Below are 72,089 nucleotides of genomic sequence, written 5' to 3' on the forward strand. Positions count from 1 at the left end.
AGGCCGATTTCAGGAGGAAAGATTGGAGGTTGATTGTACAAAGATTCAAAAGGGTTGATGTGGGTTGACTCATGGATTTCTGCATTGTAAGCAGAGACCACATAAGGGAGGGATATGTCCCAATTAGAATGATCGGGATCAATATGCATTGCCAGCATTAGTTTTATAGTGTGGCTTAGCACTCAGTCAATACAAAGATGCAGGCTAGTAAACTGTTGGTGGATATTGCGGTGACTAGCAAATATTCCTCATTACCTCTAAGGTGAAATTGGACCCTTGGTCTGATAGGATTTGTTCAAGGAAGCCATGTGCAAGCATTAAATAGGGTAGAAGGAAGCTTTGTGATCTCGGAGGCGTAATCATCCAATGTTTTTAATAATTCATTAAACTAATAATGTATTGATTGCTAGCCTTCGAAGTAGGAAAAGGTCCCATAATGTCATATGCCACAAGCTGAAGGGGTTGAGACAATATGATGGATTGTATCACTCCTGTAAGCTTTTGTGTGAGTGACTTAAGTGCTTGACATTGGGGGCAAGGCTATAAGTACAGATGCAAGGAATGATGCATCTTTTGGCTATAAAAGTTTAGTATGGAGCTTGTTCAAGACTTTTTAGGAAATCTAAATCTCACCCAAATGATCAACCCCCATTGCATGATATTCCTAGAGAGTGATTGAAGTTTGTGGTGGTTATTGAGTTATGCTATGAAGTTCAAGGTGATTTAAGTTTCATACATACATATCTTGACACGCATGAGGGTGGGACATGGCGGATCACATTGCAGAGTGGCCATGACCACCACCCATGATCTAAGGTTTACATAAGATTACCTGTTGATTAGCCCATAAGTAACCATTGTAAGTAGGACTATTGAAATGGAAAAGGCAACTTTGGCCAAACAATCCCTTCTCTGCCATTTTTTATGTTTCTTGTTTCTATGATGCCCCTTCGCTCATTCCATCGAGTCGTTATGTTATCTAGTGGAGACACAAGGTAAATAATGATGAGCGCTCGTTGCTTGTCTCTAGCTTGTAGTATGCAACAGAAGTTTTGGTCACTCCTCTCTCAAAGCTAGTACAGCCGAATCTACACAGTGCATCAATAACTGTGCATTTGACGTCTCGCCTGACTTAGAACCCAAACCATGATGCCAAAGTTGGACAGAAAGCTTTTCAGGGGACACTAGAGGACGACATCTGATTTTAGCCAGATCATTTTGCCAATCTAGTAGAGTATAATCATTGGACCGATGCACAAAAAGATGATGAATTTAAATCCTCATTTCAGGGTTGTATCATCAATTAGATCGTGTTACAACAGCTATTTGGCCTCATCTTGTCCATGCCCTTTGTAGGTGCGAGAAGGTTGATGTGCCTCGTGTCAAAGTGTCCGAATCAGTTGCACTTTTGGCTACTTTTCGTGAAAGGATTTGGCAAAGGTTTTGCTTCTAAAAGGTTACTAATACCATATAGAAAGTCGAGAGATAGTTGTACACACACAGAGAGAGATAAGACGAATAGATTGTATTATTGGTGAATGAATGTTATACATTGTTCCATTACGATTTGGCGCGTCTTTTAGGAACGCCTCTTCGTAGTTCATTTCTGTTTATTTTTGTTTTATGTTTTAATAAATTATGATTGCATTATTTGTATTTCAATATGCGAGGCTTTGTATATTGCTAGAAGGTTTTAAAGCCTTCTACATGTTTGAAGCAGTAGTCTCATTAGTCATGAAACGTTCTAGTTGGCCATCCTAGAATATACTCTATGCAATAGAATCTAGGGAACCCCTCAACAGATATTCCCCCTCTTGCCTTCATATTCCTAATCTTTATCAAGCATAGCAGGTTCTCTACAATCATGCTCACAAGTAGAACAGTTGCATAGCTATAGTTATTATGAGGCAATTAGAATAAATGTGAGGTATTCCATTGATTAAAAAGATTTGTGATCCAAGCTCTTGCGACGTCTAATAATGATCACCTCATAAATAAAATGTGACTCAAGTCCAAAGCAGGGAAGAGTCTTGATTTTCTAAACTCTACATTCCAAAAGGATCTACTACTCACTCGAAATGTAAAGAGGCTATGTCCAGACCATCGTCGAGGATATCTCAGACTACGATATCCTTCGTAGTAGAACTCTTCCTATGGTAATGAATGACTTCCATTACATAAACATTCAAACTATGTAAAGTGTGCCACCACTCATGATGGACTACAAGCAAGCCTGAACCGCTTAGTATACTAGCATCCAAATCCCAATGGGAGCTTGTAAGTTCAAGGTGTTGTAGAATACAATTCTAGGAGACTAGACTTCTGATAGTCTCACTGCACAAGATGAGTGGTCGTTACTTGAGCGTTGTCAACACAGAGATGACACAAACAATGTTGACACAGAGAGATGAGAGGCTCCAGGGAGGCTCCCTTACAAAACATAAGTCTAGACTGCATGACCATGTTGGTGTCGAGGAGCACTACCACGAGTAATCCCACTCACAAATGATAGGGATTCGCCATTTGTTGAGGTCTTCCTGTTGATCTTTGTATATATGCTAAAATTATTTAATACCTCTATATATACACGTGGATCCTACATAAGTAACTTTTATAATGTTGTCCCTTTGGTAACTGAATTGTTATCCCCTTATCTTTATTTTGAACTAACGTATAAAGTTCAAAGTGCCTTATTTAAAATTTAATTTCTTGATTTATTTTAGGGGGCTCTTTAATTATGAGATTTAATTTGGTAAGCTATGTATATCTTTTTTCGCTGCTACACTTAGTTTACATGATTTCCCTTTTACTTGATTCGAATTAATTTAAGGCGGTCATTGTCTAACGTACCTTCTCAAAATTCCTATACTACATATATTTCGCTTGTGTGTATGTTCTTGTAGGAAACTATTAACTCTCTTACTTGAGTATAGATTTTCACATAGGTTTATATGATGATTCTGCTCTATGAATTACTTTTATAGCTTTATACAAAACTTTGCTTCTTTTCTTAAGTTTAGCTAGATTATATAGCCCACAATTCTATCATTTACCTTTTTTCTTCAGGACCCATGAGAGGACTTCCTTGGGAAAGCCAACTTTACAATCCTTTCTTTAATGTTTCTCTATAGCCCTTAATCCTACACATTGTTCAACAAAAATTATCAACTTAAACAATTGGTTTTATGATATACTAGCCATACAAGGGTAAGGGGATTTTCTGTTACACCATTCCAAGGATACTTTCATCCCACAATATCAGTCCCAAATAGTGCCAATAATATCAGCTAGATATCAATCTCCAAATAATACAAAATATATAAGGTCATCATTTAGACATTAAAGTTCCCAATATATGCAATACATCAATCAATGGATTTGGCATTCCCCACCTCCATTTTGTACCAAGTCACAAACCATAAATATATATATGCATGGCTTTCCTTCACACACATATCCAATGCCTTATTACAAGGCTTGTCCTCCCTCACACACATGAAGACCGTGAAGGGTTTTAAATCAATGATATATCCAAGAGTTGCTATAGTAATGGTATATAACCCATATCCTTAACATCCTTGCTTTGGCTCAAAACGTACGGGCTTCGCAAGGAATGATTATATCCCTAGGGGAAACCATATGGATAGAGTTGAGGATAGTCTACTATAAAATGGTCATCATAGAACTCTAAAACATATTGTCACCTCTAAAAGTTGCAAGCTCACGAGTAAAGTGGGAATCCTATCTCATCTCTCCCTGTAGAGCAAGGTGAGATGTGTATAACAAAGGAGATGTATATTTGGTGGTCCCTCTAACGCATCCAAATAGAAAAAATACATATCTTTCAGGTGTGTATCAAACCGGGTATTGGATCCTCTTTTTCCATCCTCTTGATCTTACTATAAAATTCTCAACAAGGTGATTCAAATAAGATCCTTATAACTCTATTTACACTAATATGACTTCAAGACTAAAGAAATCCAAATGCGATAATGGAAAAATAACAAAATGGGGATCCAAAACCACATCATGAATTCATTAAGTCAAGTAAATAGTATTATGGCTACCAATTTAACGCACACCCCCCAAAAAAAGGGTCCCTAAGGGGAAGGGTGTGTGTGTGTGTGTGTGTGTGCATGTGCGCGTACGCTCATGTGCACGTGTTTAGTTAAAGGGCATAATAACTATGTTTCCCCTATTTAAAGTTACATCATGGATCTTTAGGGTGGAAAAAATGAGGGAGAAAGGGTTTTGAGGTTAGTTAGACCAACAAAATAAAGAAATCTTTAGAAAGGGCATCAAACTACCACTTGAAGCAATTTGAATAAAACTCAATCTAGCACTGAGGTATAATAAGAAAGATAATAAATGATAGAAAAACTGACTATACCTAGTAGATAAGTTTTTTTCACTCAAGTATATTAATTATTCATAAGTTATATAGATTACAACCTAGAAGGATGTAGGAGAGTCGACAAGAAAATTTAGATAAAGTAAATATGGGGAGCCAAATAGTTAAAGTGTTTAAGAAAAAATAAAAATTAGGATACACACAAACTTATGTAGCTAAGTAAATGTTTAGAAGGAATGAGAGAGAGAGAGAGAGAGAGAGAGAGAGAGAGGTCACCCAATAAAGGTTTGATTTAAAATGAATAATGCATTAAGTAAATGATAAAGACAATATAAGCAAATGACTACCAAGAAAGAGCAACTTAAACAAACTATATAAAGCAATTAGGTTACATGTTAGACAAATTAAGAGAAGGGAGGATGAAGGCTCTTGAAGAGCAATGACCAGAGAGTGCCATGAAGAGACAAAGCAAAGGTGACCAAGCAATGAAGGACTCCACGAAAAAGGAGGTGAAGTGAATGAAGAGCAAGTGAGCAATTCATGACCAAGACCCAAGGTGGTAACAAGAGCTCAAGAAAAGAGAAGTATCTAACTGTGTAGAGCTTGCAAGGACAACCCAAGAAATGAGAGAGCCAACAAAGTGAGGTTCTCGAAATAGCAAGGGTGCGCAAGGACCCGATGGATCTAGTTAGTCTGCTGAGCTGAGCTGTGGAGAAGGCACAGCTGAAAGAAACAATATCTCCAGCCAAGTACGTAAAGAGAGTGGATGACAAAATAGTGGATTGGAGGCCAAGCAGTAGTTTGTACAGCAGAATGCACGTTGCCATGCAGAGATTTGATGCCAAGAAGAGACTCCCCGTCAAGAAATCCATCACGTTGCAAGAAAGTGAGTGAATAAAGAGAAGGAGCTGCAAAACTCTGTCAAGAGGAGTCACCACGAAGAAGAAGTTGAGCCTTGTCTAAACTACGTAGAGTCAAGAGCAACTAAAGTAACGGGTTGTACAAAGATAATGTAGGCATAATACAGTCATAGTGACCAAACGTGAAACTCTTGCGAGAAGGCCATACCTAAGAGAGAGGAGAAGTGAAAATGCCTGCAATTACTCAATCAAGAAGAGCCAGTGAAGATCTACGAACTAATGGGGGGCATCATAGGGAGAAGAGAAGTGTGGTCTGAAAGCTCCCAAGAGTGCAGACACTATAAGAAGAACATAGAAGCTTTGAGGAAGAAGAGAAGTCATCATATGATCATATGTGCATACCCAATAGAGTGCTAGAAAGGAAAGGGTTAGATCCCCTAACCCTAACCCTAAATGGGTTTGTATATATTCTACATTTTCAACTAAATCTAGTGTACAGTTAGTCATTTGTGGTGTGCTCTCTAGGTGTGCCCTCTCTCCTCATCTCCACTCTTCTCCTCTCCCCTATTCATATTTTGTCATGGTATCAGAGCATTGTTCTGCCTTCCGCTGAGGCACCATCCTTCGTGTGAGAGTGAGAGAGATTAAGATTGATTGAGTATTCTTTCACTTCTGTAGAGTGATAGAGAATTTCCATCCATTTGATTGTGTGAGAGAGAGATTCCTTGTGACATTCCATTTGTTGAGAGTTTCATATCTAGCTCTCATTGTAGAGCTCCTTCTCCTCCCTATTTCGGATCAGAAATATCAGGATTCCATTTCCTGGAGATCAAGTTATACTCTTTTGAGTGATCATGTTTCTTATGAGGTTCATTTCATGAGTTTTAAGAGGGTTGAGAGGTAGTTTCAAAGGTTTGTTGAGTTTTGTAAGGTTGAAGAGTTTTCTCTAGTAAGGTCCTCGAGTTTTTTCATCTGAGAGAGAGGACTCAATGACCTAGTACACATAGGTGACATCAACAAGACTCTGCATCAACTACGAACTCTATAGATTCACAAGCTACTCACAATGAGTAGCAGTTGCTAGGCGGCTCCTTCGACAAGGTGTCTGCTACAGCCAAGCTAGCATACAAGCAATTGGCTTCTACACACAAGCAATGCTTTCTATATGTCCACAATTAGCAACCTCTTAGATGTCATCGACCAAGATCTAGCAGTTCACTTGCGGCTGCAGCCCAGCACAAAGCCAAGCGAGCTCCTAAGCCTCTTCTACGATAGCACGGCTAACTCCATCGCCTTCCACAAGGCTTCCCAAGGTGCAACATTCCACATGGCTTCCCAAGCACAACACTCAGGGCTCCTGTGACAATCACCAACCTGAGCGATCGATCAAACAGCCTACTCTGCAATAGCCAACAGACGGCTCCAGCAGACAGCACTGCTCTACAACACCGCCTCCAACACCTTGGTATTCCAACAACCGGATTGCCAAACGAAGCGCATCACTCCTATGGTTGGTTCTCCATAGTCTCCTATCACATAGTACCAGTGCCGTTCCAGCTAGCTTCTTGCTTTATAGCAGCTTCCAATGCTCCAACGCCGCCTTAGTTAAGTGGCTTGTCAGCCTAGGTCCCTAAGTCTCCAAGCCTCATCTTTTGGCTCCTACAACGGCCCTTTGCGACAACTAGCAAACTCTCCAACAAACTAAGGAGCTCCAAGGCTCCAAATGAATGGCTTCCACCACTCACACAGAGCTGCACTAGCAGAATGGGCTCAATGGAGCTCAATAGAGAAGAAGACGAAATCTTTAAAATTTCGTCGGAATCACAAAAGATTCTGGCAGACCGATGAGTGACACATGGCAACCTCTATCCTCCACGTGGGAACCTCATCTATCCATGTCAGCAACTTCCCACATCTGCCACATCAGCAAGACTCATTATCCTGCCATGTCACCTTATCGTGACACGTCAGCACCCTGATAACCAAGTGCCACGTCAACTACCACAAAAGCCACATCCGCACTACTAGCTCATCAGCCACGTCAGTTGTTGCCACATCAACATTACCATGTCATCATTGCCACATCAGCTCCTACATTACCTTTATTGACATCATCATCTGCCACATCATCCATGCCATGTGGCACACTGACCCTCTACAGGCACACACAGTGCTTCACAATCACTGCATGTGACCACTCCTGCCACCTCAACACAGGGCTCCACTAGCACACCTCTTGCTAGGCACAATACCAGATCATCACTGCATGTGACCCATAGTGACACATCATCATTGAGCACCATTTGCACTCCTTTTGCCCCTCCACCTAGATCAAGTTGTATCTCTTGATCCAGGAAGAATTTGAGGGCGCTCCAAAAAGGAAAGTTGCTCGTTTTTTGTGTGCTCTACACACTCGTTACATTACACACACATTTAGCCGCAAGCTACACCCATGCCTTGCTAACAAATCCACTTCGTACATGCACATCCGCCTCTTCATCAACGCATCTGACCCAGCACTTGAAAAGAACAAAAGAAAAGGAATTATTTGCTGTCTCTTTGCTGTTCTTTCATCGATTGATGGTTGGTATAGATCTAGATCAAAGTAGACTAGATCACTATAGAGGGGATTCTATTGTCACAGCACCAGCAGTGGGATCTACAATGGGATCTACAGCTACACAAACAGTTTTTGCACCTGTAGCAGATCCTGCCATTGCCCGAGCTCAGGCAGAATGGGATAAGAAAGACAAGTATGCCTATCATCTGATCAAGCAGAATGTGCAAGATGTCATGCTAGGACAACTCAACACAGTCAAGACATCGAAAGAAGCATGGGATATGTTCGCAGCTCTCTACGAGTCAAAGAAGACTTCTAGGATTCTCACACTAAGAAACCAGATCAACCAGAGTTTCCGCAACAGCATTGAAACCGGTCATGCTTATGTACTCTAGATAAAAGACTACAACAATCAACTCATAGCAGTAGGAGAATGGTTTAAGTAAACTTGAATGGACTAGGAGAGGGATATGAGAATCTAGTCTAGAGTATTGCCATCCAATGGCAAATTCTGACATTGGAAGAACTTCAGTCAGTCCTACTTGGTGAAGAACTCAGAACTCAAGCAATTAAAGCATGCAAAGGTCATTCTAATGATCAAGCATTAACAGCTTCAAACAGAAGCAGAGGCACAGGCATAGGCAGATCATTCCAGAGAAGTGGTCATCTTTAGCAAAGCAAGAATCAGCATCAACATCAGCATTAGCATCATCCTCAGCAACATCAGAATCAGCAAAGAGGAAATCATTCCAACCGAGGAAGATTCCAAGGATGAGGGAATGCATCCACCAACGTGTCAAACATCCAATGCAACTACTATCACAAGTTTGGACACTATGAAAGAGATTGCTGCAAGAAGCAATACGACCAAGGTGGTCAATCCAGTAGCATCGAGGGAATTTCTGAGGCAAAGGAAATCATCGTGGTGGACATTCTGGTCACAGTCATTTTGCAAATGAACATGGGAATATGTTTCTTGCAAGCGAGGAAATGCAGCAGACTGATACAATGTACCCAGACACTAATTACAATCCCAAAGAGGATTTCAGCTACCAAGTCGACCAAGTGGAACAAGATCCTTGGTACATTGACAGCGGTGCATCATCTCACATGACAAATCATCAAGAATGGTTTAAAGAAATGAAGCCATTAGAAGAGACACTAATTACAATCCCAAAGAGGATTTCAGCTACCAAGTCGACCAAGTGGAACAGGATCCTTGGTACAGTGACAGCGGTGCATCATCTCACATGACAAATCATCAAGAATGGTTTAAAGAAATGAAGCCATTAGAAGGACAGAAGAATGTCATCTACACAGTAGACAATACACCGAATTCAGTTCAAGGGAGAAGTGTTATCCCTATGAACAATTTCACTAGTATGAAAGGATTGGTGAAAGATGTGCTCTATGTTCCAAGAACCTTTTGTCAGTAGGTCAAATGACGGAACACAATTATCGAGTCATCTTCGACGAAGATGAATGCACTATCAGAGATAAATCCAAAAGATGTCAACTAGTAGCAAAAGGTGTCAAGGAAGGACGCTTATACAGAATGCTAGCTACAGTACTAGAAAAGCATGCCATGTCAGCTCAATCACAATAGATGCCACTATCTACAAAATGGCACAAGAGATATGGTCATGTCAACTTCAAGTACTTGCTAGATCTCAGGAATCAAAATATGGCAATTGGGATTCCAAAGCTACAGTTTCTTGGAAAAGTTTGCGAAGCATGCTGCTTCGGCAAACAAAAGCGAACCAACTTTGTCAGAAGTACCTCTCATGCATGAGGTATTCTTGATTTGATTCATACAAATGTATGGGGTTATGCCCAAACCCGCAACATCAATGGTTCACTTTACTACTTGACTTTCATCCAACAACTATAGCAGATATTGTTGGGTCTACTTTCTGAAAGAGAAATCTGAAGTGTTTTCCAGAATTCAAGAATTCAAAGCCATGGTAGAAAACCAGATAGGCAAAAAGATCAAAGTCATGAGATCAGATAGAGGAGGTGAACACATGTCTCAGCATTCATGAACTTTTGCAAAAATCACAGCATTCGAAGACAATTCACATGTGCAGATACTCCTCAGCAAAATGCAAGAGCTGAAAGGAAGAATGGGACTTTAGCACAAACAGTGCTAAAGCAATGCTTAGTGAAAAGCATCTTCCAAATCAAGATTGGGTAGAAGCAATAGGCATTGCAAACTATTTGCTTAATCGGCTTCCTACCGAGTCGATATAGGGTATGACTCCTTATGAGCATTCACTGGACACAAGCCACACATTGGGCATCTCCGCATATTTGGTTGCATAGCATATGCCCACATACATGATGATCATCACAGGAAATTGGATGCGAAGTCATGCAAATTTATCATGGTTGGCTACAGTGAAGAAAGCAAACCATACAAATTGTATGATCCCATCAACCACAAGGTCATTATCTCCAAAGATGTAATCTTTGATGAAGAATCAGAATGGAAAACCTCACCTACACAGGAGATAGAAGCATCGACTTCACAGTCATCTACAGAATAGGTTGATGAAGAAGAGCAAGAATTGCCAACCATTAGGGGAGAAATGGGGTCTCAAAAGTGCCTCATAAGAAATGGATTAGGGGAGGATTATGAAACTTAATCTAAGTCTATGTGGAGGGGTCATAATGGAGGCTCATGTGGTTTTGGTAAGCTAGAGGTGGTTTTGGAAGCAATCAAGAGGGAGGAGTCAAAAAAACGTCCAGGAGGATATAAATATATAAAACCTGTCAGCATATATTTACACATGATTGGTGGTTGGCTTGGTGGCTAGGGCCCAAGAGTGGGGACCATGTGGTCGCGGGTTCAAATCTTCTTAGGCGCATTTTATGTTTTGGTGGAGGTGGTGGCTTGGTGGGTGCCCAAGGTGGCGGTTGAACCACATGTCAAGCCGCGTGTGTTGGCGGCCTATTCTACCCCTGTGACACTGTACTTGCACCCTTGTTGACTTTTTTGACATGCCTTATCCCCTCCCCACATTTTAAATTTTGGGACACATGGCAGAACACGGTGCTCCTCCACCTTTGGTAGTTTTCTTCCCCAAAACCATGGTATTCCTTCCCCCTTTTTCAAACAAAAACCACCTTTTTCAAATTGAAACCACCTATGACCTAAGCATAGTAAATGCAACATGCCACCTCAACATACCATTGCCCCACACAAAGGAGCACTCTCATTGGTAGAACTCAAATCCCTCTCTAATCCCTTGAAATTAGGAAACACTAATTGGAGGCCCTTTTGAGAGGAAACATTAATTAGGAAACACTAATTGGAGACCCTTTTGAGACCCCATTTCTCCCCTAATGAACACCCCAAGTAGAGCCACAACAGCTCAGACGGTCTACTAGGAAAAGCAGACCTCCAGCCAGATTGACATATGCTCAAAAAGGCAAAGCAATTCAGGTGGAAATGACCAACTATGCTCTTATGACTACCATCATGGCTACAGAATAGCCAGTGTACTTCGAAGACACAGTAGACAAGCCAGAATGGCAAACTGCTATGAATGAAGAAATGGATGCTTTGCATAAGAGTAATACTTGGGAATTATGCAACCTTCCACCAGGAAAGAAGGCCATAGCAAACAAATGGGTATACAAAGTGAAGTACAATCCTGATGGCAGTATTCAAAGATACAAAGCCAGATTAGTTGCAAAAGGATTTGCACAACAATATGGTCAAGACTATGATGAGACTTATGCTCCAGTAGCAAAGATGGATTCCATACGGTTCTTGATATCACTAGCGATACTCAGCAGATGGAATGTGTATCAGCTCGATGTCAAGAATGCATTTCTCAATGGTTATCTAGACGAGGAAGTCTACATGCAACAACCTGCAGGTTATGTTGAACCAGGAAAGGAGAATAAGGTTTGCCATCTCAAGAAGAGTCTATAGTTTAAAGCAAGCACCCAGAAGTTGGTACAATAGAATCGACAAGTATTTTGCTAATTTGGGATACATGAAGTCCAATGCAGATCATACTCTCTACTACAAAGTTCAAGGGGAAGACATTACTATTGCACTTTTATATGTAGATGATCTGCTGATTGTGATAGGGAGCAAGGATAGCTTCATCAGAAAACTAAAACAAGACTTATCTGCAAAGTTCGACATCAAAGATCTTGGACTTATGCACTGTTGTCTTGGAATTGAGTTCTGGAGAGATTCAGATAGCACATTCATGAGTCAACTCAAGTATGTTGACAGTGTCCTGAAGAAGTTTCATATGGCAGATTGCAAGATTGTAGCCACTCCCATGGAGCAGAGTTTGAAACTTACTAAAGATTCAAAAAAGCCTACAGTCAATGACAGATACTACAGGCAGATCATTGGATCTCTTATATATCTGACTATCACTCGGCCAGATATTTGTTATGCAGTAAGCTCACTAGCACAATTTATGGCAAATCCAAAACAATTTCACTAAAATGCAGCCAAAAGAGTCTTGAGATACATCAGAGGTACAAGAAAATTTGGGATAGAATACAAAGGAAGTCATCCACAGTTGCATGGATACTGTGACAGTGACTATGCCAGATATCATAAGACCAGGAGATCCACACAGGGATATGCATTTTTCCTTGGTCAAGGTGCTATATCATGGTTATCAAACAAACAACCAGCTATTTCTTTGTCTTTGACTGAAGCACAATATGGAGCACTCACTATAGGTGCATGTGAGGCTATATGGCTCTGAAGACTATTGTCCAAAATAGATTACTTTGATGAGTCAAAGCCAATAACAATATACTGTGATAAATCAATCGGCTCAACCATTGGCCAAGAATCTAGTACGTCACTCTAGGACAAAGCACATTGATGTCAGAGAGCAATTCATCAGAGAAAGAGTGTTACTTGGTGACATCACAATGCAACATTGTGATAGCAAAGAGAATGTTGTAGACATCTTTACCAAACCACTCGGTAAAGAGCTTTTCGAGAAACACCGACTAGCTCTTGGTTTGATGCAGAGGAAGGACATTCCCATTAAAGGGGTGTGATGGAATGTAATTCTTTGATTCCCCAGAATCATCATCTTGAGGGAAGGCCTACTTCATGATATTGATCTTGAGGGAAGGTGTTGAGAGTTCACACTCAACATCATGTGATCATGTGTGCATAGCACCATCATGTGATCATATGTGCATAGCACTAACCCAATAGAGTGCTATAAAGGAAAGGGTTAGATCCCCTAACGATAACCCTAAATGGGTTTGTATATATTCTACATTTTTAACTAAATCTAGTGTACAGTTAGTCATTTGTGGTGTGCTCTCTAGCTATGCCCTCTCTCCTCATCTCCACTCTTCTCAAAAAGGAAAGATCATAGTGGAGGACAAGCTTACCATGCTTGGTGCATCAAAACTATCTGTAGAGAGGTTTCTCTTTCATCTCTTTTTTGTATTTCTTTATGTTGTATGCTTCAGCTTGTTGAAAGATGGGTTTAATTAATGGGTTTTCTAATGGTAGGAAAAAAGAGGAGGTGGCTCAGGTGGCTATCAACGATTATGGATGGTACGGGTCTAGAGCGCAGCAGTGGAGAGTAAGTCCACCAGGAGGTACTATGCAAAGTACTCGGTGGGGCTAGGCATAGCTTAGGAGTCCCTTAAATAGGCTAGGGATCTCGAGTCGGGCCAGTGGGTCAGGATATCTAGTCAAGGAGAGTAGAGTCGGTTAGTCGATTTTTTAGGGGGGTGTTTTAGGGAGTATATAATGGAGTGTATAGGCCAAAAATAAAATTGAAAGATAACAATAATGAGATTTAGGATAAAAGAACATAGAAAAAATAGGAGAATAACTAGAAAATAATGACAAGGAATAATTAGAGAAAGACTACAGAAATGAATTAACACAAGGAAATTATGAAACACGGTTTAGGGAACTAGGACTTTATATTGTATTATAGTTGATTAAGTAGAAAAGAACATAAGAATGCATATCTATGTAGAGAGCGTAGACTAGGACATAACTAAAAATAGAAAAATAGAAACAAAAAACTAGAAACAGAACTAAGGTTTGGAGAAAAAGAAAAAGGGAATGGAATAATTAAAATTAAAAAGAAAATTCACAAGAAAAAATTAAAAAGAAAAAATATAGAGAATTTAAGGAAAATTAAAGAGAGAGAGAGAGAGAGAGTGCGAGCGAACGATAGAGAGAGAGAGAGAGAGAGAGAGAGAGAGAGAGAGAGAGAGAGAGATTGTATGTGTGTGTGTGTGTGTGTGTGTGTGTGTGGAGGGAAAGTATGTGTGTGTGTGTGTGTGTGTGTGTGTGTGTGTGTGTGTGTACCCACCCTCACCCAAGGGGACACCACATGATGGGGGTAGGACACCCATCAGCCCCGCACCAAAAAAGGTCCAAAGAGGAAGCCTCTTTGTAAGTGTTTTTGTAAGTGTTTTTGAAACAGGGATTATATCATAGTTGTTTCCAAGTGGATATTTCTTTTATGATCTTCAAGTAGTGTTCTTCAAGATGTTCAATGGAATAAGACACATCATGGAATTACCATGACTATCCGGAGACAATCATGCACTAGGCACCACGATTGTGTAGCTATGATAATTCCAACAAGAAGTAGACCGTGGAAGGGATGGTCTTTCCTGAAGTAGAGTCGTACAAGGACCTCATTCCTGCACAACCCGATAAGAGTTTAATGAGCAACGTAGCACGTGGCATGTGCCATGTGGTTGACCCAACCAAGGATTAGCAATATGACACATGGTTAACCCGGCCAAAGGTTAACAAGGTTTGGGTGCGTGTGTGTTTAAAAAATAAAACCTTTTAAAGACACGGCACACAATCCTCAAACAGACCTTTCGTGCTAGAAATGTTTACAGCACGGGGAAAGGATTGATGCAACCATCGTAGTAAATGTGGGGGTTAAAGGTCATTGTGCCTTTACCCCGGTTATGTACAATACTCAAACACATATATAAATGAATGAAAAAGAAGATTAGGGTGTTTTGCACCCACCAAAACTTGTGTGGCTCTCTGTTTCTCTCTCTCCCTCTTCCATTCTTGCTTTCGTTGAGAGCACTCTCAACTGGTATCAGAGCCCGAGTGATCTAGCTGAGCGTCGTGAATGCTTGAAGCTCAGCAGCTTTGTGGGAGGAAGGAGAAGCTCTGTGGGAAGCTTTGTGGGTGACTTTACTTGCATCCGAGTGTGTAGAGACCTTGGAGGAACTTTGGAAAAGTCACTTTGGTTTTGCGAAGTGGTTTTGAGAGCTTGTTAAGTGTTTTCAAAGAAAAAGTCGGTTTTTGAGCTTTTCCCTGTTCCGTTCGATGACAGAGACTCCGTATTGACTTGTAGAGGCAACTATTGCTTGCTTTTGGTGTCCATTTCACTTCAGGAGCTTGGAAACACCTTCATTCTTGAATCTGGGATCATTTCATTTGATTTTTGACTCACTGTGTCAATTTTTGGGTTTTTCTGCCCGAGTGTTGGAACTCAAGTTTGGAGCAACCATTTGCAGATCTGTCAGTTCCGATGGAATCAAGAGGTCCTAAACCTTCTATGTTGCTCATCATTTGCACTCCGGTGGAGTTTACAAACAGCTCTGTTTCCAAAAACGTTTTTTAGTCCGTGTGTTGGACCCAATGATTGAGACCACGGTTTCCAAAACCGTCTATCCCATTGCGTTTCGGACGCCCAAAAGCCCCTACCTGTCAGTTCTTGCGCGATTCAGTGGAGGATTTTCAAAGTTATAGATCTCTGTGTATTCAATTTCGTCTCTATGTTATGCATTTTTCATTCTAAGGTTTTGAAACCTTAGATTTATGCCACATGGCAGTGGATAAGTGTTGACTCCCATTTCTCACTCATCGGTTGGGATTTTGGAGTTCCGGCAGAAGAGAGATATTTGTAGATTTTCTTGCTAAGTTCGATTATGCAATGGCACCCATGTTTTGAGGCATCTCAGGTTCTATTTTCAGTAGCGATCATTACCGTGGGACCATGATTTCTTGAGCATACCTTATGCAGATCACTCTGGTTGCAGTTTGAGCAATGTGCGCTCATTTTTGGTGTGCATTGGGTTGCAGTGGATGATTTATAGGCCACTTGGATGCATTGCGATCCTTATTGGATGCGCTGATAGGCCCAGATTGCCTTGTGGGTTGCTATTTTTATGGATGCTTTGCATATGGATGCTATTTTATGCTGAGGGACAGCTTTGACACATTGTAAGTGATGCACTGATAGTGTTATGCTCTCTTGGATGAGATATTGTTGATCCATATGCCCATGGACGGTGTTTATGCTTGAGCCATTTGGCACTTATTGGCATTTTGGATTGCCATTGCAGTTGGCATTTTCTTTTGGGCCAGATTTGCTCATATGGATGCATAGTATATGCACATGAATAAGATGCTTTGAGACATGAGTTTTGGTGATACTTCACTCTATTGTGGCATACACATTTGGGTGCACCTGGTATTTGGTGTGATTCTCTCTTGTAGGCACTAGCATTTGGGATTTTTGCTTCATTTGCATCATGGCATCCTCTTCCATGTCTAAAAAGGAGTTTTTTTGCATTACAAAGTTTGATGGGACAAACTTTTCTTTGTGGAAAGAACAAATAAGGGATGTGCTTATTCAAAAGAAGCAGATTAAACCCTTGGCAGGGATTGAAGCTAAGCTTGCAAATATGTTTGAGGATGATTGGAATGAGTTGGATGCATTAGCAAAATCTACTATTAGACTTCATCTTGCAGAGTCAGTTTATTTCACAGTAGTAAATGAGCAAACTACGGAAGATTTGTGGAAGAAACTGTGTGCCACTTATGAAAAGGAAACTGCCTCTAATAAAGTTTACCTCATGAAGAGGTTGTTTGAGCTGCAGATGAAGGAAGGGGTCTCCATTGCTTCTCACTTGAATGAATTCAATATTATTTTCAGCCAGCTTCAGGCTCAGAAGATGAATTTTGATGCGGAGACTAAGGCAATATTTCTCTTATGTTCATTGCCATCCTTATGGGATACCTTCCATACAGCTGTCGGTAACTCTACACCTGGTGGAGTACTGAAATTTGATGATGTTGTGGGTAGCTTGTTGGCCGAGGAGATTAGATGGAAGTCTATGGACGGCAACAAGCAGGATGCAGCCTTAAATGTGCAAAGGGGCAGATCACAGTTCAGATCACAGTTTAGGGGGAAGTCCTAAGAAAGAGGGAAGTCTCGTAGCAAATCCAAGGCATGGAACATTGAGTGTTACCACTGTGGCAAGAATGGCCATATGAAAAAGGATTGCTACAATCTGAAAAGAGAGCAAAATGATAAGAAAAAGAATGCAAATTGGGGTGCAAATCAAAAGGAAGAGAGTCCAAGGGAGGACAAAGGAAAAGTGAAGATCGAGGAGATCAGTGCAGTCACACATGATAGTGACAATGACGTTCTCTTCATGTCTAGTTTATTTGCAGAGTTGCTTACCACTTCAGATGATGCATATTCCCAAGATTGGATTTTGGATTCTGGTGCTTCATTCCATGTTACTCCCCATAGGGAATGGTTCTCCACTTATGACAGTGGAAAGACACGTTGTGTGCATCTTGGAAATGACTATGCATGTGACATAGTGGGAGTAGGTGACATAAAGTTTTATTTTGCAAATGGGTATGCATTTATTTTGAAACATGTGAGACATGTGCCTAAGTTGACCAAGAGTCTTATTTCAATGGGTCAGCTAGATGATGCTGGTTTTCACACCACTTTTGGTTTTTAGAGTTCGAAAATTCAGAAGGGCTCTATGCTTTTGGTCAGGGGTGCCAAGTGTGGGACTTTGTATCCCTTACATGTATCAAGGGTATTTGATCATGTTGTTGCAATAACCGAGCAACCAAGCACTTCTTTGTGGCATTGCATGTTGGGGCACATGAGCCAAAATGGAATGAAACTCTTATGCCATTTGGGTTATGTACTGCATTTGAGTTTCTTTGATTTTGAATTTTGTGAGCACTATCTCTATGGGAAGCAGACTAAATCAGCCCATAAAAGAAGGGGAAAGAAAGAGTTTGAAAAGCTTGATTTGGTGCATTCAGACGTATGTGGTCCCATGCCTACACGGTCATTAGGCGGGACTGAATACTATGTGACATTCATTGATGATGCAACTAGGAAAGTGTGGGCTTATGCTATAGCTTGGAAGAGTGATGTGTTCTCGGTATTTCAGAAATGGCTGGCCTTGGTTGAGAATCAATAAGGTAGAATGCTTAAATGCCTACGGACTAACAATGGTGGAGAGTATCTCTCTCATAACTTTCAGCATTTCTATGATACACGTGGGATTAAGAGGGAGCTCACATCCCCTCATACTTCAGAGCAAAATCCAGTTGCAAAAAAGATGAACTGTACCATTCAAGAAAGGTTGCAATGCATGCTTTCCAATCCAAGTCTTATTGGTGGTTTTTGGGCTGAGGCAATGAAGACTGCAGTGCATGTGATCAATAGATCACCTAGTAAGAGTTTGGATGGTGGTATTCCTGAAGAGGCATGGAGTGGCAAGAAGCTCTCTTACTCTCATTTGCGTATATTTGGGTGTGAGGCATATGCACATGTGCCAAAAGAGCTTCGAAAGAAGCTAGATCCTAAGTCTAGGAAATGCATCTTTCTGGGTTATGGTGAAAGTGGAGAGATGGGCTATTGTCTCTGGGATCTAGAAGCAAAGAAGATCATACGCAGCCATGATGTAGTCTTCAATGAGAAGAAGATGCATAAGGCACCCATGAGTGATGTGGAAATGAGGAGAATCACTTTCCAGGATGTGAATCCACCTGCATATGTTGATAGACAGCAAGCTGTCCATGCACCAAATGTGCAAGAAATGGTACCAACAAGTACTCCCACAGGTATACAATCAAGGGTAGATGATGGATCATCTATTGGTGGAAATGATGAGCCAAATGTGGCTAATATGCAGGTGGGACAGCAAGCTGAAATGCTCTTGAGAAGATCATCTAGAGTGTCTAGACCGCTTGATAGGTTTGTTATGTGATGCTTACTGATTGTGGGGAGCGTTCTTGCTACAGAGAGACTATGATGCATGAGGATCAACGCAAGTGGGAGTATGCTATGCAATCAAAGATGAGTTCACTTATGAAGAATAAGACTTGGGACTTGGTTTCTTTGCCACATGGAAAGAAAGCATGGCCATGTAAATGGGTCTACAAAATGAAGGTCACAGGTGATGATGTGCCTAGGTACAAGGCCCGTTTGGTCGCTAAAGGGTTTAAGCAAGAGAAGGGTGTGGACTTTGATGAGATATTCTCTCCGATTGTGAAGATGACCACACTTAGATGCATGCTTGGACTAGTGGCATCAAAGGATATGGAGCTTATGCAGATGGATGTCAAGACAGCTTTCTTGTATGGGGATTGGCATGAGGAAGTTTACATGATGCAGCCGGAAGGCTTTGAAGAAAAGGGCAAAGAGCATTTAGTTTGCAAGCTAAAGAAGAGTCTCTATGGTCTTAAGCAAGCGCCTAGAGAATGGTATCAGAAGTTTGATGCTTTCATTCAATCCCAAGGTCTTAGAAGGAGTGAAATCGATCACTACCTCTGCACTAAAGGGCTAAGGATAATAGCCTGATAATCTAGTATTGCAACGTTTCAATATGGAGGGGGGGAAGGTAGTGAGTACTCCATTGCCTCCATATGTGAAACTAAGTCATACAGATAGTCCCAAATTAGATGAGGAAAGGGACATGATGGTCAAGGTTCCTTATGCATCAGCAGTTGGGAGTCTTATGTATGCTATGATAGCTACTAGACCAGACATTGCATTTGCAGTGGGAGTTGTTAGCCGGTATATGGCTAATCCAGGAAAGAGGCATTGGGAGGCAGTTAAGTGCATCATGAGGTACATGAAGGGTACCAAGGAGATGTGCATCTGCTTTGGTAAAGGAGACATGCATGTACTTGGGTACACAGATTCAGGCTATGCAAGGCATGTGGATAGTAGAAGATCCACTTCTGGTTATGTTTTCACCTTTGTAGGTGGTGCAGTGTCGTGGATGTCTCGCACACAAAAGTGCCTTGCTTTGTCTACCATAGAGGTTGAGTATGTTGTAGCCACAGAGGATTGCAAGGAGGCTATATGGCTTGATCGGCTAGTGGGAGATTTGGGGATTCATACAGGTGTACCGACATTGCATAGTGATTCCATGAGTGCTATTCAGCTAGCACGGAATCCAATCTTTCATGCAAAGACCAAACACATTGAGATCAGGTACCATTTCATCAGGAAGGTACTTGAGGACAAACTCATAGAGCTTGTCAAGGTTCATACAGACGATAACCCTGCAGGTATGCTGACGAAGAGTCTACCTAGTCAGCGGTTTGAGTATTGTCGTGTATTGATGGTATGCTCACTGGTTGTTCTCCCTTAAAGGCACATTGTCCTTTAAGTGGGAGGTTGTGGGGGTTAAAGGTCATTGTGCCTTTACCCCGGTTATGTACAATACTCAAACACATATATAAATGAATGAAAAAGAAGATTAGGGTGTTCTGCACCCACCAAAACTTGTGTGGCTCTCTGTTTCTCTCTCTCCCTCTTCCGTTCTTTCTTCCATTGAGAGCACTCTCAGTAAAGCATCTCAGAATCATTATGTGATTTGGGGTTTAGGGGTTTGATAGAAACTCCTCCATGATACAAAGCCATACTTGCTTTGCAGGAGCTCGAGTCGCAGTGGGTCAGGATATGTAGTTGGGGAGAGTAGAGTTGGTCAGTCGATTTTTTGGGGGGGTGTTTTAGGGAGTATATAGTCGAGTGTATAGCCAAAAGTTTAATATAGGCCAAAAATAAAATTTGAAAATAACAATAATGAGATTTAGGATAAAAGAACATAGAAAAAATAGGAGAATATCTAGAAAATAATGACAAGGAATAATTAGAGAAAGACTACACAATTGAATTAACACAAGAAAATTATGAAACATGGTTTAGGGAACTAGGATTTTATACTATATTATAGTTGATTAAGTAGAAAAGAACATAAGAATGCATATCTATGTAGAGAGCATAGAATAGGACATAACTGAAAATAGAAAAAATAGAAACACAAAAAAGATTTGGAGAAAAAGAAAAAGAGAATGGAATAATAAAATCTTAAAAGAAAATTCACAAGAAAAAAGAAAAAATATGGAGAATTTAAGGAAAATCAAAGAATAACAAAACTAAGAGAGAGAGAGAGAGAGAGAGAGAGAGAGAGAGAGAGAGAGAGAGAGAGAGATTGTATGTATGTGTGTGTGTGTGTGTGTGTGAAGGGAAAGTATGTGTGTGTGTGTGTGTGTGTGTGTGTGTGTGTGTGTGTTTTAACCTACCAAACATCTATCCTAGTATACTACTCGACCACTTTTCAATGTCAAAGTAAATCAATTACAAACATCTACTATTGCCCTTTTCAAACAACTTGTGAGAATAGTCCTTTTAATAACCAACCTCACTACCTCATAAGTGAGAATAATCCATATCATACCATTCCTCTTATATCAGTACATTGCAAAAAGTACAATGATACTGATGATTAGTCTCCAATAAAGAGTTCAATTATATCTAACAATACTTGGAGAAAATTAGTTGTAGAGTGCTTCTTGAGATTGCCAACATCGTGTCTTCATGCCTTAGATTTTCTAATGCAAACCTGATGGAGAGGTATGTCGACTCACTTGCATACATCCACAAACATAACACATTAGAACATGCACACTATGAATTGTGGGACTACATGCTTCAATGCTGGCACACAGTTGTTATCCATGTCACTCAATCTAGATTAGCATAATCAAATCTTGGCATTGCATTTTACTACTCAATAGTAATTAGAGGTGGGCAATTAAAGATATGAAGAAATGCATATAAAATGTTAGTGAAATCCAAGTAATAAATGGGAATCTTAAGTAAACCATAAATTCAGGTGTTCCAACCAAGTCCATGGGAATTCCCAAGGTCAGCAAACCCAAAAAACAACAATGTACTTATACCTTTCTTTGACCTCCTATTGGCATTTTTCAATTATTAGTATCACAATTAAATTTATGCACATATCACAGTGCGATAAGGTCCTTGAGAAGGTCAAAATTGAAGGATAGACTCCATGCTAAATGGCCTATACATCATTTCACACATAAAATCATGCTATATTCTTGACCTCTATAGATAAAATCCCCATGGAAATCCCATAAGGTAAAAAATGTTCAATGGAATCACATAAAATCCCAAATCAAAGTAAAATCTCATGGTTTTAAAGTTATCTAGATCAACATCAATGAATCTTGGTATTCTTCATTCTTCCATACACTCCAAATACCTAGATGCACGGGAAGATTGGCATATCTAAATCAGTCATGAACAATGAGTAAAAAAATTTTAGACATGTGTAGAAGTTATGTACTTGGAATAGGCTAGATACATAAGTTCTAGAAATAACTATGAAATATGGTGTCCTTTTCCATTCATCAAAGTATAAAGTGTAAAGTGGAAAATATCCAAGTATAAAGTGTAAAGTGTAAGCCAAGACCAAGGCTAATGGTAAAATATTACCCATGGACTCATTTTCTTCAATTTAACAACTATTCTACAGAAATTCTCTCATTTTCTTTTTCTTTTATCATGAATTATAAAGCAATGTCCATGTAATGTCCTAGTAAAACTCCTAGTAATGTCCTAGAGTAATCAAAGCCAATGATCATATGATGAGTAATAAAATTACCGACATTAAATATTCCAACATCTCTCTAAATTCCAATGGCTACTATCCAAAGCATTTATATGGAAAGCAATATAGGGAAAAGGCTACTATCCAAAGCATTTATATGGAAAGCAATATAGGGAATTTATCGAATATGCACGAGAATTAAGAGAAATCTTTAGAAATAATCTACTCTTTTGCCTTTAGTTTTGTTTAAAACATGTGCAAGGAGTTAATATCAAAGGGCATTTGATAATGAAAGGGCCCTAGTTTCTCCAAAAGAAAAAAGACTAAGGTAACACTAAACTCCTGTAAAAAATCAAAGATGAATGCCTCATAATCACAAAATGCAAGGTCAATTCTCTCATCATCCCATCAGTATCTCAGGCCCTTGTTGTGATATGGATATGCATCATGCCTGGAAACATGCTAGGGCCTAAATCATCCCTGGTAATGTGGTATAATCCATCAACCATACCATATATACTTGGAACAAAAAATGACTATCAAACTCATGCTTTTTCGAGACAAATTATCTTAGACTCTATTAGTTCTCCAACTGAGAGGCTCTATAAGCTCTCTCTTATCGTGGCTTTATCCCACATAGAGCTATCGCCAAAAAACCGTGATCAACTTGTACAGTTCTCAATATCTAGTGGAGCGCACGAGATCACAAAGAAGCAGAGGTCTCTTAGGATCCGTCGGGTCTCATCATGCAGAGATACCTCCGAGGCAGGGGAAAGTTCTCTACTATAAAGTCCTCAAATGACCATAAAATTTAAATGAGCTCCGGGCAATCGTTCTCAGCTTTTGAGTGAGTGGATCCCCTGTGCCTTTGTGGAAAGTGTTGTCTAGCTACCATAAGAAATCCATGCCAAGGATGCTCCATGATAAAAGGTTTCAAGTGCACTAGCTTAGCGCGAAATTGACAGAAGGTCATGGACACGGCCCTGAGGACTCGCTACCTTATGTCTTGAGCATAAGAGACTGGCATCTATAGAGTGGAAACACTCAATCCAAGTAGCTGTAGTATGGAAGTTTAAGCATATTGCTTCTTGGTGCCACAACTAAGCTATCAGTTCTCAGCTCTAAAATACCAGAGAGCGGGCTAGAGAGCAAATCTATCTAACATCAAAGTGCAAAGCTAGACAGTGTTAAGGGAACACAATGCTCATTCGTATCTACAATTTATCTAGCTTGTGATGAGAGCTAATCAATGTAATAGTGCACCACCCTTCAAGCCAATTGCTTGGTCGATGCTGCTTGGTAAATATGGTATCCTAGTGTGTGGGTTCTATCTTACTATGCGTAACAACAAAACAGTATCCCAATCTTTATTTCATAAGTCTCCCTTATCTTATCTACGTAGAGCCACAAAACAATCTCCGCTCTAGCTTCCACTAAATTATGCCACAAAACAATCTCTGAGACACTCGAGCATAACTGACATAGGTTCTAAGAAAAATATTTTCTGAACTAGACATATCAGACGTAGGCTCACACATAAGGCAGCATCGATGGAAGTGTTGGAGTCTACATAGGCCCTCGCACAACGTAATGAGAGACAGAGTGCTCCATCAAAAGGAGTGTTGCAATAACTACTACTCCATGGCAGCAACGTTGGGAAGGAATGCCAGAGCCTAAGGCCCAGCAGATTGTTGAAGTCCTAAAATCTCATGGATAATGGTTTCTTATTGTAGTAGCATTGCCATTGAGTGATTGTAAAAGATACTCCAAAGATAGTCCCAAATCATTCAAGTTAGCAACAACATGAAATCTAGACTAGTAGTCATCAAAGGCTCTCATTGGAGGGTCATGGTTTTTCATGAGGCAAGCGAGCGACTGAGTATAGTTCTTCGAGTGGAGGACGTTTCACGAGACAAAGGTTTTCTTCATCTTGCTACAAGCGGTCTTTAATAGTGCCATGACATACTTAGCCTAGAAAACTCTCAACCGTAACATTCACAAATCTATATACTCTGTCAACGAGCTACATCTACGATGACCTCTTATCGTCCCAACATAGTCACATGGCTACAAATTATTACATAGCCCTTGTATCATGATATATAAGAGAGATAAAGTCTAGCCCTTTTCAAAGTTCAAAATGCCATAAGAGGCTTATAAGGGCCTAAATTTATTAAAGCAATTTGTGTAAATGCATAAATGTCCCCAGGTAATCCTCCATCCTATCAACATACCATATCCCCCTTGGGAATTTTTAGGTAGTTTCCATTACTGTCTAAGAGGGTGTCAGACCAATATAACTTTCCTCTATTAGTAGATAAAGCTCATAATAATAAGTCAATAATGGCTTGGCCATGTTCCTCCATTAATTCCACTATGCTAGTTCCATGATCACTATAAAAAGCATTATGGAGAAAACAATAATAACAAGTATTGTCAAGTCCTATAGGATGTGATAACCTCCATGGAACTAAGCCTGTGCATAAGTGGGACATCACATTCTTTTTGAAAGGCTTCAATATGATTTCTGACCTTTATGGGCCATCAGTATATTGGCAATCTTGAAGCACACAAGGATATTCGACCTTTATGGGCCATCAGTATGTTGACAATCTTGAAGCACACAAGGATCCCCAAAGGGGTGTGTGTGTGTGTGTGTGTGTGTGTGTGTGTGTGTGTGTGTGTGTGTGAGTGTGTGTGTGTGTGTGAGCTTGTGCACACGTGTGTGTGTGTGTGTTTGTGTGTGTGTGTGTGTGTGTGTGTGTGTATTTCCCACTAACCGCATTCTCACAGGTTTGACACACAATCCAAATGAGGGTGGCAGTCACCCTATCACAATGGATTGTGTCAAACTACTATCCTAGTTAAAGCCATATTGATTATAAAAAATAGGAGGATATATTTCTAATCAAATCAACATCCTACTCTTATTAGGATGGAAATGGATGGGATTTCGGAGTGCCCTTAAAATATATTATTAAATTCTCTTGGTTTATGCTGACCCTCATTCCATATGGTAGCAAATCTCAATTAGTAATTGAAAAAGAAGTATAAGTGTTAAACCTCTCCAGCCAATCAATGGGAGGGTAGGACAGTCTCCATGTTCATGGAAAGGTCCTTCAACCAATCGGTCATGGACTAGTTTAGAGTGTAACAAGTGAACTTCCTTTGACCCGTTGGTCGTGGTCATCAGTTCAAAGTCTCAAAAGTGAATCTTTAATATTAAATTTAGTATTAAGATTCCGAACATTCAAACAGATTACCCCTAATAATTGGAGACTTTTCTTATAAATCATAGAAGGGTGTAATAACTTTTACCGCCGTTAATTGGTCTCGTGATTATGATAAATTCATATCAGAAAGCTAAAAAGGATATGGATCCTTTCGTAAACTAAACATACAAAGGGAAATGTTTTCATCCATCCATCGATGTTGATCCAAGCATCACAGCTTGGCAACCAGGGGAAGGATCTCATCCCAAATTTGTGGTGCTAAAAGTAGGCCTGAAACCTAATCAAATCTATTGTACTCATTAGTCACAAGATTCTTATTATCTTGTAATTGATATACAAGTGTGTTTTTGTCTTAGAAAAGTATCTATCCTACAATTCTACTAGACCAATTTACAATATTTTAGTCAATCAAATGCAATCATATACCATTTCCCTTTCCAAAACAAGTGGGAGTTATCCACTATTGTCCAACCTCTTCAGGAAGAATATTAAAGTGACAATCAACTCAAATATTTGCATTCATGTTACTTAACTAGCCAAATGCAAAAGAGTTACGACTAGTCTCTAACACATAGTTCATTTCGATATTACACTGGTTGGAGATAATCCACCATAGAGTACTATTTAAAGTTGCCAATGTTGTATCTTGAGTCCATCGAATCAAGATTAAATCACACCAAAGATCTAATAACACAAATCTGATGGAGAGGTATGCCAACTTAGCTGGCACCATCTCAACCAAATGAAAGTTAGAAAATTTCATTTAAGCTTTAGAAGCCAATCTTCAATTCCGGCACACAATTATTATGCATGTCGCTCTATATAAATGGGAATAATCAAATCTTGGCATTCTAATATTAAAAAATAATTAGATGTTAGCATTTAAAGAGTTAATGAAATATTTTTGAGTGAGTACTACATCCTTTTGGAACGTGGAGTTTCAAAAATCAAAGAATCCTCCCTAATCTAGACTTGAGTCACATTTTATTTACGAGGTGATCATTATTAGATGTCACAAGAGCTTGGTCTTGAATGATCACAACTCATTTTAATCAATGGAATGAGTCACATTTATTACAATTTCCTCACAGTAACCGTAGCTGTGCAATTGTTCTACTTGTGAGCATGATTATAGAGGATGTGTTGTGCTTGATAAAGATTATAACTATGAAGGCAGTAGGGGCATATCTATTGATCCCTTGTCGCATTTCCTACTTCTATTTCCTAGATTCTATTGCATAGAGTATATTCTAGGATGGCCAAGAACGTTTCATGATGACTAATCATTGCTGCTTCAACCGTGTAGAAGGTTTAAAACCTTAACAATATACAGAGCATTGCACGAGTATGAGATACTCGCTAGACTTGTCACATATGATGATTTGTGATCTAAAACCACATCTCCAAAGTTTATTTGAGTGTCTGGCATAGGTCTGAGGTCCATGATGGGATCTTGCTAGTGAGCTCTCAAGAAATACTTGCATGTCGCCTCCAAGCTACAATTGTTAGAACACGGATGGAACATTTCTTATTGTTAATGGCACCCTTCACTTTAAATTTGTGAGAAGGTAAAAAGCGCAAGAAGAACATCATACAATTTTCTCACTCCGATTTGTGGTCATTGGACATCTATCTTTATAGTTGGTAGTGAAAAACAATTTCCATTATATCATTCCTTAGAGCCTTCCAATTAAGTGCAAGGTAGTTTGGATACTGCAAGTCATGATAGTAAGTGAAAGGCCTCTCTGGCACACTACTTTAGAGCTATGATGGTTCTAAACACCATATAGTAGTACAATCTCCTTCACAACAGAATTAATAGAGCCGTGCTAGTTTCTGTAGGGTTCAAGAGCCCTAGCGCTAGAACTACCCGAGTTAAATGGCCTACTTAGAGGATACTTTCCTATGTCGGGTTGTGAATCTTTTCTACGTAGAACATTACAAAAAGGTAGATAAAGGAAGAAAACTCCTGCTCTACTAGCATGCCCCACCATCTGTGACGACTGACAATACTATAACTGATATTGTTGGTGTTTCCTAGTAGACTTTGCATATGGAATGTGCTTACAATGTATTGTCATGATGATCAATCACCACAATGTCTATATGCTTTGAAGATCATCTAGGTGATGTGTCCACACTATGCCATTGCCTTGTCTTGGCCTCCAAAAACCTCTAGCATAGGAGGATGATTTCCTAAGCACGTTAAGTATGAAGAATGTTGCCTCCATGGTACTAGATATGTAGAAACTTGGGCTATTCATTAAGTAGTGAGGTTCTTCGGTCTACTAGATCCTCAACTCAAACTGATCGAGGAGACTCCAAATACATACCCCAAGTTAGTGAAAAATGGTATTAGCTAGTGGACAATGGGGGAGGGGGGAAAAGGGGCAGAGGGGAAGGTTAAGTTGTGGGAGGCTCAATTTTTCAAGTGTCCCTACTTTTGGAATTCTCTGCACCGCATGCACAATCAGTATAAATTGTGCTAGGTTCACTTCATGCTCTACTTTATTCCCAATCACAGGCTAGTGATCTGTTTATGCTCATTACACACTCCCGAGCTTCTTCATCTCTTCCCTCCAAATACTGCTCCTCCTTTGCCATGCCTCCCTTACCATCCGCCTCCCCAAACCCAACCAATAGCTACATATGTGTTGCTTCACCATTTGTGCTTTAGATTTTAGGCAAATCAATTTGTTCTTCTCATTGCAAGCAGATCATTACTTTCACACAGATGGCATTAGTGCTCAGTCCCTGGGCCTATCTATGAAATATGGCCACAACAAAACGTGAGTGTCACCTCAATCAAATAATGGATGGCGGTCCATTGAACATAGAATCCAAAACTTTGATATTGCAATTCTGATGAAGTTCAGGTCAATCAAACAAAGAACCACCCCACTTTAGTGACAGTGGTAGCCCAAAAATAGAGAGAGAGAGAGCAGAGAGACAGAGACAGAGAGAGACAAAGAGAGTGAGAAAGGGAGAGGGAGAGAGGGGGGGGGTGACAGAGGAGCAATTGGGCTAAGTGGAGAGTGACGAGGAGGAGGGGGAGGGAAGGGTATTAATTTAATGAGATTAATTTAAATTGATTAAGGTTAAACTTAGGCTAAAGTTTTATTTAGATTACCCATTATCTTTTTCAGCCAACCTTGCAAACCGATTAAGTTTTGTAGATGGAATGCAAGTTTTGAATGCGGAAACAATTGACCCACAAAATTACAAACCTCATGGAACAAATCCCGTTGAAATACAATGCTTGAATGTGAAGATAATGAATTTTTTACATTAGCAAACCCATTAGGCATATAGTAGAATTATTGTAGACTCTAAAATCTGAATCACTGGAATGATAAAAGGTTAACTCAATGGAATCTAGGTCTCCATAACCTTGGATTGTACATTAAAATATGACCTAGTATTATACTTTCTCTTATTCAGTGAGTTGAATGCATTAGAAAAATATTGCTGTTGCATAGATGCTTGTCCCCACAGCCTTATCAATGTGCATGGTAGAATTTTACCTCTATGTGATGATGTATGATTACTAGTTTGTGGATCAATTTGCATAAGGGACTTGTAGCATTTGCTAGACTCATAGCAGCATAGAGCCCTATAGCTAGAAATTCGAAATGGTATCCATGGAAGGGAGCCTCAATTTTTTGCAGTGTTGCATTATCTCTCACAAAATCACTTTATTGTTAGTGGGCAATTGAGCTTAATTTGCAGGTTACAAAGCTTAGGATGCAATTTAATGATTTTCTTTGCTTTAATTTTTCTAAAACTTTACTTTATTATTCATGGAAAAAAGAAAATGAGGGAATTTCCTTGAGAATAATTTATTAAATTTCTTATTAAGTAAAGACTATTTTAGGAGGATTAAAGGAAGCTTGGGACTTAAAGAGGAGATTCTTATTGAAGCTTACTTAATTGTCTTATATTGGGAAGGATTTCTTTTACAATTGGGAATTTTGAATATAGTAGATACTAGATAGAATATAGTAGCCAAGCAAAAGGTAAAGAATTTTGTTTGCATTTAGAGACCGATAAGGTGTTTCCATGGCTTAAAATGAAGTCATTTCATGCATCTATGTCAGATTATATTCATTTATATACTTGGGCAATGTCTAGTGAATGGTGGAATGCCCTAGTTCTTGGCATATTGCTACATAGCCTTTGATCGAGACTTTCTATACTTTGAAAGTTTTTCGAAGATATTTCTATCATTATTTAGGACTAGGACTTAAGGTTTGAGGCAAGATTCTACAATTATATAACCTTTATTAGCCCTTGGGCTAAAACAGCATGCTAGAAAAATTATATACCAAGGGCCTTAAAAGCTTTGGGACTTCTTGCTAATTTTTCAAGATGAAAATGAAAGGCTACAAAATGGTCTCCAAGACTACGATGAGCCCAACCAACTCACACTTGTCCCAAGACAAAAGAGGAACTTGTATGTCTTAATCTTTTTTTTAATGAATTATATAAGAAATTATGAATCTTATCTTGGAGCTTTTAAAGTATAAGCTATGTAAGGATTTCTTTGCAGTTTTTTCATCTCCATTTTGTACTCTATGGTCCCTTGATTGAAATGAGCTCTTAATATTGGGTATATTGGAAATACTTTCTCCCTGTACTAATCTTTAAAAAGGTCTACACTTTTTCTATGATTGTTGTTTGGATAGTGGAGTTAAGAAAAACTGCAATGTTACCTTTTTATTATCGAGAGGCTATGATTACTATGGTTAAGATCCCAACCTTGGATCTATGGAAGATATAAGTATGCCAAGGGAATATTAGTCAAGGGAAAAAGCCCATTTCACAAAATCCATGGTTAGAGCACCCTTTAAATTTGGACTCCTTTATAATAGGACTCTTTTATGTCCACCTACCTATTAAAAGGAAATGGCCATGAGAATCTCAGTATATGTCTCATGTTATTTGTGATTGAAAAATTTCTTAAACTACATCAAGATGGCCTTGGGCAACCTTGTATTTAGTTGGGGTATCCATATATATGTTATCTTGAGCCACAATACTTCCACAAATCCTATTTCGATGCTTCCTATGGTGTTAGCTCTACCTTCAACAAAGGTTTGGTCCCTTTGCCTCTATGTAGCTCTTGCAACAATTTTAACTTTGAATGTGCTTGGCATGCTAAGTCAACTTGCTTGCTACCTAGTGAGCATTGCATACCACTATGTTTGTGCCTTTCTGGATGAACCCCCTACAAGCAGCCTATCAAGAGGCATTGTGTGCTTCCAAATTCTATGTTGGAATGACCTATAACATAGCCTCTTGGCTCCTTTGCCACTGTGAAGCTCTTGCAAGAGCTACAACTCTAAATGCACCTATACGCACATTAAACCTAATTTTGCAAATGAATGCAAAGGTGATAATTATTTTTCCAAGAGGTTGGATTTAAATCCTAGTGCAACTTGCCTTTACATTCTTGTGAGGTGCAGATTGTATATGGAGAGCTTGTATTCAAGTGTGTCTATGCTTTTGGTCTTTTTTTTTGTTAAAGCTATAAGTCAGGAGATGAGAAATAGATGCCTAGGTATAGAAGCAAAAATAATGAGCTTCAAGTAGGAGGGAAGCTGATATAAATGCAATTTAATAACACATAATCCTCATGCATTCATATAGTGCATAGTGTGGTTGATAAGTCTACGGTTTGAGTTGTTAATGCTAGTACAAGTTAAAATGAAGGTCCCAAACCATGAGTGGATGCAACATCCTCCCCACATAATTCTCATGAGAGCTCCATTGAAGGTAAAGGTAGAGCCTTTATTGAGGCTCCCTGAGTAGCACAAAGGAGAGTGAAAATTAGTGGACTGAAACACATAAGTTTATCAGCCCAGAATGGGAGTTTGCAATCAATTTGTGTGACTATGTTGAATGGAAATGCCAACTTTATCATTAGGTGAAGTATGAGTTTCCCCTTGTATAAGGGGTCACCTATTTGGCTCTACAAATGCACTTTATCATGCTTCAAGGGTAGTGTAGCTGCTCGATAATTAAAAGATAAACTAGAGACAAGTGGAAAAGGGAAGAAAGCAGGTTGGCAAGTTATAAGCAATAGTTCCAACATCGTATTTGCTAGCATTCCAAAACAAGCTGAGACTCAACCATACCAGTTCTCATGTTGGAGTTGTATGAATCTCAAAGCTTTTATCTAGGTGTGCCCACCATTATTTCTATGAAGGTAAGCTAAGATTGGAGGCCTCTTTCAAGGCTATTGTGGGGGCCATTTGGGCTAGCCTCTAGGGGTCGGTATGCTAGGCCATTTATGGCCCTAACCTTGGTCACTTTACACTGACCTAAAGGTCACATCAACCAACTAGCCTGGTCGATTGATTGGCCCCTGGTTCAACCAATTGGTTGCCCTTGGTTGGTCTACATGACATGCTATTTATAGCCTTGCCCACTCCAGTTTAAAGCATATTTTTTGGAGCATTCTATTCCTTCTCTATTGGGGTATTACCTTGCTGTATATATATACAATTTTCATTATCTCTATCTTTGTAGATTCTCTCTCTCTCTCTCTCTCTCTCTCTCTCTCTTGCATGCTTCTGTAATGCACTCCTCTCTCACATGGTATCAAATTTCTAGGTCAACTAGGGATCAAGGGAGGATAGAGTTTCTGTGCACTTTTTGATTGCAGCATAGACTTTAGGCAACTCTTCCATTAGGTGCTTGAAGGTTGCAAGAGGTGATTGGTCTACATAAGAGGCATTCCATTCCATGGAAAATTTGGTCCAAACAAGGGGAATTCCATTCCATAGTCGATCTGGTCAACAGTTCTCCTAGCCATTGCCATAGCGAACTGTTTGTAGGGTCTTTATGGATCTAATCTGTGGTCGGTTGAGCTATTGCTCCCTACCTATAGGGTCTAGTTCAAGGTAACTGACCTTCGAGATGCTTTGGTGGCTATTTGGTGTAGCTTTTGAAGATGGTTGATGGCAGAGGTTCACGGCATAGATAAAGAAAAGGCGGTGGTGTAGGGTATTGTTTTGGCCATATCACGAAGTGGACAAGCAAAGCGGGCAATGCAAGGTATGCCATATCCCACCCACCCTCACTTGCATCCCGCATGGATGAATCGATTGCCTATGTCTTGTTCAAGATTACATAGATCCAAGTGAGCTATTGTTTTGTTACTAAAATCAACATTAGGAGACAAGTTTACAATCACTCCGTGGGCCCTCATGTATGAGCAAGTAGGACAAGATCAATAGCACCAATTTTGCTCATTGGAGGCTCAACATGCAAATTTGGTTTCTCCATAAAGTATTATGGTGCTAGCTTGTCTAGGGTTATGAATGGCAGCCTAAGTTCCCAAGAACTCAATCAAATGGGATGTTGACCAAGAGGGTGAGTTCTAAGAGGATCTCAAGGATTGGGATGATTGAGATTTGAAGTCCCATTTAGCTTTGGTCATAACCATCACCAAGGAGGTATGGTTTACTATTGAGGACCTCTATGCTAAGGACTCGAAAATGTGAACTGTCACCTTACAGAGGTATAGCTATATAGTCTTGAGTTTGTCAGATTTAGATTGTATAAAATAGAGATAAAACATGTACTCCTTGTTCCAAATTACAACGACTATCGATGTGTAAGGACCCTAGGACATAGAGTGCAGTTGTTCTTATAACCTACAATAGACTAAAGGAAATCTCATGCTCAATTCTCATTGAAGCAACAACAACATAGGGCGAGCATGCATTGTAGAAGAAAGAACATTATACCACCTCTTCCATGTATATAGAGGCTAGGAACTTCACATGGCAACTCTCCACACCATGCGATTTCCAAGCATTACCACATGCCAGTCATGCACCATCCAACCAGTTTAGCCCCGTGTTCTAGCCAATCAAGTTTCATAGATTTGTATGGGCCGATCAAATTACACAGACTAGCCATGGGTGACCTCCAACCTATGTTCTCAAGCCAATCAAGTGCCACTAATCATCAAATCAAGCCCCCCATTGAGGGTCATGTTCCTACAATCCTCCCTTGAATCAAAATGGGGAGAAACTAATAGAAGAAAAGAAACTACTAACAACTTTTGTACTTAAGAAACATCGACTGAGAGAAAAACTTAAGATCGATGAAGCAAAGAACACCATAAGGCCAAAAACTACGATTCAAAACAAGTGCAATACCACACAACATGCACCATAAGAGCCTTAAAACGCCTAGTCATCTTCTAAAATAGTAGCATAATCAGCATGGTCTTCTGATATCGATATCTCTAGGGCTATGTTTTTCGAGCCCATTGAGCTATATCCACGTTTATCTCGTTGTTTTTTCCAGAAATGCTCTGCATCATGGCTAGGTTTTCTGCAATACCCACGAGCCTTCTTTTTCTTACCAATGTTCTTTTCTCCAACAACAAAAGAAAGTTCTCCATCTGGTTGGAGGGATTCTTTACACTTTTCTTTACTAAGCAGTAGAACTCCACAATCCAAGAAATCTGCATCATCTCATCAAGTGGGAGAATTTGTACAATATCCTTCAACTAGGCAGTAAACTCTTTAGGAGGATAGCTTTCTTGTACTGTGGCATCAAACCTAGATCCAAGGTTATTTAATTGCTTCAAAAGAGCTTGTATTCTATTGAGAAAGATTCCTAGACTCTCAATCTCCTCCATCTTTAGGCTAAACAATGCTTGCTTTAGATTTGCCTTTGAATCCTTCATTTTCACTCCAAAGAGCGTCTCCAAGTTTCACCAATTCTCAACTACAATTGTCCCTAGTGCATCAATGTGATGGAAATACTTACTGTGAAGTGCTCGTCCTATTAACCCCACAGCTTTTTTTCATTCCCTTATATCCATGTAGCCACATCTCATTGATTTTCAAGCTTCTTATCATATTTCATCAATCAAGCCCGAGAGACTCTTCTACATCAGATATAGTCATGTTGCTAATTTCCAAGAGGTAAAATCCCATCCATTGAATTGCATAATTGATCCCGCCAAAGTCTTCTCCTTCTCTATGGAGTCCATGGCAGCTAACGCAAACCGCTCAAGCTCTTAATTGTGTTGCTTGACAAAAACATTGGTGGAGTCCATGGCAGCTAACGCAAATAGCTGAAGCTCATAATTGTCAGGCATGACAAGACAAAAACATCGGTTCTCAAGAGCAAACCATGGTAAAATCACTCTAGGATATGCGACCTCATGCAAGAGCTCACAAGAGTTCCAATCAATGTGCTCTGATACCAATGTTAGATTTGGATGGCATAGCATGTAATCCTCACTTATTTAAACATAATGTATTGCACATAAAATGTTGACAATTGTAGCAAATAAAAGCTCATAAACGGTTTCTAAATCCTTCTCCAATAATTCACATGAATCTTAATGAGAAGTTGTGACACATAAATATTATGAAATGACTTCTTTACTAACTCGACTAAGGAGCACTGTGCATGCCTATTGGCCTTGTTGCGGATTACAATGCTATACATGTCTAAGGACCCTAGTATGTAGAGAGCAGTTGCTTTTAATAACCTACAACAAACTAAAGAAGGACAACTCTAATTGAAGCAACAACAACACAAGTTAACCTATATTGTAGAAGAAAGAATGTTATGACGCCTCTTCCATGTATATAGAGGCCAGGACCTTCACAAACTATCATTGTCAACTCTCCATGCCATGTTGGGTTTTGCCAAGCATTGCCACATGCCAATCATGCACTAGCCAGCCAATTGAGCCTCGTGTTCCAACTATCAAGCTTCACAGATTTGCATGGCCCAATCCAATTACACACACCAGCCATAGGTCACCTCCAAACTACATGTGCAAGCCAATCGAGTTCCGCCAATCATCCCAATCGTCATATCAAGACCCCCCTAAGGGTTACATTCCAAAAAAGTTCCCTAAAGGGAGCTCTATGCAACCTTTTCTGATGCAAGCCAAGATTCTCCATGATTAGTTATTGGCTATGGGTGCTGCTTTAACTTTGAGTCGATTGGTGTCGCTCATCCTTAAAAATCTCCCTCTGGATTATGACAGCTGCTCAAGCATTGAGGAACCAGGTCACAACACCTCAATTAGACTTTGATTGCTTATCCTAGAGGAGGAGTCCATACTAATCTCCTAGGGGAAGCTTAGGCTACTTCAAGTGCTACATCAAGATGAGGCGAATCCCTTGCAATAATGCACAAGAAGAAACGGAGCAAGTGTTACAAATGTAGTAAGTGAGGGCATCTCACCAGATATTGCAAGTCCAAGAAGAAATACAAGGAATAGAACCCAGAGTCAGAGTCCTCTTCTCAATATGGAGGCTCCAAGGCAATTATAACCATGACTACCCCATCATTATAGTGCTACTTCTAAGTCTTCCCATGGACATCTAGGGAGGGCTTGTGGGAGGGTATGTGGGCTGCTTTTGGCCCTAATCAGTTGAAATACTAGTAGGCAAGGTGACTATGTGGAGCTATGGACTAGATGAGTTTGAGGTTCACTACTTGGTGGCATAGAGATTATGCACCTAGTATCCGTCCCAGTTTTCAAAGTCCGCAGTTCCATATGTGATGAGTTCACTAGAGGATATAGGTCATGGTTGGTACCATAGGTCAATATACTCCATTGGGACTTCAATGTGGCTGGCTTGGGAAATCACAACTGAGGAATTTTCCTTCTCTATTTGAGATGGCATTTTTTGTTCGAGGATCTAGGTTATTTGATACTATCTAGTATACCGATGTTGGAGGGTCCATGGTTGCATGTTCATCGACTTGTTTATTTAGATTGTATGCTCACCATGAGCTGCAAGGGAAGGTATTGGAGTTTGGATGTGCCTGCCCTTATTTATATGAGGATAGGCTGAGGTTGGAGGCCTTTCTCAAGGCTATTGGGGGGTCTGTTTAGCTTAGCCTCTAGGGCTAGTAGGCTAGCCCATTTATGGCCCTAACACTGCTTGTGTTACATTAACCTAGAGGTTGGGTCAATCCGACTACCCTGGTCAATTCGCTGGCCCTTGGGTAAACCAATGGGCTGCCCCTAGGTTGGTCTGCATGGCAAGCTATTTATAGCCCTGCCCACTCCACTTCATGGCATCTCTTTTGCAGCATTCTACACCTTCTCTACTGGTGTATTCCCTAGTTGTCATTGCCTCTATCTATGTAGACTCTCTCTCTCTCTCTCTCTCTCTCTCTCTCTCTCTCTCTCTCTCTCTCTCTCTCTCTCTCTCTCTCTCTCTCTCTCTCTCTTTCTCTCTCTATCTATCTATCTATCTATCTATCTATCTATCCATCCATATCTCTATCTCTATCTCTATCTCTATCTCCATCTCCATCTCCATCTCCATCTCCATCTCCATCTCTATCTCTCTCTCTCTCTCTCTCTCTCTCTCTCTCTCTCTCTCTCTCTCTCTCTCTCTCTCTCTCTCTCTCTCTCTCTCTCTCTCTGTCTCAAGTTATAATCATAAGGATTATAATCTTGCTTGTCATGGTTACCCTAAGAGCTCTGGACTCAAAGGCCCCAGCCATTGGACAATATTGGATGCATTTTGATTCATAGAGCAAGCATTCATGGCTAGAAATCATCAATGTTTCTATACGAGCAAGATGTCAAAAGAGCCTTCAATGTAGTTAAACAGAGGGCACTATGGAGTTTCTTTAGGAAGATGGGAGAAATCTCATAGTCCATTACACAGTGTTTGGTACCTCCTTGATCCAAATTGGTGGAACATGAAACCCAAAGATATTCTTAGCATCATGAATAATTTCCATAAGGTGATTTGAGCCTATTATCCACAATATTCTACATTTATTAGGTGTTCTAATGAGCTAGGTAGGTATCAATGCAAGGAGTGTTTATATGCATCTACCAATGTACAAGCAATAGTCAAAACTATACTTGCATGGATTTGGTGGATGTTGAATGGTACGTCCACTTGCCATGGGGATTTTTAAGTGCTAAAAGAAATTGGAGCCCCTACAAGTGCATCCACAGTAATTTGAGGAACAAACTCCTCGAAGATGGAGCTGAGAAGCGTGTTTACATATATTGCTATCATAAAATTTTATCTACCTTAGGAGATGTGGGATATGAGGAGAAAGCTTCAAAAGCACATATGATGTGCCTATTTCCACCCCTTGGAAAGAGTTTCCTCCCATCATTGAAATAGCCATTGCAATCCAAATAGATGAGGAGGAACAAGATGTAGAAGGTGGTACTAGAGATGAGGACAATGAGGAATAGGAGGATGAGGAAGATCTTATTGGCCTTCCAAACCACAATGATGATGAGCAAGATGAGCAAGATGATGATGACTCTGATCCTTGTAGCCTTGATGATTAAATTTTGTGAACATGGCTCATAAATTTTTTGAAATATTTTAAGTTTGAGAAATGAGATAGATGTTTTGAAAGTTGAAATTTCTTTCAGTGTGCTTCTATACCTTTTTGTGCATTGGTTTGATGACAGCGTGTATGTGTTAATGGTTTTCTCCAATGTTTGCATGCTTTCTTCAATAGGTTGTCCAATACAATATTGATCGTCGAGTACACGTAATTGCTAGACCCAACCTTGTGACTTGCAAATAGTATTTCAAAGACTCAAGTATGCACCATTGGAGTTGACATTTTCAAGGTACAAGGGTTGCTATAATGATAATTGCAAGAGTTGTGTGCTTTTAGGCATTTTGTGTGCATTAGTTTAGTGTTAGCATGTATATGTTACTGGTTTTCTCCAATGTTTGCATGCTTACTTTAATTGGTTTCTTTGATGTAATTACTTCAATGGCTTGCTCAATAGGTCAGCTTCAATGGCTTTTCTTGTTGCACAAATATATTAAACTTAGAAATAGTATTTCAAAAAGTTAAGTTGCATAACCTATATTAAACTTGGAACATGTTATATTAAACTTGAGATACCTTGTCTGGACATTCTAGTAGTAAGAACTCAAGATTCAAGACACATTGTGTGAATTCCTCAACAAATATACTGACAGCATATATTCAAATATTCAAATATTTTCAATTTGCAAGACTCATGTTAAGTTTGCATGGCTCATGAGTATGCTAATTCCTCCAAAAAAATGATTCAATGGCAAATATCCGAACATACACAAGAATGAATCTACTACATCTGCTCCTGCGAGCCCTCCCCCTCCCTCCCGCAACCTCTACCCCCCCCTAGCTCCCCCCGCCTCGACCGCCCTCACCCCCTGCCTCTCTGCCCTCACCCCCTCGCCCTCCGCCTCACCCCCGCCGCTGCCGCCTGCACCCCCTCACCTCTCCGCTCTCACCCCCTCGCCCCTCTGCTCTCACCCCCTCACCTCTCCGCCCTCACCCCCTCGCCTCTCCGCTCTCACCCCCTCGCCCCTCCGCCTCACCCCGCTGCGCCCTCACCCGCCCTCCCCCGCCCTCACCCCTCGCCTCTCCGCCCTCATCCCCCTCGCCCCTCTGCCCCACTCCGCCCCCTCGCTACGCCTCACCCCCCCTAGCCTCTCTACCTCACCTCCCCGCCCCCTCGCTTCGCCCGCCCCCCCGCTTCGCTCCCCCCCGCCCCCCGCTTCACCCCCTCGCTACGCCTACCCCCCCCGCCCCTCCCGCCCTTTCGCCTCGCCCTGGCCCCTCCCGCCCCCCGTCCTTCCGCCCCGCCCCCTCCCGCCCTCCCGCCCCGCCCCCACTCCTGCCTCTTCACCTCACCCGCCCTCCATCCTCAGCCCCCACCCCCTCGCCACCTCCGCCTCCCGCCCTCGTTTCCACCACCCTCCGCCCTCCATCCTTCCCGCTCTCCGCCTCCGCTCTCGCCTGCGCCTCCGCTTCCCCCACTCGCCTCACCCGTCTTCTTCACACCCAAGCTCCACCCCCCTGCATCTATCCCCCCCTTTTTTGGGTGGCAGCCTCTTCTTCATCGGAGGTCTCGCAGTTTGTCTTGGCGGTATGGCGGCTCCCTGCCTGGAACCGGAGGCCCAGTCAGACCCTCCCTCTCCAGATGCCTACCACGTTATCTTGATAGAGCAACAATCATCTCGGGTTTAGGAGGTTGCCAATGACTTTGCCCTTACCTCTGTCTATGGCAGAGTCATTGGACATTCCCCCTCCAGATCAGCCATCAGGGACTCGCTCCAATCCACTCTCACGCTAGAGGACGGCCATATTGAGGAGGTGGCCCTTATGGGAAGGGGCATCTTCTGGCTCAAACTCTCCAATGCGAAAGCTGCGAGCAACCTGATAGCTGGTTCCCCCACGTCTGTGGATGGAAAGATCATTATGATAGTCCCTTGGTACCGTGGATTCAGTGCAGCGGATTTTGATGCTCGGTTCTGCATACCTCGCCATCCAGTGACGCTAGTTTTTCCAGGTCTTGCTGCTGAGCTGCGGCCGATTGTCAGGGACCTGGGCTCCCACTTTGGCTGGGTTATGCATGACACTTTCGCCTACGCGGTGACTACGGCAGGAGCCCCCCGAGTCCGTGTGGGTGTGGCGGACCCTGCGACTCTCCCTGCAGTGATCGAGATCGTGACAGATGCCGGCAGCATCACCCAGAGCATGGTAGTCACCGGACAGCTAGGCCAGTGCCTGAGGTGTCACGGCTTTGGGCACTTGGCTGCTATTTGTCCACGATTCGCCAGTTCCTCTCGGCCCCCCCCCGCCCCCTCCCCCTCCGCCCCCCCCCCCTCCGGGCAGCCACGTCAGGAGGAGCAGAGGCAGCCGGAGTCCGGTCCAGAGTTAGCTGGCGGTTGGACTGAGGTTAGAAGGAAAAGAGGAAAGAACAAGAAGATTTTCGATAAAGGCAAGGAGGCAGAGGTTACCCAACCTGCAGCAGCACCTCAGAGACCTGACAGGCAGCCGCCCCAGGGTCCTGGGAGAGCTTCTTCTTCGACGGTAGCCCGCCCTCCACAGCCTCAGGTCCCCCTCTCTTCCTCTCCCCAGCCCCTTTCCTCTCAGTCCCAGCCCCTTCCCTAGTCGCACCCCCCTCTTCCCGACCCGCAGCTTCAGCCCCTGCCTCTTCCTCTTCAGTCTCCTCCTCCTCCTTCTCAGCCCTAGTCCCAGGTGCAGCCCCATTTCCCCCCCCCCGTCTCTCTCAGCTCTCCTGCAGTGTCAGCTGTACCGATGGTTCCTCAGCCGAGGGCAGCCCCCACTCCCCCTCCTCCACCCCCCCCGCTGGTCGCCTCTGTGGAGTCTGAGTTGCCTACCCCCCAACCACCTCCCCCTTCCCCTCCTCAGGCAGGACACCCTGATTCTACACCACCACTGGAGCAGGCTTCCCTGTCCGCTAGCCCCTCAGTTGCAGACTCTGGTGGGCCTCAGCTTCAGGAGAGAGAGCTTCCTCGCGACTTTTACAGATCTGGCCCCTGGGACTACTTGGATGTGGCCGACCTTGGGACCTTCCCTGCTTGTCTCGACATCAGTATCTTCCTGCTCCACAAAGGGGCGGATGGGAAGATCGCAGCCTTGGCCCCGAGGGATGGCCCTAGCTTTGCTTTCACGTTCCTCAGCGACGGCACCGAGACTTGGACAGACGACTCGGTCTGGGAGACTCTCAGAGAGCAGACGCACGCTCAGGTTTGCTCCTGGATAGGCCCGTCCGGTGGGCAGCTTCTCGAGACTCAGTGGTCCGAGGGTGACGTGCGCCTGCGGTGGCGTTGTGCCGCCAAACGCTTCAGATTGATTGTGATCCTCAGGCCCCCTCTGTCATGGCCCCTCCCCCAGGATGTCAGAGCCTGGACCCCTCAGAAACTCCGAGCCTTCTACGGGATGACTACTTCAGAGATCTCGAGCTGGCTCAAGAAAGCATTTGCTCATGTCACCAAAGGCCTCTCGCCTTTGCTAAAGGTGTTGAAGAACGGGCAGGACGACCCCGCCTCCCCCTCCAAACCTTCTCATAAGCGTCAGCGCCTCCACTCTGAAATGTCAGCTTCTTCATCGACATCTGCCACGAGCAGACAGTTGTTCGCAGCCTCCCAGTCCTCACCATGAGCCTACACCTTGTCTCCTGGAATGTGAACAGGTTTCATTCTTCTGGCACCCGTGGTCCTAGGAAGCTCATTTTGAGACAAGAACTTCAGCCAGCAGTGATTGGTCGTTTGGATATACTTCTGCTCCAGGAGCACAAGCTTTCTGTGGCTCATTCCCGTAGCTGCGGGAAGATTCTCCCTGGACGTTCTCACACTTATTGGGAGCCCTCGATCGGCGCACAGGGGAGGAGTGGAGGTGTCTGTACTTCCGTGTGCGAGTAGTTAGCCCAGGGAGTTTTTGATCATGGCACGTTGATCCCAGGCCGTGCCCTTTGGGTAGGCCTGGAGTTGGAGGGTTCCAGAATAGGAATTCTCAACATTTATGCTCCCACAGACCTCCGGTGCAGAGCCACCTTCTGGAGGACACTCATAGGGATTCTCCAGACATGGATTCCTGGATTGTTGGAGGTGACTTTAACAATCTGGAGACCTTGGAGGACCAGCAGGGTAGAGGACCAGAGTTTACAGGCATGTCTCAGGCAGAGCAGTCCGCTTGGGACTCTTTTATCTTCGTGACAGGAGGTAGGGACAGCTGGAGAGACCTGTCCTTCCGTCGTTGGCACGGGAGCTTGGACTTCTCGTGGGGCTTCCGCAGGGAAGGAGGCAGACTCCTGGAGAGGCTGGATAGATTTTATGTCAGTGATTGGGCCATCAACAGAGGCGGTCAGGCGGGGATGACCGTTGGCTGGGACAGTTCACCCCCCGTGGCATCCCACTGGTGGTTGCAGGTCGGATGGACGACTCCTCTGTTTCCTTCTTCGCGGTTATGGGGGACGACCGACTCAGGAGAGAGGATGTGCTCATCGACCCCCTACTCCCATGGCAGAGGGTTCGGGTCGTAGGCCTCGTGGGGAAGGTTTGGCGGACCGATCCTAACATAGAGCAGGATCAGCTGCAGCTTTGGCGACTCTGGCTCTGGGAGGGGCAGGCCTTGTCAGAGCTTGATTGGGACCCAGGAGAGTGGAGATGGCTAGAGATTGTGACAGGTCAGGGGCCGACCTCTTTCTTTGCCTACAGCACGACATTGGGCAAGCGAGTTCTCGGGAGGATGCAGAGCCGCCCTCCCACCCAGCGGCCCAGTTGGTATGCTCAGGGTATTTCCAGGTTATTTTTGCAGGCCTTCTGGAAGGCCTTGTAGGAGAGCTGGCGGCCGCGGAAGATCTCCTACTTCCTGTGGCTTCTCGCCCACAAAGGTCTTCCAGTGGGGAGCTGGTTGCAGCAGATAGGTCAGGACAGATGTTGTCAGATCTGTCATGAGGACGAGGAGTCACCAAAACACTGCCTATGGAGCTTCACTCGCGCCCAGGAAGTGTGGAGGTGGACCTTCGGGATCCTTACTCGCGCAGCACCGGAGCTAGGTTTGATCACTTGGGGCGCGTTCTGCTGGTGCAACACCGCACCTGGTTTTCATCACTTGTTCGAGGCATGTGAGCAGGACCCCACATTCCTTATCACACAGGGGACGTGGGGGCCGCTCGAGAGCATTCCGCCGCACCTAGCAGAGGCTGGCACAGGATCTCAGGAGAGGCAGCCAGTCTGGGAGATTATTAGCAGCATCGCAGGATGGCACATTTGGACCTCGCGCTGCGCGCAGATCCTCGGTGGCACCTCCTTATCGACTGCCCAGATCATGACTGACATCTGGAGTGAGATTATACAAACCCTCAGAGGCCAGTGGGACCAGATACAAGGAGACTCCCGGGCCGGCCGAGAGAAGCGAAGATGTTTCCTCCGGATTTGGGACACACAGGGCCTCTTCTTCGAGCACACTTCGCAGGGCCTTCAGTGGCGCTACTCACCACCTCTCTGGCTGTTCATTCACACGCGCCTGATCCCTCCGTGAGAGAGAGCTTTACTTTTTTGTTACCTTTTGGGTTGCGTCCGATTTGTGAACGCAGCCCGTCAGTTGCAATGCTGACCTCATGTATCTTGTTTTCGAAGTAATATAATTAGCACTGTTTTTTCGGCAAAAAAAAAAATATCCGAACATACAAAAACTTTAAATTTGCATGACGTGTAAGCTTAAAGCTACTATGGGAACATCAAATCGCCGATGCTAAAAACCATATGCAATGATGGTGGAAACTCAATGCGACAAATTACACAACCGACGTGCTTGCATGGCCATAATAAACGTATAAAGTGAAACTTGTGCCTGCAAGATGTGGTATAATATCCGATAGATGCATCCAAAATTGCCTGACAAACAAGATATACGAGTGCATCTTCACTACCCTCTAGAATAGCCTCCACTGGGCGTGAATGGTTTGAAGGATGGCAACATGTTAGCATATTCATGTCATGGGACTCTATGCTCCATTCACTCTTGCCTTAAACCAATTTCAATTTAGTTAAGCTTTGTATAACTATGCCTACAGAGTCATGATAGTGGTTTGTACAACTTCATCTATAATTGTGTGTTGCTCTTCCATTGTCTCTCTCACAAATTCATCTGAGAGTGTCGCTCCCACTAATGCATCTGAGATTGTCTCTTCATTTCTCCCACATCTTCTATGTTCGTCATTGTATACCGAGAATCCTTTCACAAAGTGCACATATAACACTTTGCGATGTACAAGGGCACTAACACTTTACGAAGTACAAGGGCACGTCCCCATGGTGAGGCTCTTTGCGAGATTCATCAAATTATATATAGATGTTACTGACAATTAATGATCTTCCATCTCATGTGCTTCTCAATGAGATAAGAACCTAAGGCCGATTGCCTTTACCTTCTTTGGCTTCCCTAAGGTTCACATTGCTCCTCTACATCTAGTGGCTGATGGATAATATGTTGTTCTTGGGCACAAAGCTTTTAATGTCCTTCTAATGAACACTAATATGATCTACCCACTACGAGGTCCGTTGAAAAATGTCTAGCAACCATGGAAGAAATTTTGTGACAACCCTTTGCATGTGCTCAAAGCATGCACTGATTTCACAAGCACCCTCCTCTTAGATTGCATGCATGCAACATGATACAACATGCATGCAACACAATACAACATGCATGCATGTTTGGTTTTGAGAGTTGGATTGCATGCATACAACATGATACGACATGCAAAAGAAAAAACAACACGCATGCAATATGATCCAACATGCATACATGCATACAAAAGAGAAAATGTCATACATGCAACATGATAGAAAATTTAAAACAAAAAACGATAAAAACCACCTCTCTTGGAGAAGATCTAGGTACCTCATCCTAGAAGTAGTGCCATTAGCCCTTGTGCCTTGTGGGCACAGGGACCAAAGACCACTCCACAAGATAGGTCCTAGAGTGGCCAGCTTAAGATTACAAGGAGAACCTACCTCTAGAATCGAAAGCAATTGCAAATGGACCGATGGTCTCTTTATATAGGAGATGTGATAAAAGTACCACCAATGATATTCCCATTACCATCGCTAATAGAGCCTTTTACCGGTGATATCACCATTACCGGTTTAAAAAAACCTTGTCCCACCAATAATACTATTATAATGTCAACTTAATATCACGCCAAATGATTGTGTGCATCATCTCCTAAAAAAGATGTTCACAAATGTATGCAAAAAGTGCACGTGAACATGTAATCAATGGTACTCCAAGCATTCTTCAATAATTTGGCTATGGATCACACATGCAAGCTTTGTTAGTGACTTTGATATATCTCCAACAAGAAACCCAAGGGTTAATTAAGAGTTTCAATGAGTCTTGGCATCCCAACACCACCACCTATGCCCGGTCTTCATATTTTGTAGTCTTCCTTAATGGAAAGGTTTATAAGTCACATATCTTTTGGATCTAAGTCATATATTAAAGAATGTGGCTAAAAGTCTATGAAAGCATGTGATTGATAGAGACAACATACTACTTCCAACCGCATTCTTTTTGCATTTCATTTTTTAGAGTACTAACATATATTCACAAGTCACTAAATGCTTGTTTGCTTTACTCTAGTACCATTCATTCAATGCAATCTAGTCACATGATAATCACATTCAAGTACAAAAAACTCATGTGAATTATAACACATTTGATTACAAAGTCATCGCAAACCTTTCACAAGGAATTCAAATGGTGCCATGAATACAAATCTCGTTGAAGCTAAGATGGATTAGGTTAATGATGTTAACACTTCCTAAGGACCCATATTAATCATTGAGTCATAGTATGCCTCCTAAGTTGGTGGGTGACCCTTCCAAACTTGTTTTAATGATTCCATCCACGCTTCTTTTAACATTGTGAAAAAGAAGATTTCAAGCCACCTCCCAATGCTTTTTTAATGCTAATTGTGATGTGTATTTATGTAATTTCATTTTTTTTTTGGGCAAAAATTGAGCTATTCAATATGATCAAAACAACATCAAATCCTATAAAAGCCTTATACAGAATCATGCACGAAAGAAATGAGGCTACCATAACCAATCTAAAGAGTGCTCAGTGGATGTACTCTCTCTCTCTCTCTCTCTCTGCAAACAATGGTTCTTTATGCATGTCCAGCCTGGGCGCCCAGGCTCTCTAGAGCTTATTGAAAAGAATAGAAACAGTGCACAAATGCTTAATTGTAGGAGAGTTGGGAGTTAAGACTCAAAACATCTTATCCGATCTTGTTAGCTGAAACAGGTATGATACCACTACAAGGTGAAGGACTACGCTATTATATGATATACCTCAACAGATTAAGAAGATGGATGCACACCACATACCACACAAAGCAATAGAGGCCACTAAGATCACGGGACAAGAACCAGGTGAAATCAGAGACCTAGTAACGCTGAAAATGCTACAAAAGATATGGCACAACCCAGGAACAAAAATGCAGTTCTACCAATGAAATCAACCTGATGGACAGCTATGCAATGCAGAAATATCTTGGTGAGTACATCTTACTATTCAAAAGGCATTTAATCTGCAAGCTAAGGACCAGCTCACATGGTCTAGAAGGGTAGATGGATGCACCCAATGATTCCAAGAAATGTTGTGCAAAATCTGTCCTACAAGGAGGTAGATGATGAGCAGCACATGCTCTTAAAATGTCGAATCAGGGAGAATCACGGGAACAATAGATGTAATCTGAAGAATCTATTGGAACAGCCAGCCCACAATTTTGGAAGCTACCTAAAAGATATCACAACAAAGCACTTGGCCTAGCACAACAAAGCAATTGGTGAGAATCTTACTTCAATGGTTGTAATTGACCACTATTTAGTTTAATAGTGGTGACCAGTCCCATAGACCCTGAAGTTCTCAAGAGGACTTTAAAACAATCATATCATATCATATCCTCTCTCTCTCTCTCTCTCTCTCTCTCTCTCCACCTTCCCGGCCAAGACAATTTGTTAGCTCCCCAGTCGTGAAGGTCAGCAGCCACATTGTTGGAACCTACCCATTGCTGATGCCACTGCTAAGATGCAGTTGCTGGCACAGCCCCTCTCCATGCTGCTGTTGGATTAACTGTCGCTTCTGCTGCCCCAAGTGCCATCTCCATGCTTCTGTTGGCAAAGCTGTCGCTCAACATACTGCCACTGCTGTTCGAGTCTCGGTGCTGCAACCACCCACTCAGCTTCTTGCCAGACTGCAATCAGTGCTCTGCTTAACCCCTGCACTCAAACACAATTCATCAATCGTCTGCCATGGAATGAGTGCTAGAGTGTTTTTCAATAATTCGCTGTAACCTGCAGCTGGGATGCTGCCCAAGAAGATCCCCAAACGTAGGTTGGTGCTCAAGAAGGTGCCAAGGCATGGTTGGTGCTCAGGAAGCTGCATAAGAGTGGTCTGGAGCAGTTCCATTCAGTCAATGCTGTTTGAGATCTGGTCTGTGTTTTTCTGTAACAGTTTTTTATTGTACAATCTGAAGCCGCATTTCCTTACCACAAATAGAAGTGAAGAGGCTAAAGTGGATGCTCCCAAATAGCACCAGGCTGCAAACCAAAAACCAGAAAAACTCATCCCCCAAATGGGCTGATGCTTATACTTTTCTGATCCTACAACAAACGGTTTTACAATTGCAGAAGGAAAATGTAGAGCTAAAGGGTAAGCTTATTCAAAGCCACATGGGAAGATCCCTGAACCAACAATATGGGACAATGTAATAATGGCTGTATGTGCAAACCATTGTATAAAAGTATGCTCATATACACATCCTAGCATACAGTTACAAGAGTCTCATAGGAGTTTTTTGAGAGCTGTAGAGCTGAATGGCAGACTCGATCGGAGTCGAGCATGACAACGAGGACTTTTTAATTGAAAAATAGACCACGTTAGCTTCAGCCAAGCTATGACTTCTGGTGAAGGCACCTAATTTAATTGTGCCCTATCCTGAACAGAGAATCCTAACAAGAGAGCTTAGGAGGGGTGAAAAAGAGGGCGATCCACTGCTAGAAATGAAATTTGCAAGTCTGTCAGCTCGGAAAAATGGTATATCTAGAATAATTATCAGTCACCCACAAGGTTATAAACCATCAAGTCCACGCAGGAACCCATTACTACAACATCGCCACAAAGTGAGTGCCCCACTTGGGTGCAGACTATCGTCTAAACTAGTGCAACAGTAGCTGTTAGGTAGTATTTGTTAAAGTTTCTACTACATAAGAACTTACTACTGACGACTGCATATATGCATTTCTATAATACTCCTCAGGGTTGAATGAACCTGCCTGATCAATGAGGCCGGATCCATTAATTTGGCCCCACAGTATATGGTAACGAATGATTGCAACGTTTGATACACAGTAGACCCGATTTAGAAGTCCATTGCAGCTGATTAAAAGATCTCGATGTTGAGTATTACACACACAGGAGAATCATGCCTATGTTAAAATATTTGTCCCAAAAATTGAACTCCAAAATGCACAACTGCTATTTCTGACGATTCACAAGTTACAACCAAGCCAAGATAAAAACCTTGCATTTTAATATTACAATATTTACATCAATGTATTTAAACTGCACTGAACGTTTTTCGTACTAAGTGCAGGCCCCTCAAATGAGGCAGGTAGAAGTGGGTTATACTTAGCTTTTGTTCTCTAACTAGCAAGTGCGTTTCGGACTTCGAACCTTCCAAGGAGCGATTGGAGTGTCACCAGAATTTCCAACGTTTGGCTGGCTTTTTTGTTGCTTGAACGCTACTGCCAGGTGAAGGTATCCCATCCCGGACTTCTGCAACCAAGACCGGTTCATCACCGTCTTCTTCTTCATCAGAGGGGTCTAGTCGAGCTGCATCTTTCGCCCACTCTACCATCTCATCCACATCGGAATCGGGAATTTCCTCTTCAACATCATCACATTCATCCGCGATACCGTCATCTGGCTTTCTTGCCTTCTGCCCATCATTTTTCCTCTCGAGCACAACTTGATCACCAACTGCAGCCAGAAGTTTGTCCACCTCCGACACGCTTGCCCCTTCTTTCTCTCCTCCAACTCCTCCAATGCGAGCATCAGGGGCGTTCAACGTGGAAAGCTGGTCCACTTTCGTCGGACCCACTACGACTTCAGTAGGCAGAGAGGGTTGCGGTAGTTCCGATGCAGCGTCCTGATGGGCAGGAGCGGGAAAGGGACGAGGAGACGAAGCTTTCAATGCAGCGAGGCGAGCGGCGAGATCGGAGCCAAGGATATCAATCTCCTCAGGGTCAGGGGGGGGGACGGAGGGATTGGGGGGGGCAGAAGCGTGGGAGTGAGGCAGAGGGGTGGGAGGGGGGTTTCGCAATCGCTGAAAGCGATCAAGGAGGTCAGAATTGAGGAGAAGGGAATCAGGGGAGGGGGAGGAGATGGTGTGGGTGTTGAGGGAAAGCTTGAGCAAGCTCTCATCGCTGCAGAGCGCCAGCAGCTCCTCCACTTTGCCTTCATCATCTTGATGATGGCCTGAAGAGCCACGCCAAGGATCCATGGTTTCTCCTCCTCCTTCTTGACTACTCCCTCCTTGTCTCTTATCTTTATCCTTCTTCCTTCTTGATTACTCCCTTGAGCCTTCTTACTCTCTGATCTTTATCCTACACTCCGAAACAAATGATTGATATATATATCTATCATCCCCTCCCTCGCTGAAATGCTCAAAGCCAGCATTCAATTGAAGGCCCCAAATTCAGGAAGGGACCACGAAGGTGAAGAGCAAGAAGGAGAATAGGAGTCTGCAAGAGAGAACCCAAAAGTCATAAAAGGGACCCTCCCACCGCAGCCAATTGGAATTTCTAAGAACCCAAAAAACAAAAACAAGTTGAATTACATTCATGGGGCCTCCCAAATGTTGGTGCAAGTTTAAGAATGAATGCTTGAAAGAGAAGTGTGTATTACCAAATGGTCGGACCAATATGCGTACAGTGTTCTTGCAAGGCGGCTTTCTACGAGTGTGTTTGTCTAGATATGATCCAATGTGGAGCTATGAATTGTAGTTGGGTAGTGTATTAGTTGTTGCATATTTTGACATTCCATGAGCATGAGTAGTTTTTGCATGTTTGTCATTTTGATTCTATAGTCTATGTTGAAGCCTCTGACGATGTATGTGGGAATGTTCGAGTTCAAGTAATTCAAAATATGGTCTAGTAAGTTAATTAGTGTATTTGTTCGTGCTTAGGAGATTTATAAATGTTTACTATAGTTGTTGTTTGGAAGCGTAGAGATTGGAAAACTGTTAGCAAGCATTTGATGCCATCATGAAAGTAATATTGCTTGTCTAGAGATCTAATCCATTCTTGTAGTAAGTTGAGATGCCAAGACCTAATGTCCCAATTATCTATTCGAAGTTAAGGGTGTTTGTATCGTGGCATTGTTGACAATGCATGTCTTGCAGGCAAAGAATTTGCGAGGCCACTATGTTTGTATTGCAAAGTATGTCTTCTTTGTGCTTGTGGAGCATCCTTAGGTTCAAGGATAGCAAAAATTGATGTTGTGCATTGTGCTAAAAAAGGTTTGAGTCGAAGATCCAAGCACAAGTTGACTTAAGTCTACTGATTTCTTGTAGAACTGATGTGTCGACTTTTATGTGCTTCATTTGTAATGATTGGATGATGTAGTAGATCTCGCACACGTGACAATGTTGTGTAAGCCACGCCATGTGATTTAATGCCAACAGGGGCGAATCCCAAACAATCCATAGAAAGGCCTTGGGAACGATGAATTGTTCTTGTGACAAGCAGGTTGCACGGGAAATTGATGTCTGCAAATTGTGTTCAACTGGTTTGGAACTCATGAGTGACTTGGAAGATTGGCGTCCATGATGGATCTATCGTACACGTGTAGAATGTTGAGTTCTCTTCTCTAGTTTTGGTACTGATTTGGCTGTTCGTGAAACGCACCCATGCGATGAATGGTTTTTTGTCTATGTTTGAGTCCATGAAGGTGGCATCTACACTGTTAAAGTGGCCATCAGCAATGTTCAAATTGCCATAGAGTTCAATAATCATACTAGGTTTGAGAGATGTAGCTCGGCTTGAAGACCACGTGTATTCTTTGGGTTGGTTGGAAGTTGGATTGTCTTACTCGATGTTTTATGCTTGATATCCATGGCTTTAAGAAAGTGGGGTTCAATTCAACATGTAAAAGACCTCTTCATCGTGCTTGTCTTTTGCTTCATTTGCGTAGAATAGGTGTAGGACTTCTTGTTTTTTTATAGATGCACAATTGTAAAGCACATTTAAGTAGCTCAAACCTTTTTGGGTGTGAGTACCAACTCTAATGTTGTTTAAAGCTTCAAGGAGTTTTGGCATATAGGCATCTTTAGCTCATAGTACTTTATGTGGTCTTTCCAAATGCAATGTAGCATGGATAACGTAGTGGGCTTGTCAGAAAAGATCCATGCAACCTTTGTTGGGCTTGCTTGGCATAAATTCCCACAGAGAATTACATCTACATCGCTAAAGGGCCCCAAATGATTATGTTTTATTTCACGCATCTGCATGTGTACTGCAATGAAAGTATTCTGCCCAATGAGAGAAACCTCATAAAAAACTATTAAGTCCTAGTTCTTGTAGAGTGCCAAGAGTGTCTAAATTGTTTCTGTAGAAAGACATTTGTATGTGGAGGTAATGAGCAGCAAGTGTAGAGCATCTTTAGCTCATAGTACTTTATGTGGTCTTTCCAAATGCAAGGTATCTTTAGCTCATTACCTCCACATACGCATCTTTAGCTCATAGTACTTTATGTGGTCTTTAGCTCATAGAACTTTATGTGGTCTTTCCAAATGCAAGGTAGCATGGATAACGTAGTGGGCTTGTCAAAAAAGATCCATGCAGCCTTTGTTGGAAATCATTGTTTGGTTGTGCTTTGTATGTAAGGTGACCAAGTTGAATGAATTGATTTTGGTTACAAGTTTTGGGGAGCTCTACTTGCAAGTCAAACTCATATTTTCTATCAAGACCATTATAGGAGGATGTTGTTGAAGAATTAGTGCTAGAGTTTGCTAGCTTGAAGGACAATAGTTAATTAAAGTGGGCTCTATTTGTTTCTATTGAGTCCTTGTTCATTTCATAAAGGTCATGCCATGTTGGGATGTCCATGCTAAGTGAATGTTCATGCTTAAGGAAAGGTAAGTAAAGCAAGCACAATTCTCTAAAATGGTTTTCGGTGTCTTTTGAACAAATGTAGTCATTGAAGTGAATGATTTTGGCTTGTTTGCGTTTTTTTGTGGCTTCCATGCTCACTAACAAAGGAAGCCAAGCAAACTTCGTGCATGGAAGATTTGTGTTGTGTGTGCTTTGACACAACATTAGCGAAGAAGTTGTTGTTGCTCTCGAGGTCCAACTTCTCTAGTTGTCCATGTCGTTTCAATAGGAAGGTCCTCTCCTCAATCAGGGGCTAGTGCTGATATAGGAGAGCTCCCTAGTGCTTGTTGTGAGGGACAGCGAGAGGCATATATATCGATTAAAATTTGTGGGTTAATCATCATAAATGTGTAAAAGTTTACCTATGAGACTGAGAGAAAATGAAAAAGAACTTTCCAAAAGAAGTATCTCAACTTAGAATACTATGGGACAACCATAAATGGACACAATGAGATCTCCAAATGCATTTAGAGCCTATGTATACTAGATCTTAGAGAGATGAGGGTATATAACAAGAGAAGTAGAGGCTTTGAGCAGATTTTGGGCTAACTAGCTTTGGCCCGCTTACTCTTGTGAGAGTTGTCAAAAGAGAGGCTTTCTTAGTTGTTAGTGTTAAGAGCTTATGTCATGGATGGGAAAAAGAGGGGGAAAAGGTACTTTCAACTAGGGGAAACATGCAAGAAATAGTACTCCATGCTCCATATCTCTTGGTGTTATTTCCATTACCCTTGAGAACGATTGATGTGACAGGGGGAAAACCTTCAAAATTGTGTCTCTTTTTAAGGAAACACATCCAAAAGAACCATCCCCAATAAGTGCGAAAACAAGAGTGAAGCTTCAAAAGAAGCCCATAAGTTTTTTATTTTTATTTTTTCCTCCTGCACTCACACACCGCCATCTACGAGGGATACGCTACTTTGGGGCTTATGTTATGGAAGGGGAAAAAGAGGGAAATAAGGATGACTATTTTGGATGTTTTTCCCATGGAGTAGCCTAGTTTGGACATTTTTCCCTCGATGCATGACATAATGATCCAAGGGAAAAGAGGGGAAATGAGAGAGAGCTATAAGAAAATGTCACATCAATGGTAGAGAAATGTCAAGTAAATGGTTCTAAAGAGTGTGGGAAATAGCACCTTGAGGTCTAGAGCATGGAGTGCTATTTGGCATGGTCGCACCCTATTTCCCCTCAATTTCCTATGGTGCATTTGCCCAGCATAATAGAAAGAGCTATTTCTCAAGTATTTCCCTTCCATGACATAAGGCCCTAAGAGGTTGTAGGAGCTTCCACTAGGGAATCTAATACGGGCAACCAGTTTGGGTGAGCTTGAGCTTGCGCTAGCGCTACCAAAAAGAAGCCCATAGTTGATTCATAGATGTATGGAACATGAACATCACAACAGCTTTAATGCACTCCCTCCCAACTCCCAATGACACTTTGGATAAAGATCAACTTCCAACAGCTATGAAGCGCACCTCCTCTGTGCTGCTGTCCTATTATGGTGCTGAAGATCTCCTTAGCTCCAGTCTTTTCCCGAGCTTTTGCGCGTGATACTTTTGGGTACAACCTGAATTGTATGAAATTACAGCTCTACGAGCAGCACAAACTTACAACTGCTTTAGAGAACCGTAATGGGAGGCTTGTTGGTGGTCAAGCATCATGCAGAGATACGTTCAAATTGCTCGATCTACCCGGCATTCAACTTAACCTTCACAAATGCGCTTTCCTCTTGCGGTTGTGCGGAAGTTCAAAGTCGCTTTCAGATGGGAAGCGACTCCATCACCACATGATCGAAAATGGGCTCGTACAAAATACGTTCTTAGGGAACCTGCTTGTGAAAATGTATGGCGAGTGTGGGGCTCTGGAGGAGGCTCATGATGTATTTATTAACATGCACCAAAGAAATGAATTCTCTTGGAATATTATGATCGGAGCATATGCTCGACAGGGCCAGGGCAAGGAGGCGCTCCGACTTTTTGAGGAAATGCAACGGAACGTGGTAACAATACCTGATAAGGGCACCTTACTTAACCTTATTTCTGCGTGTGCCAGCCAGCCAGATTTAATCGAAGGTACAAAGTTAGATGCTTTTGTTATGGGCAGTGAACTGAATTCTGACATGGTTGTTGAAAATGCCCTTATCAACATGTACGGAAAATGTGGGAGTCCTGATGATGCAAAGAGGGTCTTCCAGAGAATGAGACAGCGAGATGTTGTCTCGTGGACAACTATGATTGCAGCATATGCCCAAAATGGGCGTGGCCAGGATGCGCTCCAAGTGTATGACCAAATGGGTCGGGAAGGAGTGATGCCAAATAGGGCGACGTTTCTCAGTGTCCTTGGCGCAGTTGTAGGTAGGGATGCTCTACCAATGGGCAAGCAGATACATAAGCACATCCTGAACAGTGGCTCTGAGCCAGATATTATTGTGGGTACTGCTCTGGTCAACATGTATGGCAAGTGTGGCAGCTTAGAGGATGCACGCCTTATGTTTGACAAAATGCCTGAGAAGACCGTGATTTCATGGACCTCCATGATTGCCATATATGCCCAGAATAGGCAGGGCAAGGAGGCTAAGCAACTCTTTGACCAAATGAAGCAGGAATGTGCCCTACCGAATAAGGTTACTTTTCTTAGTGTCCTTGATGCCTGTGGTTGTCAGACCACTCTGGCTGAATGCAAACGAATAAATGCTCAGATCAGTGGAAGTACCTTTGGGTCTGATGTTCTTATGGGGAATGCCCTTGTGCATATGTATGGGAAGTGTGGCAGCGTTCAGGATGCAGAGCAAGTGTTTTCTACAATGCTTGAACTGAATGTGGTGACTTGGAATGCTATGATTGCAGTTTATGGTCAGAACAGGCAGAGTAAAAATGCCTTTCAAAGTTTTGAACAAATGCAACAGGAAGGCGTAATACCAAACAAAGTAACCTTCATTAGCATGCTTGATGCATGTGCTACCCAAAAAAAAAGCGATGGAGGAAAGCAGATTCACGCCCGTATAATTGGCAGTGTATTAGAGTCTGATGTTATCGTCAGAACTACGATTATCAACATGTATGGCAAGTGTGGCTGCCCACAAGATGCCTTGGCTGTGTTTGAGAAAATGGAAGAGCAGGATGTAATCTCCTGGACTGCCATGATTACAGCATATGCTCAGAATGGCCAGGGCAATACTGCCCTCAAAATTTTTAATGAAATGATCTATGAAGGGATTATCCCAAACAAAGTGACCTTTGTTAGCCTTCTTGATGCATGTGCCAGCCTCCCGGCGTTAGCTGAAGGTAAGCTGGCACATGTTCGCATTTTTTCAACCGGATGGGAGTTAGATGTTGATTTATGCAATGCCCTTGTCAGCATGTATGGCAAATGTGGCAGCCAAAAAGATGCACGAACGGTATTTGACAAAATGCCTAAATGGGATGTTGTTTCATGGAATGCCATGATTACAGTCTATTCCCAGCATGGGGAGGGCATCCTTGCTCTTCAACTCTTTGGCCAAATGCTACAGGAAGGAATAATACCTGACTGCATCACTTTTGTTAGCGTTCTGTCTGCATGCAGTCATACCGGCCTGGTGGATGAAGGTTGCTGCCACTTCATTTCAATGCTCCAAGATTATGGTATTTCACCCATTGTTGACCATTATAATTGCATGATTGACCTACTTGGTAGGTCAGGCCAACTAGAGAAGGCAGAGAGCTTAATCAACCAGATGCCATTTCAACCTACGACTGTATCGTTAATGACTTTGCTGAGTGCTTGCAAAAACAAGGTTGGCATGAATAGAGAAGCACTAGGTGCAAATGATGTGTGGAAACTTGATCCAGTAAATGCTTCACCTTCTATAATGCTGTCAAACATTCATGCTGCAGCTTGCAACAGGCTGGTGGAAACAAAAGTGTGATGGAGAGAGTATGCAAATCGGGTATAATACATTCAGACACCATGGGGGGTTCAACAAGCTTCCCTGCTCATTTGAGCGTATAAGAACCCTTATCAGAACCCTGCCTCTTATGAAAGGTCTGTGGGTGAGCTTTGACTGTCCCTGCATCTTTAAGCTTCAAGAGTGGAAGGTGATCAAGCAGATGACAGAGCTTTCATTAGATGACTAGAGCCCTGGTAACGTTCAAGCTTGTTGGGCTTATTGTGGCATTCACCAGAATCTCCCTTTGCGTTGATCAGAAGGGCACTTTATTATTTTTGTTAAATGGAGGAGGGGGTTTACTAACTATCAGGGATTCATGAAAGAAAACAAGCAATTTTTTGCAGTGGTCATTCTGAACAGATAGCTCTCTTGTCACACTCTGGGTTTCATAATGAGCAGACTTTTGGAGTCCAATTAGTAAGCATGTCACACATCTGCTTTCATATTCTCTTGGACATACGTCTACCACACATCACAACCAGATGTGCTACACATATCATGGATGTGGTCTTGTGTGATGATATGGAGCTTCAAGACCTGCGGAAGGCTAGCACCATCTGTAACAGGCCATCCATCTCCAATTACTTAGTGTCACACAAACACGTACAGGACTGCCAATAAGCAAAATGGTCACATCACCTCTAATACATCATGTGTGTGCATGTACAGGCTAGTCTATTTTTATAATAACATGTGTACCAGGCAATCACCTCAGTGGTCAGCCACAGAGTGCTGGTCTTAGAGGACTGATACCCTGGTCAACTAGCAGTCCAACTGACCTGCCTTGGTCAGTGAGACCAGCCAGTTTGTTGGTCTCTTCAGTCAGGGTCTGCCCAGCCAGTCAGCTGGGCCAAGTGGACATTTCACCCAGACACCTTTTTCCAGGGGGGCTGATGGGCCTATGAATGGGGGCTGGAGCAGGTGATATTTGGTGCCAAGCAGAGCACCAGACCGGCCCATAGGAGCAGTGTTTCAGCCAATCATTAGTGCCTCATTCAAAGCAGCAGTTCCATTTACAGCAGCGAGGATCTTCAGTCGAAGCATTCAAGCTGGAAGAGGCCTGCATCAGTCCACACGGCAGGCAATGTTGTCCCTCATTTTTGCAGCATGGGCATTTTCACTTGGACCATTCAAGAGAGAGAAAGAGCCCTGCATCAGTCCACACCATCCTCACTTATGTGTCTCAGTTCTTCCAAGTCTAATATATAAATACTTTGTGAAGGAACTGGGGTGGGTGAAGAGTTGGACCCAACATGAATTGTGCTTCACCTGTGTGTGTGTGTGTGTGTGTGTGTGTATGTGTGTGTGTGTGTGTGTGTGTGCAAAAGTGTGTGTGTGTGTGCACATAGCTAATATCTTTTATGTTTACTTCAATTACTTGCATTACATATAATGTTCAGGGTCTTTGCAATGCAAATAAGTGGAGACTCTTCTGGCATTATGTACATAGAATGCATCCCGATGTGATCTCCTTACAAGAACACAATCAACATTTCTTGGCTGGTCAGCAAGGCCACTTTGCTGGTTATGATATTTTTTATGCTGGTACAATGCACTTTTCGGGGGTTTGCATGCTTGTAAAACATGATATACAGCCCACGGTGGCACACAATGATCCTCAAGGTCGATGGATGGTGATCAGGTGCACCTGGCAGGATACTCTCTATGAAATAGCATCTGTTTATGCCTCGCAAACTTCTGCGACTAGAGCTCAAATGTGGGATTCCCTCAAACAATACCCATGGCTTTCCAATGCTTTTTTGTGTGGAGACTTTAACAATTCGCCTGCCCCCCAAGATAATACTACTCATCGCTCTCACATGATCCCCACTGAGTTCCGACATTGGGAAGATATGCTCTCATCTCTCCATGCTGAAGATCTATGGCTCTCAACAAGGGACACAGATATGGGTTATACATATCATCACAATGCTTTTAATCATTACTGGGCTCGACTTGACAGATGGTATTTGCTGCATGCTCAGCAGTATGCTGATTTTACATGCACATTGCGGATTGATCACTCCCTCCTGCTATCTGATCATTTCCCGGTATGCTTGACATTATCAATAGCACGTCTGACAGATGATATGCCTTTTTTTGGTCATCGCTTGTTCCATGTTAATAGTGCCTACTTGCTTCATCAACAATTTCAGAACATGGTGAGAGTGGCTGTCCGTCCCCTCCTCTCACATGCTCAGGAGGATATGGATTTTGCTTGGATCAGCCTTGCTCATCGTTTACAGGCTGTTATTCAAGACTATGGACGGAGTTACATGGAAAACCTTCGGCTCAAGATAAAATGGGCTCAATCCCACAAGCAGCAAATGGATGCAATCAGTTCTCATAGGCAGCTTACTTCTTTTGAACAGGATTCTTGTGCTTATGCGGCTCATATCATCCATCAAAATGATCTTCGCAAATTAAAGAAGTGGCAAATCCGAGCTCGTATGAAACCCCTTTTGGATAAGGGCTGCTCCTCCAAAGCCTTTTTTAAAAGTCTCCATGCGGATAGGCGAAAGGAGGATATTTGCAGGATCAAGAAAGCTGATGGCACCTGGACCACTTCCAAATCAGACCTGGAATTGCAATGTTTTAGTCACTTTCAGCAGCTCCTTTCTTCTCCACCTGATCTTTTGATGCAAGTAAATGCAGCCAGGTCTCAATTTCTTATGCATGTTCAGCCCATAGTATCTCGGGAACAGGCCCTTACATTGGAGCAGCCTTTTATGCTTAGTGAACTGGAAGATGCTTTGAGTCATCTACGCAAAAGCAGCTCCCCTGGTTGGGATGGACTGACTGTTGAATTCTTCCGTGCATTTTGGGGTGATCTCAAGATTACTCTCCTTCTAATGATCAATCATGCTTGGGCAGAACAATCTCTACCTCCATCCTGGAAACATGGCCTTGTAAAATTGATTCCCAAAAAAAGGTTGTGTGAGACGATGGCTGATTGGCGGCCTATTTCCCTCATGCCTGTCATTTACAAACTCATTGCTAAAATGATTGTCCTCAGGGTTCGCTTCCTATTGCAAGCAGGACTTCATCCTAGGCAGTATGGGTTTGTCCCCAGGAGGCAGATCACTGACAATATCTCCAATGCCCTGCTTGCGATTGAGTATGCTAAATATTCTAAACAAGATGTTCTCATTCTGCAAGTAGACATTGCGAAAGCTTTTGATACTGTCCATTGGGATTTCATCTCTCAAACTATGCAAAAATTGGGATTTGGCTCTCGACTTGTCCACATCATTTACTGGCTTTATTCTCATGCCACTGCACAGTGCTTGCTTGGTGGTGGGTTGTCAAGAACCTGGACTATGACTCGCTCAGTGAGACAGGGTTGCCCTTTCAGCTCCTTACTGTATGCCATTGCTACCCATCCGTTACTCTTGCATATGGACTATCTGGCAGATACAGGACAGCTTCATGGTTTGCAAATTCCAGGGGCAAAGTCTTTTCTTGCACAGGCCTATGCTGATGATTCATTCTTCATGCCAAGGAATTCTCAAAGTGATCTTTCTTGTTTGATGCATACACTGAATGACTTTGGTATAGCTGCTGGACTGCATATCAATTTTCAGAAATCAAAACTTCTAGCTTTGAAAGAAGCTGATTGGCATGCACTGTTTTGGCCAGGCCACATTATCTCTTCCTTTACTATTGTCAGACATCTCGGATACCCCATTGGCTGGAATATTACTCCGCAACAACAGCTCAAATGGGTGCTTCAAAAGATCAATAAGAAGCTGGAATACTGGCATTTGTCCACTTGGCCTCTACATGTTCGACTCCGGATAGTACAGTCCATCATTATGGCATATGTGCAATTTTATCTGCCTCTTCTTCCTTGGTCTTTCAAGCATTTGGCTTCTTATATGTCCCAAGCTATGGAGATATTTTGGAAAAGTAAATCTCTTAAAAAAGCTTTGAGACTACTACCTATGCTGTCTATTTGTTCACCCAAGACTCATGGGGGGCTGAATATTCTCAATCTCCAGGTTCATATGTTGGCAAGAAAGAGCACTATGATTGCTGATTTTTTTCAGCAAAACCAACCATGGGCTATTATGTTAGCAGCTATGTGTGGAAACATGGCTTCCCATGCATATGGGCATTGGATTACAGATCACTGGGAAGCAGTTTTGTCTAATTTTCAGGGAAAAATTCCTGGTTGCCCTGTTTCTACTGCTTTTATTCATGATTGGAAGAGAATTCTTTCATATGCAAAATGGACAGGTGCTTCCTCTCGTCATGGCAACTCCTTTCGATTGGAAAGCATCCATTGGAGCAAGGTGTTTGCATCGCCTCTCGCTTTACAGGCACCTATCAAAGCATATAATCTCATGAAATTGGGCATAAGATTTGTTGGTGATGTTGTGGATCAACAAGGCTATACACTTTCATTTCCACAAGCTTGCAGGACATTTTCCTTGGGTCTGCATCATAGATCCATTTGGAGAACACTTTCAATTATGATGCAGCCATTTGTTCCGGTTCCTCCACTGTTTGCACAGGACAGATTAATGGACTGGAATTTGACTTCCATACCTCCTGCTGCATATACACTTTCGATACACAATCTGACTGCCTCGAAGGTTTACAGATTTCTTCTTCCACAGCCATGGATTGACAAGCATGCCAACACTCTTTGGAATTTGGATAGGCCTTTATCTTGGTGGCAATCCCGTCTCATGAAAATCTGGAAAACCAAATTGCCATTGAAACAGAGGCTTTTCTTTTGGAGATGTATAGTGGGAGCCTTTTCCATTGGGGTGAAATTGGCAGCTCGCCGCATTGCTTCTCCTTTCTGCCCCCGTTGCTCTCATCCTCGCGAGACAGTTCCTCACTTATTATGGTTTTGCCCGCACTCTCGCACATTGATCACTCGGGTTTCTCATTTACTGCGGCTTCGGTTCCCTTCTATCAGATTTGGGAAACTTTTCTGGATGTTTGGATGCTGCTCATCTCAGATGTCTCCATTACTCCTTTTCTTTCATTGGACTCGCTTTTGGGTATTATGGACCATCTGGACACAGAGACTGCACTCTAGGATGGGTCAACAGTTTCCTCAGGCATATATTTTCTTCAGAATGTCCCTTAAGCAGTCTTTACATGACAGTATTGCTGCAAGGGATTTGGATGCTACTTGCCTTGAAGTGTTCTCTACTTGTTTTTGAGTTCTTCTATTGGGCTCTCTTTCGGAGTTCTTTGCTAGTGTGTGGGAGACCTCCCATATTGTAAATTTATGAGCATATAAATACAATGGATTTTACCCAAAAAAAAAGTGTGTGCACATAGCTGTGGTGTGTGTGTGAGAGAGTGGACGAGTTGAGGGAGAGGAGATGAGGCGACGAGTAGAGGAGGAGTGACGACGAGGGAGACGAAGTGTGCGAGAGGGTCTCTGCTCATCCCTGCGCTCTCCGTACACGTCCGCATCGCGCTTCTATTCTTCTCTGCGTTCTTCCGCTCGTTTCTGCGTTCTGCCCGTACAACCGTACGGACGCCGTACTTTTGTACGGACGCCGTACAGCCACACTTTTCTTTCCCTGCGCTGCTCCGTCGCTTCTACCTGCCCTACGCCATCTTCCCCGTTGCATCGCCGTACCACTTGCCCTTTTCCGTACAAGTAGTCTTGCCTGCTGCGTCAATCACCCTTTTTACTTCTGAATTCCGTACAGTCTTTACTCTCCCTGCCTCCTCCTTCATTCCGTACAGCCCGCATCTCTAGCCTATCCTTCGTCCGTACAGCCCCTCTTTATTCTGCCCTTCCTTCAATCCTGCCTTGTTTCTCTTCATGGAAGATCAGTTCAAAAGCTACTCTCGTAAGGAGTCGACCCGGGACTCCAAAAGACAACAGGTTGATTTTTCTACTACAGATTCGGTCGACGCTCACTATGTCTTTGATATGCTTAAAGATGAATTTCAGTACAGCCGGAAGGAGTGGGCCAAACCTCCCCCGGCCATCAAATACAAGTTGAAGCTTCCATCATTGGTTGCTCCTCTTCGAAAATTCTCACAGCAAGCAGTTATCATCTTCTTCCCAGGAAAGTTACCTTCAGCAAATGATGTGGCTCAGTGGGTTCAGGCATTGTTGGGAGGCTGCTTTGTTGAAGGGGTATATTTTGCTTCTAGGGGTTTTTATGAGGTGCACTTTTCGGATGCCTCATATCGCCAGCAGATTTTGGAGATGTCGCCCCTTTTCTATGGCAGACAAATGGTGCATGTCATGCCATGGTCGCCAAACAAAGATTACCACAGCCTCATTCGACATCACTGCCCCGTATGGGTTGAGGTAGTGGATTTTCCAGACTATATGAGGGCTGAGTTACCAAGTTTGGCAGCCACTTTGGGGCAAGTTGTATGCCCACCCCGCCCTTCGGGTAATCGCAATCGCTTTTGTATTCTTTGGGATACAGATCACCCAACCCCTCCTTCCATTGCGGTAGAAGTGGAGGATGTTCCCCTTGGTGAAAAATATTTTGACTTGAAATGGGGAGTTTTTGCAGGTGCTTGTTTCACATGCCATAAGTTTGGCCACTTAGCCTCACAGTGTCCTGCAGTTCTGCATCAGCTTCCACCCACAGCTATTGCTCCAGAAAATACTCCTCCTCCGACTTATGCCTCGGGGTCTAAGGCAATGCCTATCAAACTGGGTGATGTGGCTCTCAAATCTGTCCTTTCCAAAGAAAATGTACTTCAGGTTTCAGCTAAGCAAAAGGATAAGGGTAAGGGCAAAATTTCAGATTCTCATGTCTCTCCCCAGGGTGCCTGGCAACAACCCAAAAAGGTTTTTGCTCTCAAACCACGTCCACTACAATCTCGCCATTGGGATGCTTCAATTTCTACCCCTGGTCAGACCTCTTCCCCTGTTGACAGCCTTGCTTCTCAACTGTGGGTTGATGTGCTAAAAAGAGGCATCCCTGTATGTGATAATGATGAGGATCATAGAGCTAATGATCCAGGAGCCCAGGTGGATGTTGATGTCATGGCTGAGGCCTGACAGTTTACACTCTATTCTGTCTTTTGGTTTGACTGTACATATCTTTTATGTCTACTTCAATTACTTGCATTACATACAATGTTCAGGGTCTTTGCAATGTCAATAAGTGGAGACTTTTCTGGCATTATGTACATAGAATGCATCCCGATGTGATCTCCTTACAAGAACACAACCAACACTTCTTGGCTGGCCAGCAAGGCCACTATGCTGGTTATGATATTTTTTATGCTGGTACAATGCACTTTTCGGGGGTTTGCATGCTGGTAAAACATGATATACAGCCCACGGTGGCCCACAATGATCCTCAGGGTCGATGGATGGTGATCAGGTGCACCTGGCAGGATACTCTCTATGAAATAGCGTCTGTTTATGCCTCACAAACTTCTGCGACTAGAGCTCAAATGTGGGCCTCCCTCAAACAATACCCATGGCTTTCCAATGCTTTTTTGTGTGGAGACTTTAACAATTCGCCTGCCTCCCAAGACAATACTACTAATCGCTCTCACATGATCCCCACTGAGTTCCGACATTGGGAAGATATGCTCTCATCTCTACATGCAGAAGATCTATGGCTCTCAACAAGGGACACAGATATGGGTTATACATATCATCACAATGCCTTTACTCATTACTGGGCTCGACTTGACAGATGGTATTTGCTGCATGCTCAGCAGTATGCTGATTTTACATGTACTTTGTGGATTGATCACTCCCTCCTGCTATCTGATCATTTTCCAGTGTGCTTGACATTATCAATAGCACGTCTGACAGATGATATGCCTTTTTTTGGTCATCGCTTGCTCCATGTTAATAGTGCCTACTTGCTTCATCAACAATTTCAGAACATGGTGAGAGTGGCTGTCCGTCCCCTTCTCTTACATGCTCAGGAGGATATGGATTTTGCTTGGATCAGTTTTGCTCATCGCTTACAGGCTGTTATTCAAGACTACGGACGGAGTTACATGGAAAACCTTCGGCTCAAGATAAAATGGGCTCAATCCCACAAGCAGCAAATGGATGCAATCAGTTCTCATAGGTAGCTTACTTCTTCTGAACAGGATTCTTGTGCTTATGCGGTTCATATCATCCATCAAAATGATCTTCGCAAATTAAAGAAGTGGCAAATCCGAGCTCGTATGAAACCCCTTTTGGATAAGGGCTGCTCCTCCAAAGCCTTTTTTAAAAGTCTCCATGCGGATAGGCGAAAGGAGGATATTTGCAGGATCAAGAAAGCTGATGGCACCTGGACCACTTCCAAATCAGACTTGGAATTGCAATGTTCTAGTCATTTTCAGCATCTCCTTTCTTCTCAACCTGATCATTTGATGCAAGTAAATGCAGCCAGGTCTCAATTCCTTATGCATGTTCAGCCCATAGTATCTCGGGAACAGGCCCATGCATTGGAGCAGCCTTTTATGCTTAGTGAACTGGAAGATGCTTTGAGTCATCTACGCAAAAGCAGCTCCCCTGGTTGGGATGGACTGACTGTTGAATTCTTCCGTGCATTTTGGGGTGATCTCAAGAACACTCTCCTTCTAATGATCAATCATGCTTGGGCAGAACAATCTCTTCCTCCATCCTGGAAACATGGCCTAGTAAAATTGATTCCCAAAAAAAGGTTGTGTGAGACTATGGCTGATTGGCGGCCTATATCCCTCATGCCTGTCATTTACAAACTCATTGCTAAAATGATTGTCCTCAGGGTTCGCTTCCTCTTGCAAGCAGGACTTCATCCTAGACAGTATGGGTTTGTCCCCAGAAGGCAGATCACTGACAATATCTCCAATGCCTTGCTTGCGATTGAGTATGCCAAATATTCTAAACAAGATGTTCTCATTCTGCAAGTAGACATTGCGAAAGCTTTTGATACTGTCCATTGGGATTTCATCTCTCAAACTATGCAAAAATTGGGATTTGGCCCTCGACTTGTCCACATCATTTACTGGCTTTATTCTCATGCCACGGCACAGTGCTTGCTTGGTGGTGGGTTGTCAAGAACCTGGACTATGACTCGCTCAGTGAGACAGGGTTGCCCTCTTAGTTCCTTACTGTATGCCATTGCTACCCATCCGTTACTCTTGCATATGGACTATCTGGCAAATACAGGACAGCTTCATGGCTTGCAAATTCCAGGGGCACAGTCTTTTCTTGCACAGGCCTATGCTGATGATTCATACTTCATGCCAAGGAATTCTCAAAGTGATCTTTCTCGTTTGATGCATACACTGAATGATTTTGGCATAGCTGCTGGACTGCATATCAATTTTCAGAAATCAAAACTTCTAGCTTTGAAAGAAGCTGATTGGCATGCACTTTTTTGGCCAGGCCACATTATCTCTTCCCTTACTATTGTCAGACATCTCGGATACCCCATTGGCTGGAATATTACTCCGCAACAACAGCTCAAATGGGTGCTTCAAAAGATCAACAAGAAGCTGGAATACTGGCATTTGTCCACTTGGCCTCTACATGTTCGACTCCGAATAGTACAGTCCATCATTATGGCATATGTGCAATTTTATTTGCCTCTTCTTCCTTGGTCTTTCAAGCATTTGGCTTCCTATATGTCCCAAGCTATGGAGATATTTTGGAAAAGTAAATCTCATAAAAAAGCTTTGCGACTACTACCTATGCAGTCTATTTGTTCACCCAAGACTCATGGGGGGCTGAATATTCTCAATCTCCAGGTTCATATGTTGGCAAGAAAGAGCACTATGATTGCTGATTTTTTTCAGCAAAAACAACCATGGGCTATTATGTTAGCAGCTATGTGTGGAAACATGGCTTCCCCTGCATATGGGTATTGGATTACAGATCACTGGGAAGCAGTTTTATCTTCCTTTCAGGGAAAAATTCATGGTTGCCCTGTTTCTACTGCTTTTCTTCATGATTGGAAGAAAATTCTTTCATATGCAAAATGGACAGGTGCTTCCTCTCATCATGGTAATTCTTTTCGATTGGAAAGTATCCATTGGAGCAAGGTGTTTGCATCGCCTCTCGCTTTACAGGCACCTATCAAAGCATATAATCTCATGAAATTGGGCATAAGATTTGTTGGTGATGTTGTGGATCAACAAGGCTATACACTTTCATTTCCACAAGCTTGCAGGACTTTCTCCCTGGGTCTGCATCATAGATCCATTTGGAGAACACTTTCAACTATGTTGCAGCCATTTGTTCCGGTTCCTCCACTGTTTGCACAGGACAGATTAATGGACTGGAATTTGACTTCCATACCTCCTGCTACCCATACGCTCTCAATACACAATCTGACCTCCTCGAAGGTTTACAGATTTCTTCTTCCACAGCCATGGATTGACAAGCATGCCAACACTCTTTGGAATTTGGATAGGCCTTTATCTTGGTGGCAATCCCGACTCATGAAAATCTGGAAAGCCAAATTGCCATTGAAACAGAGGCTATTCTTTTGGAGATGTATAGTGGGAGCCTTTTCCATTGGGGTGAAATTGGCAGCACGCCGCATTGCTTCTCCTTTCTGCCCCCGTTGCTCTCATCCCCGCGAGACCGTTCCTCACTTATTATGGTTTTGCCCGCACTCTCGCACATTGATCACTCATGTTTCTCATTTACTGCGGCTTCGGTTCCCTTCTATCAGATTTGGGAAACTTTTCTGGATGTTTGGATGCCTCTCATCTCAGATGTCTCCATTACTTCTTTTCTTTCATTGGACTCGCTTTTGGGTATTATGGACCATCTGGACACAGAGACTGCATTCTAGGATGGGTCAACAGTTTCCTCAGGCATATATTTTCTTCAGAATGTCCCTCAAGCAATCCTTACATGACAGTCTTGCTGCAAGGGATTTGGATGCTACTAGCCTTGAAGTGTTCTCTACTTGTTTTTGAGTTCTTCTATCGGGCTCTCTTTCGGAGTTCTTTGCTAGTGTGTGGGAGTCTTCCCATATTGTAAATTTATGAGAATATAAATACAATGGATTTTACCAAAAAAAAGTGTGTGTGTGTGTGTGTGTGTCTCTCTCTCTCTCTCTCTCTCTCTTCTCCATCCCTTCATGTTTAGCTTCAGTAAGAAGTTCAGTAGCAGTTTTAATGTAAATGTGTAATGGAAGCATGCTAGATTGCTAGGTTGTTGCATTACAGAGCTTTGAAACCTTTGACAAGACAACCAACCTTATTTCATTCTGCATAAGGGGTATGTAGAAACTGAATGACAGCAGGACTTCTCAGCACCTGGATTCTCTTCTCCGATAGGTGTGGCTACGTAGAGGCTCCGTCTACAGCAGCACACGGAGCAATAAGAGCCACCTCAGCCATGTGGTGGCTCTTGACCCTGTGATATGTCACCCACAATTTATGGTTATGGTGCATTCATGACCCAAGGGCAAGGATGAGGACCAAGGTGACAGTTTCTCTGAAAATGAGCAAAGGACTACTTAATGTAAGCCGCCGTTCTTATGATCTTCCTCTCTCTATGTGCAATCCAGCGGCCCAGCTGTGCCAAAGTATAGGCAAAGTTCTAGGGGTTGAGCAGGAAAACTTCATTAATCCCGTGGTAATCCTCAGGTCTGTGTAGAATTAGGCCTTGCAGAAGAGTTCTCCAGTACAATATTTATTGTTTCTAGGAATGGTCATGTCTAAAGAGCAGCCTTCAATATTTAGACTTTGCCAAATTCTTGTTTTTAGTGTCAGTGCAATGGCCATATTGTAAAAGAGATTTATCTTGACAAAAAGGCAAACCATAGACCAATGGCAAGGAAGGTGTGAAAAACTAATCCAGAAAATGGGTTCCTAATTCGGAAACAGAAATGTGTGTTATGCTTCTGATAGTGATGAGGAAGTATTCATTTCCCAAGGCAAAGAGCCTGCTCTAGATGCTGGGAAATTTTTTAATGACAATGCAGGTAAGCAAGAAATTTTTTAATGACAATGCAGGTAAGCAAGCTGCAGGTGATCAGTAGGGTAAACTGTGAAACCATTCCTTTGAATAGTTCATTTACAGCTCTACAGAATGTAGAGCAAGAAAGGAGGATTTTCAAGATGCAGAGAAACAAAGGTACACTTCAGATGAGGTGAAGAGCACAGACAGGTAACCATTAAAGGAGGATCAACTCAGAATCTAAAGCTGATTTAGATGCTCCTATGATGGACAACATGGAGTACGAGGAAGTAATGGAAGGTGAAGCACATGCATTGGAACTGGCTCTTCAAAAGGATCAGAATGTCATTGATTTTGTTAAACAATGCAAGCCTTGTTAGCTAAACAGGGTGGGGTGTTATATTTATGTGTAATATGTGGCTATTATTGTCCAATATTGTGGGGACTACACTTACACCTACTACTTCTTCCCACCCACGGCTGATGGTCAGATAGAAGATATGCTAATAAGAGGTTGGAAGAATATTGTGAGCCACTCTTGTTTCAAAAACCTAGAAGACTTGGGATAGGTGGTTATCATTAGCACAATTTTGTCATTAATGGTACTAATTACTCTTCCATTAGGACGAGTTCCTTTGAAGATAAGGTCAAACATCCATTAGCCATAGCAAACAAAGAACTTGCAACTCACAGGGTTAAGGTTAATTTGGGGCGAGCAGCCTAAAAGAGAGCCCACAAGGCTAAAAGTAAGGAAATCACTAATTTGGATAAGCTAGCTATTTCTTTCCAGGAAAAGTCGACCTATTTTGGCTAAAAGTGGGCCCCTTGTGGGAAGCCAAGCTTATAAATTAAAGAGCAACCTTGCTCTTTGTATAGGTGAGAATCCAAGTTATACTAGAATTAGGATCCCCTGTGAGCAAGCTTTGTAACAATTATCTATTGCAATAAAGACCTCCGAGGGGGGCCAGCCCTTATTTCTGGCCCCTAGTGTGGCGCCTTGTTCTCTCTCTCTCTCTCTCTCTCTTTCTCTTTCTGAATTGCGATTGAAGTTCTAGCATCATCGTTAAGTTTTCCTTGTTAAAGTAAGTTCCCAACCAGTATTCAAATTCTTTTGAAGTACTAAGTGCTCAGATTTACTTCGAATTGAATATTGAAGTTGTGTTTTGGTTCGAGAAAGAAAGAAAGAAATTTTATTAGAGTCTTCGGAAGACCGATGGGTCTATGAGACTGAAAGAAAACCTGATACAAATCATAGTAAGGGTGGAGCTACTGAAACGAGCATCATCACCCGTGTTGAACCCTAAGTCTGATCATACATAATCAAATACATCTGGATGTAACAATGAAAAGAAAAGGACTGGAGCGAAGCAGAATCCTTCGTATGTCATGCTGCCCTGGCTGGTGCATAGCCGGTGATGGAACGCTGGCGCCCGTCAAAGGGTGCCGTGCGTCTTGGTCTCCTGGACGAGGTCGACACAAGACCAGAGCCACCGTGACTCCCGTGGGACGTATCCGGGGTCTAAACAATGACGGGAGGCCCCCTAGAGTGATCTGTGTGTCCCCTCGATGTCTCGTGTGTCATGATGCGATCGTCGGGTCGGGGTCTCTGTCACATTTGCAGCTAGAGACTGGACGATCAATGTCACTCGATGGGAAGAACTCTGTGATCCTACTCTGAAAGGTTTTAGTGGTATCAGAGCATGGCTTCATCATCTTCTACGCTGGTGATGATCTAAGTTTGATGGGCTGATTCCAAGCGCATACCAGGCAACTTGAGATTAGCGAATGAATTGGCGATCAATTGGGAGTATTATTCTTTGATTTCGAAGCAACAACCAACCCCTGCGGTTAGGTGAAACAATCTAGTTGAGGACCTACTAATAGAACGAGATCCCTGAACACATCCTTCTTATATTAAAAGTCCAATCAGATCTCAAAAGCAATTCAGACCCTCGACGAACAAGCAAAGAAGCAACAAATTCAGTTTCAAACTCTTGGCAGATTCCGTAGAGCCCAAGTAGCAGCCAGTCCAAACGCCTAAGTAAATTTTTGGAGAGGGTCATTGATTTGAGGGCAACATTTCTCTTCCATCTAAGGAGCATCAATTTGATGGTGAGATTTCTCTTTCAGCTTGTCCGAATTTTGATTAGTTCCTGATTGATCCGCCATCTATAGTCAACGATGAATACTTTTCTACTCTTCAACTTGAAGCTAACAGCAGCAGAGATCAAATTTGGCTTACAATAGTGATTGTTTTGGAATACTAGACAGCAGCTTACGGTTTCATGTGTGCCATGTAGAGATTGGCACAATATTATCTTAATCTTTTGACAGTGGTACACAAGCAGCAAACAGTGATTAAGGACAGCCTGATCTAGCGATCTTGTCCAAGGATTATCTTTCAGTACTACTCTTGGACCAGCAACTAGACTGAGATTCTTTGGCCCAAAGATGTCTGATTCTACAGAGCTTGAAAGTTCAACCACTAGAAGACTCACCAAGAAGAGAGCTGAAGTTTGAGATGATCTGGATGAGGAGTTAGCGAGTACGTAATGATCTAGATGAAGACACGGTTTGTTGATGATTGAGTTTGGCACATGAGGTTTCCCATGAATTGAAAAGGGGTCCATAACCCTTAGAACAGACATAAAGGCTTTATCTAAGGATGAAGACTATGAAAACGATTATCTACCCAAGAAATTGTCGCGAGGCCAAGTTATTGGCAAGTTGAAGAAACTAAAACTATGGAAGCACATATCAAGAATTTGGGCTTAATTATATGGAGATCCTTCAATGCTTTGGGGACGTGTATGGATGAAGTATTTTTCGAGAACTAGTGACTCAATCAAAGACTTCAAGAAGCAATTTGCCCATATTAAAAGGCTGAGTATATATGGATATCATTTTGATTAGTCTCTTTTTGATCCAACCCCTGTATGATTTCTATTGGTTGTTTTCTTGGTTGTTTCAAGAACAGAGAATATATCACGTGGAATGCAGTGTTGACAGATGTCGCACTGTCGCATAGTGTATTAATAGCCATGTAGAGCATGTGTCCAGCTTGTGTCTCATTCTAGTTGCCAGAGGTGCGTTGGCATGGTAACGATTCCTTGTAGGGATATCCTTTGTCGCAAGTGGGTTCTTGTGTGACCGCCCTCGGTGGGTGCAGACACTTGGTGAGGCGAGCGACACCATTGGTGATGTTATAATCAATACAACCTTTGTTGGTTTGCCTTTGGACTTGGAGGGAGGTTCTTGTGTAACTTCCCACATTTTAGGGGTCGATTCTTATGTTGCCCCCACACTATCTTGGGCGATCCTCGTGTTGAGTTGTATGATTCGTGGTATAGGGCACATTCAAACTCTAGGGCTTGGTTGTCGCGATCGATTCGACGATAGGTTCTTATGGTACTACATCCAAGATTGACACAGGTTCTTGTGTTTCTACCTTTGGAACCCCCTACGGTTTGGGATTCGAACTTCGGTACCCAGATGGCATGCTTGCTTTTGTAACTATCTTGGCCTTCCAAGAGCTTAGTGGCAACCTAGCGCTTGGGGGGATGCTGCGGTTGGGTAGTGGATTCAGGCCTGGCGGCCGAGATGATGGATGGCATTGTGTCCTCTTAGGTGGGGTTGCCTTCGATAGAGTTATCCCCTAAGTGTTTAGGGAGTGATACCCTGCTTGGATTTTATCGGGTCGTCGGTTGTGCTATTGAAGTAGCGTTGAGTGTAGAGAATAGCCTCTTATACGTGCTTTTCATGGCCTTCCTAAGTGGGCAACAGCAGTGGCGAAGTAACAGGCAATCGTATCTGGTTGCCACCACATTCGGTACTCTGTTCCTTTCGGGGGGGTCAGATTTTCTTCAGAGGGTCGGGATTCGATAGGTTGGAGGTGGATGGAGCTTCCGGTCCGCCCTCTCGTAGAGCTTCCTTGCCTTGGGCCAGCGATGGTACAGTAGAAGAAGTAGGACATGGTTCACAAAGAGGAATTACCGCAGTCCTCCCACCATTCGTGAGGGAAGTTGTTCTAGCCCTCCAATTGATTTGGCAGTTTACGGCGGCGTAACACCAGGTCCTTCCCAATATTATATGTTCA

At 42.5% G+C, this 72,089-nt stretch overlaps 2 protein-coding genes across 2 annotated transcripts; one reads left to right on the plus strand and one right to left on the minus strand.

Moving 5' to 3' along the window:
• Positions 1–46,773: 46,773 nt before the first annotated feature.
• Positions 46,774–49,792, minus strand: LOC147900825 (uncharacterized). The gene is made up of 2 exons (XM_087376507.1): positions 48,730–49,792; positions 46,774–47,273 (listed from the first exon to the last, which is right to left on the minus strand). The coding sequence occupies exon 1, from the start codon at positions 49,556–49,558 to the stop codon at positions 48,752–48,754; it is 807 nt and encodes a 268-aa protein (XP_087232633.1). The 5' UTR covers positions 49,559–49,792; the 3' UTR covers positions 46,774–47,273; positions 48,730–48,751.
• Positions 49,793–53,497: 3,705 nt separating this feature from the next.
• LOC147900826 (pentatricopeptide repeat-containing protein At4g39530-like) lies at positions 53,498–57,291 on the plus strand. Its single transcript, XM_087375419.1, has one exon. The coding sequence runs from the start codon at positions 53,707–53,709 to the stop codon at positions 56,113–56,115; it is 2,409 nt and encodes an 802-aa protein (XP_087231545.1). The 5' UTR covers positions 53,498–53,706; the 3' UTR covers positions 56,116–57,291.
• The last annotated feature ends 14,798 nt before the right edge of the window (positions 57,292–72,089 follow it).

The sequence above is a fragment of the Dipteris shenzhenensis genome, chromosome 6 (assembly GCF_047967505.1).
Source record: "Dipteris shenzhenensis isolate YYH24624 ecotype China chromosome 6, Dip_SZ_1.0, whole genome shotgun sequence".
Taxonomy (NCBI): Eukaryota; Viridiplantae; Streptophyta; class Polypodiopsida; order Gleicheniales; family Dipteridaceae; genus Dipteris; species Dipteris shenzhenensis.

Coding starts and splice junctions, on each gene's coding strand:
- LOC147900825 (XM_087376507.1), bottom strand. CDS start 49,558: ATGGATCCTTGGCGTGGCTCTTCAGGCCATCATCAAGATGATGAAGGC.
- LOC147900826 (XM_087375419.1), top strand. CDS start 53,707: ATGGTGCTGAAGATCTCCTTAGCTCCAGTCTTTTCCCGAGCTTTTGCG.